This window comes from Pan paniscus, chromosome 6, assembly GCF_029289425.2.
Source record: "Pan paniscus chromosome 6, NHGRI_mPanPan1-v2.0_pri, whole genome shotgun sequence".
Classification (NCBI taxonomy): Eukaryota; Metazoa; Chordata; class Mammalia; order Primates; family Hominidae; genus Pan; species Pan paniscus.
In genome coordinates, this window is record NC_073255.2 from 32,159,115 (window position 1) to 32,231,203 (window position 72,089).

The 72,089-nt window shown below is 41.1% G+C and overlaps 1 pseudogene; it reads right to left on the minus strand.

The window, feature by feature from the left end:
- Positions 1–333: 333 nt before the first annotated feature.
- Positions 334–31,587, minus strand: LOC100970718 (heterogeneous nuclear ribonucleoprotein A1-like; annotated as a pseudogene).
- Positions 31,588–72,089: the final 40,502 nt, after the last annotated feature.

The window sequence follows — 72,089 nt, forward strand, 5'->3', positions numbered from 1 at the left end:
AAGAAGTATTGCCAATATTTTGGTGTATATGTTTCAAGTCTTTTTTCCTATGTCTAGCTAGAGTTTTATTTTATTTATTTAAAAGAGACATGTATTCAGTGTTACGATCAGACTATTACATTTAGCAATCCACAGCATGGGCACATTAAAAACTTTTGTTAGAATGCTTTATACTTTCCACAGAACAGAACGGAACAGAACAGAACAGAACAGAACCTAAAATAACCTGCCACAAATACAGTCCTTGAGCTTTTTGTGCATACACGTGAGCATTGTCTAAAACATATTTTCTTTGTAGCAGCTGGGCACTGCCACCACTGTGCTTGGCTGAGTTCACAAATCTGTTGTAACTGGTAGCTTCCCTATCACCTCTTTGGCTGTCCTCTCCTGCCAAGCTTTGTTGCTGGCAGTAATTAAAATCTGCCATTGACAGTGACTGCTGTTACTGGAAGCACCATACTTACCTTGGTTTCATGATTTGGCAAAGTATTGGCCTCCACCACCATAGGGACCAAAGCTTCTGCCTCCAGAGTTTTTTCCCTTCACGGGTCCAAATCTGGAGATTGATTGTTGTAATTGCCAAAATCACTGTAGCTTCCACCACCTCCAAAATTGCTCCTATCATTACCAAATCCCTTACAGCCATCTCCACTGCCACCATATCCACCACCAGCACAGCTGCTACCAAAGCCACCATAACCACTAATGTTTCCTCCATGACCACAGTTGTCATTACCACCAAAACCATCTCCATGACCAACACCAAAGTTTCCAGAATGACTTCAGCCTCTTTGGCTGGATGAGGCATCAGCCATCTCTTGCTCCAACAGGGCTTTCCTAACTTCACAGTGTGGCCACTCCCAGGATGGTATTTCAGAACGACAATCTTATCCATGGTTGTCAAAGGTTACAAAAGCAAAGCCCCTTTTCTTTCCACGGCCTTGGTCAGCCATGATTTCAATATTTCGATTTTCCCATACTGTTCAACATAATCTCTTAGGTGACGTTCTTCAGTGTCTTCTTTAACGCCACCAACAAAGATCTTTTTCACAATTAAGTGGGCACCTGGTCTTTGAGAACTTTTTCTTGAGACAGCTGTCTTCGGTTCCACAGCTCTTCCATCGTCCTTGAGTGGCCTTGCATTCACGGCCACATCCACCTCCTCCACAGTGGCATATGGGACAACCCACAGCCCCTGGAGTGCTTGGTGTTTGGGTCTCTCATTAGCACACAGACTCTGAGTGTTCCCAATTGCTCAGAATGGCTCCTCACACCCTCATCAGTTGTTCCAAAATTCTACCCCCACATGAAGAACTTCTGCAGCTGTTCAAGCTCTTTAAAAGACTCTGACTTAGACAGGACAGCAGTGGGAAGACTTTAGCCATGCTTCCTTGGCTCTTCTGTCACTTAGGAGAGCCCTTGGTTCTCAATATTTTGTTCAAGTCCTGAATTTGCATGTCACATAAATCCCAAATACTATTCTCATTCATTTGAGAAGGTTGGTGCTGTTAAGAATGCAGTAGAAGGGATTTATATCCTGGATGGAAGTTTGCACAAAATAGTTTTTTAAAACTCAAACTATGTAGGTTTCCTACAAGTCTTTTTTTCATTTAGCATGGGGACCAGCTGGAATCAGAAGCAGTAAATATAGCTGATCATAGAATACTTTAAATACAGAAAAAAGATGCAGCTACCTGGTGTGCAATCCAACCATCTCAAATACTAAAACTTTATGTTCAGTCATAATATTTTCCTCTTGGAATGAAAACATCTGAGTGTAATAGTAAAGCAACAGGAACTCACCAAAGAGTGAAGTTATCACTTGCCTGCAGAAGAGGAGACATTTAAAAGCACTCTATTCCCTGTAGCCGTCTCTATTATAAAAGTTTCATGATAAATCCATCCCCAGCTAATGCCTAGGGTGATTTAAATATATAGCAGCAGAGTCTCCAGTGGTCAATTGAGGGATAACGAGTTCTGGAACTGCCAAAGTGAACAGAAATCCTCCTGGTCCAAGCTTTTTGTTTTTTTCTTTTTGAAGTGATGCACCCATCAACAGTAAGGGAGAGGAATACACGAAAAGAAAGGGAGGCTGAGAGGCTGAGGGAAAGACAGAGGCTAGGCTTTTGTGATTATGGTAATCCAAATATATACCAAGTGGCACGCTGAAAAGTCCCTCTCAACAGGCAGCACACTCCCATGCTGAACATCCAAATGAAACATTTCTAATATCATCACAGTGTTGTTCATAAACACAGAAGTATATCTGGTATAAGCAAATCCTTGGATACATTTTTAGAAGTGAATGATAGAAAATTCGAATCTAAAATCTGCCTGTTCCAACACACACACACACACACACACACACTCACTCACACTGTGATGACTTTCCATCTTTTCACACTTGTACTTTTAAAAATATCAAAACCCTTGAATTTGGAAATCTTCCTTCCCTTCAGTTTCAGATGTCCCTTCTCCTTCCCTCTTTGAATACAATTACCAACTACAATCAGCTTCAGAACTCCTTTCCCTTCATAACAGATTTATAATGATTAAAAAATTATTTTTCACTTGTGAAATTTTATCTGTAAGCAACTTTAAACATGCTGTATTTAGGCGTGCTTAGCACTAGGAATCTAGTGCAAGAAAAATAAAATGTAAGTCTAAAAGCTTACATACTGAGTAGTTTTACTAATTTCTAGACTATAACTTTCTTCAAGGCAAGGAGGGCATTTGATTTATGAAAAAGTTATTTGACAGCATACATCTTTGGAGTTCAAAGAACCAAGGGTCCAAGGTAAAAACATATATAGGATCTCCTAGACCTCCTATTCTGAAGGAAAGAAAGAAAAAGAAAAAGAAAAGAAAGGAAAAGAAAAGAAAGATATTTTGAGCACTGGACCATAGTAGGTTTTTTTTTTTTTTTTTTTTTTGAGATGGAGTCTTCGCTCTGTTGTCCAGGCCAGAGTGCAGTGGCTCGATCTCGGCTCACTTCAACCTCTGCCTCCCGGATTCAAGTGATTCTCCTGCCTCAGCCTCCCGAGTAGCTGGGATTACAGGAGCATGCCATCACGCCCTGCTAATTTTTGTATTTTTAGTAGAGAAGGGGTTTCGCCATGTTGGCCAGGATCGTCTTGAACTCCTGACCTTGTGATCCACCTGCCTCGGCCTCCCAAAGTGCTGGGATTACAGGCATGAGCCACCATGCCCGGCTCATAGTAGGTTCTTAATAAATGTCCTGTATATTTACCCATATTTTCTGAATAAGTTTAACATTTTTCTCTTTATTCTAGTATTTTACTTTATCACTGATTTTATGCAATTTGATTGTGATATGCCTGAGTGTAGTGTTTTTCATGTTTCTTGTGCTTGGGGTTCATTGAATTTCTTGGATCTGTGGGTAATGAAATTTGAAAAAAAATTTTTTATCACTTCTTCAAATATTTTTCAGCCCTCCCTTCTTTCTTCAGAAACTCCAGTTACATGTATATTAGGCTCTCGAATATATAATAAAATTCACTGATGCGCTTTTCTTTTAGTTTTTAAAATCTTGGTATTTTATTTCTATTATTATTTTTTTTTTAATTTGAGATGGAGTCTCGCTCTTATTACCCAGGCTGGAATGCAATGGCATGATTTTGGCTCACTGCAACCTCTGCCTCCCGGGTTCAAGCGATTCTCCTGCCTCAGCCTCCCAAGTACCTGGCTGCCTGCCACCAAGCCCAGCTAATTTTTGTATTTTTAGTAGAGACAGGTTTTCACCATGTTGGTCAGGCTGGTCTTGAACTCCTGATCTCAGGTGATCCACCCACCTCAGCCTCCCAAAGTGCTGAGGTTCCTGGTGTGAACCACTGCGCCCAGCTCAAATCTTGGTATTTTGTTTTAAATAGTTCCTATTGCTATGTCTTTAAGTTCATGAATCCTTTCCTCAGCAATTACTGTTAATTCCATTCAGTATATTTTTCATCTCAGACTTCACAGTTTTTATTTCTAGAAATTTGATTTAGATATTCTTTTCTTGGCACATGATGCTTTGTTCTGTCGCTTTAAAAAATTTATTTGGAAACTATTTTAAATTTACAAAAATACAAGAGCTGCAAAGACAGTAATGAGCATTCCCAAAGATAGTATAGAGTGTTCCCAGTTCCCACTCTGTACCCAGTTTACTTAAAAGTTAACATCTTATATTATCATGATGTTTTTATCAAAATTAAGAAATTAGCATTGGTACAGTACTATTAAGTACAGACTTTATTCAGACATCCTGGTTTGCAGCTTAAAAAAAACTTTCAAATATATTAGTCTTTCATGCTCAGTCTTTCTTCTAGTTTCTTGAACATATGTAATTCAATTATGATACCTTTTTAACTCCTTGTTTACTAATTCTATCAACTGTGTCATTTCTGGGTCAGTTTCAGTTGGTTGATCTTTCTCTTCATTATGGGTCATATTTTCCTGCTACTTTGTGTGTCTAGTAATTTTTATTTGGATGGCAGGCATTATGCATTTTATCTTATTGGGTGCTAGATATTTTTATATTCCTATACATGTTTTTCAGCTTTGTTCTGGGAGGGAGTTAAGTCACTTGGAACAGTCTGATTCTTTCAGGTCTTGTTTTTAATTTTTTTTCTCAGGCAAGACCAGAGCTTTTGCCTCACCACTGACCTTGTCCCACTACTGAGGAAAACTTCTTTTGAGAACTCTACCAAATGCCCTTTCAATTATGAGATTCTTCACTCTGGCTGGTGGAACAGAAACGATTCCTGGCCCCAAATGATTTCTGGAGATTGTTTCCTCGAATCCTCTCAGGTACTTCTTTTCCTGGCCTCAGGTGATTTCCTCACCTACATGCACTAATCAGTACTTTGCTGAAAACTTGGGGGCAGTTTCTCCGCAAATCTGTGAAGTTCTCCGTGTAGTTTTTTCTTCTCTGGCACTCTGCCCTGTGTTCTTTAGCCACCTTGGCCTCCCTGTATTCCAGGCTGTCTCCAACCTGGGGAGATTTTTGGGCATTTCCTGGGTTTCCCCTCCCTATGCCACAGCCTGGAAACTCTCTCCAGGTAGTAGACTAAGGTAATTGTAAGGCTCGTCTTGTGCGTTTCCCATCTTTCAGGGATCACTGCTCTTCATTGACTTATACCCAATGTCTTAAAGACCACTGTTTCATGTATTTTTTCATGTATTTTCATATATTTCATACACTTTCATATATTTGCATTTCTGATTATATGACCCTCAAATGATTGCTATTTCTTCCTATTCTCAGGAGAATATATATATATATATTCATATTCTGCTACACACACTTGGCTCTATTATGAACTTCTAAAAAATGTCTCATACCTAACATATTTTACCACCAGAGTGGCTGCAAGACAGGGCAAGCCTAGAGGCCCTTGGTCTGGGAAACAGGCCAGGTTGGTGGGTCAGAAAGAGAGTATGATGTGAAGGATAAGAGGTTATAAGTGGCAAAGTTCAGAGAGGATAGTTGGAAAGGAGTGTGTGTGTGTGTGTGTGTGTGTGTGTGTGTGTGTGTGTGTGTTGGAATCCAGAGGGCATGATTAAGATCTAGACCTGGGTGTCTCTGATACTAAGATTGGCAGACTAGTGAAACACATGTAGGCAGAAACAGACTAAGCATACAGGTAAATTCAAACTGAACTTAAGGGAATAAGCAGAGGACTTACCGAGATGAGGAGCCCCATACAACACAGTGTCCAGTACCCACGGGAGACACATAGCACCATAACTGCTTGTCAATTTTGAGGTTGGCTCATTTGCTCCCCAGTGGCTGGTGATTTGAGAACTGATCTTCTGTGGGTTCCTTAGAGTTCTAGCATCCATTATTTCCAAGTAGCTTTGTTGATCCTCAATCTTGTTCCTGTGGTGCGACACCTGGATGTCATGGTGGAATCTCATGAAATGCTGATATGACAAAACATATAATTTTGTCCTAGGTCAGATATCATCTTATTCTTTTCTTTTTTTGAGATGGAGTCTCGCTTTGTCACCAGGCTGGAGTGCAGTGGCACGATCTTGGCTCACTGCAACCTCTGCCTCCTGGGTTCAAGTGATTCTCCTGCCTCAGCCTCCTGAGTAGCTGGGACTACAGGTGAGTGCCACCACGCCAAGCTAACTTGTATTTTTAGTAGAGACAGGGTTTCACCATGTTGGCCAAGATGGTCTCGATCTCTTGACCTCATGATCCGCCCGCCTTGGCCTCCCAAAGTGCTGTGATTACGGCATGAGCCACCATGCCTGGCCTCATTTTATTTTTATACAGACATTCGGTAGTATGTGTCAAAGATTTAGGAAGAATTTATGAGATAAAAGCTTAGTAAGGAAAGCTTATCATTATCTTAGCTCTTTGTTCTGTGAAAGTGGGAAAAAAAATCATCATCTTTCCATTTTTCATTAGTGGAATGCTTTGATTTAATGTGTATAACCCTGGGGTTCTGTGCAAGCAGATGTTGAGAACACCTGGAGTGGATGGTGCATTCTGTTTTCTTAAAAGTAAACTTTCTAGTGAAATGTAGCATATCATGTATTTATATATTATGTTATAATATGTATTTATTTATTTATTTATTTGAGACAGAGTCTCGCTCTGTCTCCAGGCTGGAGTGCAGTAGTGCGATCTCGGCTCACTGCAACCTCCGCCTCCCGGGTTCAAGTGATTCCCCTGCTTCAGTCTCCCGAGTAGCTGGGACTACAGGTGTGTGCCACCACACCCAGCTAATCTTTGTACTTTAGATATCCACTATTCAGTCTCTTGCACTATATGGTGCCCAAATCCCTTTTAAGAAAGAACTAATTGCCCAGCTAAAAGGAGTAAGGGTACTTGAGAGCTTCTCACTGTTAACTACTTTGGGTCCACTTCAGCTTTTGAACTGAGGACACTCCTTGTCAAGGCGGCCACAGCCAATGACTGAGCAAGACTTTGTTACAAGGGCCAGGTCATCTCCACCTACTGCAGAATTCCTCCTATGAGCTGTCTTGACTGTGGAGCTGTTGATGAACTGGCAGAGACTTTGCCCACTCTTTCCAAAGGCCTGACAACTCCTCCTGCCCAGGCCTGTTTCCCCCTTCCCCTTTTTCACAGGTGTTACTCTCCAGTGAAACTTTTGCACTTCTAACTCCATCTCAATCTGCTTCTGACCCAACTGACCGAAAAGTGCCCATATCACAAGGGTACAGCTTGACGAATTTTTATAAACTGAACACATTCATGAAAGCAGCACATTAAGAAGAAGATTAAGTAGCACATTATCAAAAGCATCTAAAAGCCCCTTGTGCTGCCTTCCTTACAGTCAACAACTGCTTCCCAAGGCTAACCACTGTCCTAACTCTTAACATCATGGGTTACTTTGTCCTGTTGTTATAAATCATATAAATGAAATTTTAGGATATCTTTTTTTTTTTTTTTTTTTTTTTTTTTTTTTTTTTTGAGACCGAGTCTTGCTCTGTCGCCCAGGCTGGAGTGCAGTGGTACCATCTCGGCTCACTGCAAGCTCTGCCTCCCGGGTTCACGCCATTCTCCTGCCTCAGCCTCCCGAGTAGCTGGGACTACAGGCACATGCCACCACACCCGGCTAATTTTTTTGTATTTTTAGTAGAGACGGGGTTTCACCATGTTAGCCAGGATGGTCTCGATCTCCTGACCTCGTGATCCACCCGCCTCGGCCTCCCAAAGTGCTGGGATTACAGGCGTGAGCCACCGCACCCGGCCTAAATTTTAGGATATCTTTTGTGTTTGGTTGCCTTAGCTCAATATTGTGCATTCTTTTAAATTCCTTTAAATTTGTGGTGTAAGTCTTTAAGTAAATGCTTCCACTTTTTCATCCTTCCACTCCAGAACTCTCTCTCTTACACATACACACACATACACGCACACACATGCACACACATATGCACACACAGTGCAAACATAATGAATATTTTTCAGTTTGATTTTCAATCTGATGTACAATGCATATGTAAAAATAGTAAAAATCGCATAGGATGTTCAATATACTAAATTAGTTGGAATTGTCAGCGCTTCCATTTGTCTCCTGCTTACCAAGTTTGCCTGGTTTAATTTCCACTAGATCTGAGTTATCGGGGGTAGGTCATCTTTTAATATTATTATGGAGGACAGTGACTGGTTTCAAACAATTACTGATGAATCATCTCTAGCTACATCTATATTAAGCAGATCCTTCCTGAGTTTTAATTTAGTCAATTCCCCAGCTCTGCCCTAGAGAAATGAGGATCTTGCTGCACGATCTTCTTTTTCTCAACTCCAAAGACATTTCTTCACTTATTAACTGCCTCATGGTTCAATAGTATCTAGAAAATCTCCTATTTCTCAAGCTGCTTGATAGTCTAACATTTCACCCATTAAGCATATGTTTTTAGAGTTTCCCTGCTTTAGCCAGGCACAGTGGCTCATTCCTGTAATTGAGGCTGAGGCTAAGGATCCTTTGAGGCCAAGAGTTTGAGACCAGCCTGGTCTCAATATAGTGAAACTCCTGTCTCTAAAAATATTTTTTTAAAAAATTAGTTGGGCATGGTGGTGTGCACCTGTTGTTCCAACTACTCAGGAGGCTGAGGCTGGAGGATCACTTAAGCCCAGGAGTTGGAGGCTGCAGTGAGCTATGATCATGCCACTGCACTCTGTGTCTAAAAATTAAAAAAGAATTTCCTGGCTTTGATTCTTGCTTCCCTACCCAATTTAGGAGTATTCTTGAAAATAATAAAGGGAAACTTAAAGGCATTTCTCGTACTTGAGCACATGCACTTGTGAATCTTATAAACAGTCCTCTGGTAAGAAGGCATCTTTCAAGGTCTTTTCACTTATAGCTGTACTGTTAGTATGATTATTTGCAAACCATTTTCAAAAGAGAACTCTCCATTTATCCCTAGAGAGGGGATCAGCTTACCTCAGATTGCTATGCTTTTGCATTTGACTTTGTTTCAAACTCGAAAACAAAATATTGGTTCAGTATAGTTAGCTTTCTCCTTCTAGCTTTGAAAGCACTCACAAGTAATTATTGGTAGAAAGGTAAATGACACTAGGCTTTTTGCACTCTCAAAAGTAATTTTTTTTCCTTGGTGCAGGGACCTGTCAGTATCATTGACCAGATATAAACTTCTTATTGGCCTTCTTGGGACTCAAATGCTGTACTATTCATTAAGAGCTTAGTAAACTTGAAGAGAATAAATGAATAAATTGATATAAAAGCCTTTTATGTTTAAGTGTTTTTAAATCTAATAGTGATTCTAAAAAAGAGAGGGGTAAATGATGTGTATTTTGCTCTAAGATTTCCAAGGGTTTCTGATTGTATGACAGATACTTAAGAGTAGAGTCTGCTATGAAGCGTATTATTAATGGGTAATTTCTTTGCAATCTGATCTGAGAACAACAATGAAGTTTCATAGCCTTTAGCAGAGTTGTAGTTTAATCAAATATACTTAGAATATAGCATTTTACTATTTTAGAACTAAAAGTAACTTTAAAAATAATCTGCCGGGTGTGGTGGCTCCTGTCTGTAATCCCAGCACTTTGGGAGGCTGAGGCGGGTGGATCACCTGAGGTCAGGAGTTCGAGACCAGCCTGGCCAACATGGTGAAACCCCATCTCTACTAAAAATAACAAAAATTAGCTGGGTGTGGTGGCAGATGCCTGTAATCCCAGCTACTTGGGAGGCTGAGGCAAGAGAATTGCTTGAACCTGGGAGGCGGAGTTTGCAGGGATCTGAGACCATGCCATTGCACTCCAGCCTGGGCAATAAGAGCCAAACTCCGTCTGAAATAATAATAATTGTAATCATTGTCATTATCTAAGCTACCTTCCTTGCTACACCTTTACAGACGGGGAAGTTGAAATAGAGAACTTGGAAATGACTTCTTCTGTTCCCCTGCTGACAGCTCTGGGGCTTTCACTCCATCCCCACATTAAGGACTCTGGCTAAACTGGACCATTGTTCTCCAGAGGTTGTCAGTGTATTGACTACTTGTATTACTCTACATGTTCCTGGTAGAGAAATCACTGATATCAAAGGGTAGTTTTATTTACCTCAACATTTAGGGTTATTCTAACCTTTTCCAATGAGCTTCTATTTCAACGTTCATAACATACATTTAAAAATTCATCCAGTTGGCTAGGCATGGTGGCTCACAACTATAATCCCAGCACTTTGGGAGGCTGAGGCAGGCGGATCACGAGGTCAAGAGATCGAGACCATCCTGGCCAACATGGTGAAACCCCATCTCTACTAAAAATACAAAAATTAGCTGGGTGTGGTGGCATGTGCCTGTAGTCCCAGCTACTCAGGAGGCTGAGACAGGAAAATCACTTGAACCCGGGAGGTGGCGGTTGCAGTGAGCCGAGATTGCACCTCTGCACTCCAGCCTGGTGACAGAGTGAGACTCCATCTCAAAAAAAAAAAAAAAAGTTTTCATTCAACCAACATGTCCTGGAGGAACCAGATTTAGGACCTGCCTTCAGGGAGGGCAGTCAAGAGGAGGAGACAACAGTAACGGTGCCGTAGTGAGAATGTGATAATTGAGGTAAGTTAAGGAGGGACCCCTAACCCAAACCTGAGAAGGGGATGGTGAAGCTGGGCATAGGGAAGAGCACTCCAAAGAGTGGAGAGAGCATGCCATGCCCAAGAGCCACACCTGTGAGTCTACAAGGAAAAGTGTTTTTAGATTTACCATGAAGAAAAACAAAAGAAATTCTGGGTTGATGTATTTTGTGTGAATAGAGAACTTGATCTAAGGTTAAGAAAACCAGAAAGTTCTGATGGGAAGAACACTGAATGGGAAGTCTGGAAAGCCAGCTTCCTCCAGCACCAGCTTCTTCTTGGCTCTGCGGTTAACTGGCTGTATGACCTGGGCAAGTCATGTCACCCCTCTTGGCCCTGGATTCTTCACCCATGAAAGAAGGGATAGGGAGTTACACCCAAAGTCCCTCAGACTCTGGGATCTGCAAATCCTAAGATTCGAGGTAGCTTTATGCACTATGTCTACCACACAGAATATGTATTGAATGAAATTCCTAAGTTCTACCCCATTCTAATCAGAACTAGGTTACAGGTTAATAAAACTGATTTCAAGAGGCATAGGCAATGCAGACTGCCCAGTGACCTCCTTTCCTTTTAGGAAAATACATATGTATAATTGATTGTGTTTCATGCATTTTATTTAGCTATTAAAATAATATTGTAGATAGATATGACTCTTCTCATTTACAGATAACAAGACTGGGGCTCACAGAAGTTAAGTAATTTGCCATCACGCCACACATTAAAAGTGGTGGTGGTGGGATTTGAACCTGAGTCTGTGTGAGGCCAACATCTGACTTCTTCCCACTATGCCATTTGAAAGTAAATTTCTGTTAGAGAGAATCCTGACTATGTAGGAAAATGCACTGTGAAGATGACTTCCACTTACGCAAAGGTCATCTTCCTCATCCACCACCAAACCCCTGACTCATTTTATTTCCTGCCCTACTCCCCCGTCTTAGTTCTCCAAACTATACCATTCTCTGCTCTAGGAGCCCCAGCTCAGGTTGCTGAGTGAAAAAAAAGGGAACTAGGGCAAGAACTAGTAGAGTTGATAAAGTTTTCTTCAGAAACCACTTTGTCAACCTGACTGCCTGTGCTTTTGTCTGAAACCAGCATGGAAGCTTCCCACTACTGAGACTAGAAACAGAAATCCCATCCTGTTTCATGAGTTTTCAACCAGAAATATCACCCGGCATGCCTTTCTCTCTTCTACCTTTTCTCCCTGGTCTGTCAAAGCCCCTTTCCTGGTCACAGGTATTGCTTGACAGATGGACCTGTTAGCAGGCCCTCACTGACCTCTGATTTACAAAACTTGTTTAGTTGCAAGTAACACTGATCTATTCAAGTAAGCTCAGGAAAGATAGTTTACGTGAGGATTAATGTGAATGTTCACAGAATCCCAAGAGCATAGTGGAAACAGGGCCAGAACTCAAAGTCCAGAACGGGAGGGTGTTTCTGGATCTAAGGTGGTCCCAATGGCCCAAGGACTGGGAGTTTATGGATCTTTACTCTGGTGTTCCACCAGTGGTATGACTCAGCAATCTGGGTATCTGTTCTTCTTTGTCTCTGATTGAAACTAGCTACAATGCACTTATTCTAATTTTTTTTTTTTTTTGGACAGAGTCTCACTCTGTCGCCCAGGCTGGAGTGCTATGGTGCAATCTTGGCTCACTGCAACCTCCGCCTCCCGGGTTCAAGTAATTCTCCTGCCTCAGCCTCCTAAGTAGCTGGGACTATAAGCGGGTGCCACCACATCCAGCTAACGTTTGTATTTTTTAGTAGAGATGGGATTTCACCATCTTGGCCAGGCTGGTCTTGAACTCCTGACCTCACGATCCACCCGCCTCGCCCTCCCAAAGTGCTGGGATTACAGACATGAGCCACCACACCCGGCAATGCACTTATTCTTTTTAAAATCGACTCTATCCTTTAAAAATTCATACTTTTTTGGCCGGGAGCGGTGGTTCACGCCTGTAATCCCAGCACTTTGGGAGGCTGAGGTGGGCGGATCACCTGAAGTCGGGAGTTTGAGACCAGCCTGACCAACATGGAGAAACCCTGTCTTTACTGAAAATACAAAATTAGCTGGGCGTGGTGGCACATGCCTGTAATCCCAGCTACTTGGGAGGCTGAGGCAGGAGAATCGCTTGAACCCAGGGGGCTGAGGTTGCAGTGAGCTGAGATTGCACCATTGCACTCCAGCCTGGGCAACAAGAGCGAAATTCCATCTCAAAAAAAAAAAAATTCATACTTTTTGCTTAATCATAATTTCAGTTTGCCAAGATCCCTCACAGCCCCTTCTCTCCCTCCCCTCATAACCCTAACACTGCCTCAAGGCTTCTCTTTATGCATCCTTTGAGTTTCTACTCCTCCTGTTAATTTCCTATATTTCTACATGTTTCCAAAATAAAATTCCCAAAGAATTGTCCCAGATTATCCTTCATGCAAACAATGTTAATTGCCCCCAGACTCCAAGTATGCACAGATCAAGGTTGGATGCTGACTCGGGGTAGACCATTTATTGGCTACTTATGTCATAGCCTGGAATGAAAATAGGAGTCGGGCCATCAGCTGGAGAGGAATTGACTCCAACTAGATAGGTCTTGGCATCATCACTGACCTCCTTTGTATGACTACTATTGACCCATTTGGAGCAGCTTTATCACAATGTGAAACCTGCCGCTCACTAGTTCTGCTAGATGCATGTTGGAAGCACTGACTCAGGTTAATTCAACCTGTACAAGTTTCTGAGGCAGGTCTTCTTGGAGCCTTCAATATGGTAAAGTGTATTCTAAATTAGCAAGCAGAGGATAAGGAATGCGGTGTGTTTCGCTCTATGTAGCAGATGCTGTCTGCACCACATCCATGTCCTCTCAGCACATACCTGTACACTTTGAAGGCTGCTTTCTATGAACACCTGCAATTCTTTGCCTGAAGCCTTTTTTTTCTTTTTGAGGGTGGTGGTGAGGGCCGATGGGAGTCCACTCAACCTGTTAACAGGTAAGCTGAAAGAACAAGAGAGTTAATGTCCCTCACCTCAAAAGCAGTGTTCAACCAAAGATGGACAGGCAGGTGGCAGATAAGTTTCCCAGTTGCCTCTCAGACAGGAAACTGAAGCATGTTCCCCGATGCTTTCCAGAGTTCCCCAAGAGGGCAGAATTCTTCCTACGAGCTGTCTTCACTGTGGAGCTGTCAATGAGCTGGCAGAGACTTTGCCCGCTCTGCCCGATGGTCTGACAGCTCTTCCTTTCCAGGCCTGCTTCCCCCTTCTCCTCTTTCACAGGTGTTACTCTCCAGTGGAACTTTGACACTCTAACTCCATCTCAATCTGCTTCTGACCCAACTGACCGAAAAGTGCCTATATCACAAAAATTAGGGCTGAGTTCCTGCTGCTGGGAGTGGAAACTGACTTGGTGAAACTCCTCATACTGGCTACCTTCCCCTCCTGGCCTCACTTCCCCACTCTTTTATTGGTGTTTCCCGGAATCACCTCCTAAACTATTTGCACTTCAATCTTTGACTCAGGCCCTATTTCTAGGGAAACCCATACCAAGACCCTCCCTTTATTGTGGGTGGTGGGGGGAGTGGGGCGTAGGTGAGCACATCTTTTAACATCTAACAGGCCCGGAGAAATATTGACCTAGTGTACACAGGAGCTAGGGAAAATTACCTTTATCTCAAACTAGTTAAATTTCCTGAGACTTGTTGACGATAAAATGGAGAGCACACGCATTCCTGATTCAAGGTGTTCTTCATTGATAGCATTCCCACACATATAAGGATATGTGGATCTCAGACGTGTAACCACTCCATTTTGGTTTTACCTCTTTGTTACTCTCTCCCTGAAATATGGTTTACATTGCATCCTTTTATATTACTGTATTTCACAAGGAAGACATAGTAGAACATTTTTCTCAGCATGACTGTAAATCCTAATTGTTTTTGAGCCTGGCTCATCTTAGGTGTCATTGTGGGGACTCCATGAGTTACCACAAACATCTTTGTGATGTTAATAGATGATACAGCTTGATATGTCAGTATAAGAATTTTCTCCATCATAAGATTTAGAATTAAAGGGGTTTTCAATTCTATATATATTATCCAAGCTTTCAACTAATAGGTTTCTAACCATTTTATTATGCTGATCTCCAGATTTATAATCATGTATTGTTATTAATTTATGAGATGATTTTATGTATGGTCTTTCAGGTGCTTTTTATTTGTGAAAATAAAAATAAGTATATTTTTAGGAAAGCTGGAGCACCTAATGGATATAATAATATCCTACAGTTGTTAGGCAATTTAAGATCTTTTCAGCTGATTGTAGCATAACTTTAAATGGCCTTAAATTGAGATACGTATCCAACTTGTTCACCTGGACAAATTTTCTGTTAGATGCTTGGCTGTAAGTAGCAGGAAACTCCAACTCAACTGTTTTAAACAATAAGGGAATTTTCTTTTCGTCTGTAACAAGAAGTCCCGGGGCATGGTGGCTCTAGGGTTGATTAATCCATCAGCTTTTCATCAGGGACCTGGCTTCCCACCATCTCTGTCATTCTCAGTGGATCAGCTTCTTCCTGAGGCTAGCTCTTCTCATGGTCATGAGATGATGCTACTCATTAAAAGAAGAGGGAGGGTCAGCTGGGCGCAATGGCTCACGCCTGTAATCCCAGCACTTTGGGAGGCTGAGGCAGGCGGATCACTTAAGGTCAGGAGTTCAAGACCAGCCTGGCCAACCTGGTGAAACCCCCATCTCTCCTAAAAATAGAAAAAATAGTTGGGCATGGTGGCGTGTGCCCGTAATCCCAGCTACTCGGGAGGCTGAGGCAGGAGAATCACTTGAACCTGGGAGGCGGAGGTTGTAGTGAGCCAAGATCATGCCGCTGCACTCCAGCCTGGGCAACAGAGCAAGACTCCGTCTCAAAAAAAAAAAAAAAGAAGAAGAAGAAGAAGAGGGAATGTTTCGTAATGTGCTTCTCTTTAAAACTAAGGAAACTTTCCTGAGAAGGCCTCTGGTAGTCTCTCTTGCGTTTCACTGGCCAGAAGTGTGTTGCAGGCTCCTTCCTAAACCAGTCACTGATAGAAGACAACATTACCTTGCTTAGCTTGGTCTATTCAGGCTTTACTATGAATGACATAGAGAAAGAGAGGTCTCCAAACAAAATCGGGGCTCTCTCAGGAAAGAAAGGCAGAGGGGATAACTATTGGGCAGACCACCAGTCAGGTTAGCTTCCATCGCCCACACTGTTTGTCTTGGGATAACCAGAGTAAACGAGCAGCGGCTCTTAAAACACTTTCTGTAATGTCTAAAGAAACACAACCCATAAAAGGTTTAGCAATGACAAACTATTGTGTTATGACTTTAAAATGGTTACTGAGCATCACGCAGTGTTCAACATTGCTAGTGTGAAGTTTGGTGTGGTAAGGAGAGAGGTAGATTTGGAGAGAGAAGACCTAAATGTGTTCCTGGACTTCAGCGATCACCTGTTTGACCTTAAGTAATGAATCAGCTTTTCTAGATCTTAGTTTTATCATCTGTAAAATAGAGATTTGTCTACCTCAGAATTTGCTGTGAGGATTCAATACAATTTGATGCAAAGGAAAGTGCTTTGTAAATTACTAAGTGGTTCATACACAAGGGAGATTTAATTAAATTAATTAATTTTAATTGGTAAATAAAGGTTGTATGCATTTATGGTGTGCAACATGACATTCAAAATATGTATACATTGTGGAACGGCTAAATCAAGCCGATTAACATATCCATGGCTTCACATACTTATTTATTTGTGGTGAGAACACTTAAAATCTATTCTCTTTCCAATTTTCAAGTGTATAGTACATTGTTATTAACTATAGTCACCCTGTGGTATAGAAACGTTTTGAAAGAGGAGCAATAATGTGCCATTTATCCAAGCAAAAATCTCCACACCAGTCTTGGCAGTAGACCTGCAGAGGCTCTAAGGGAAAACAGCTGGAAGGATTACAGCTAATGAGCAGGCTTTTCAATGAAACAAAGCTGATTTAGTAACAACCCAAACAAAGTTAGTCTCTTCAGGCATTTTTTTTTTAAGTTAATAAGTTCAGGAGGGAGTTTAGATGTACAAATGTGGTTACCTGGGCTTAAAGGTGATCAGGTGAACAGGAGTATATTGGTTCTAATTAAGGAGCACTTGACTTGTATTTTAACATAGTTAAAGCTGAAATCCAAAGCGCTTCACTTCTACAGCAGGCTTGCCTCTTCATTATAGCAAAATCTTCACTCAGTTCTGTTACCTCATTAGAAAGCTTAGTCATCTATACAACATTCTCACTCACTCACACCTGCATATTTCCTATACCTCCAAATGGCCTACCAGGAAAATATCTTTTTTCCTAATTAATAAGTTACTGTGATCTCAGTTTCTCTTCCCACGCCCTCAGCACTTCAGAGCTTGAATTATTCATTTCCAGCCTCAGTGCTGGGCTCCAGCTGCTCATATTGAAGAAGGCTCTGTTGACCTTGAGCTTGAGAATTTGTATGTGTTATAATATAGATGTCATTAAAATATAACATTTACCTGCTGAGAACAACATTATACTATTTATGAAACCATATAATTTCAATAACTAAACTCAGCAAGATTTTATTGCTCTTTCCACCTGCAATCACAGAAGTGCTGACTCATCACTTGAGAACCACAGCTCACCAATGCGCAGCTTCACTAAAAATCTGCAATGAGTCTTATTTTTTCATCATCTGTATGTAACCTTTTTTTTTGTGGCAGTTATACAGCCCCCTTCTAAAAGGTTATAATTAATTAAAGGCTCAAATTAACACCAGGAAAACTTTCATGTCACAAAATCTTCAGTGCCTCCGTGGTTAGAAAGAGCTATATTTTTAATACCATGATGATAAATTAAAATTCAGGAATGTCTTTAAAATTTTTTATAGGTATTTTAACAGTCAATTTCACCTTCTCTGAAGATAGACTAAAAGGAGCCTTCTTTGATGTACTGAATTTCCTTATCTCCCACTCTGGCTTATTTATTTTACTTTATGTTATATACAGATACACACACATGCACAATTTTCTTCGAGATATCAGTCCTTTTTGATCAGAATGCTTAAGTAATTTTGTAATTCTTGTAAGGGTCTATAGACATAGTCATATGACCATTTATAGTGCATTTCATCTTGATCCCCTCCTCCCAAAAATTGAGGGGAAATAAAGGCTTGCCTCATGGAAATGGACAAATAATTTACCCAATTCCATTTTCACTTTGAACCACAGTTGATATCAATATAGTTAAAAGTGAGATGAAGGTATGAGAACAGCAGAAAACATTAATTGTACGTACATGGGATACCGCTCTGTTTATGTGTCACCAACAATCGCAGAAGCATGGCAATGGCCTGTGAAGTGTCCTCCCGACTCCAACTGTGGTATGAGTGTGTGCACAGAAAGTGAGCATTCTTAGAGTTCACAATCGCTAATGCCATTCTTATCTGTAGAAGTATTACATCATTTACACATTTTACTAAGCTGTTAGCCTCAATCATGCCCCGAAGCAGTTATTTCCACAGGTTAATGATGTATTATATAAAGAACGATTTCCTTTTTATTCTTGGAGAATTTGCCTTTTAATTTCATTTAGCAACCATTTTGTCTTACATGATGGAATGGTGTAGGCTTAAATGAACTCTCCAAAGATTGAAAAAAATCGATGTCTGTTAGCTGCGCTTTGAACTATACTTAAACCTTACAAATGGAATTTTCTATTTTCTTTTAAAGGGGAGGATTATAAAGAATATTTGATTATTTTGGTAAAAACAGGCTTCCCTTAGTAAAAGAGATAGTACGTTATGAATGACGTTTATAACCTAATATTATTTAGATAAGGTGGAAAAAAAGCCCCCCCAAACCCAGCAGGACCTCAATGATGGAAGCAAATCTGGAAAATAAGGAAATCTGATAAAACATAAGCCCACCATTTTTGCCTTGTGGTGTGGGTGTTGTCCTTACCTGCTGGAAAACACTGGCAAGTCTATTCAGTGAGAGGCAGCCGAAGAAGGCTAGCAAATAGATTTATTAATCATTTCAGGAAAAATGAAGAATGCCTTCAAAGACAACACCCTCTTCTTGGCTTCACAGAATCTTTTTAGGTTTTACTGTTAATAAGATTAAACAGGAGATGAGCAGTAAAGATATTGAAGCAGAGTTTATTATAAGAAAAAGTACACATTAAGAATCGGGCTCCCCCACCACTTAGCTCAGCACTGTGTCCACATTCTTCTATTCAGATTTTTTTATTGCTGTTTGCTTAGGGGAAAAAGTCCCTGTTGAAAGAATGCGGGCCGGAGTACATTAGTCACCTTTCCAGTGCTGTTTCTGTGGGACGGGGCCACGTATCCCTCCCAACTCTGTAAGTTCTCTGCTAGTCAGGGCTGGAGACTGCTGCTGGCAGAAACCCAATCTTCTCCTTGCAAATAAAGGAGCCATCTGACAACGCTGTATTTGTTGGGGCCTCTTCTGAGCCAATCAGAGACTGCCCTTGACCGACGGGAGGAGGAGAAGTTTATAATAGGATCAGTTTTGTTTGCAATTTGTTTCTAATACATGCCAATAAGCCAGTTAACTAGGCTCCGGTTAATGGACATTTTATTGTTCCCCCCCTCCCGCCATGGTGCACATGACCTTTCCTTAGAAGCATTTGTGATGCCTGAAAACATGTATCTGCTGCCTGGTAGCCAGAGGGCTTGCTCTGCTCTAGAAAACTTGTTCCCTAGCCCCGAGCTGCAGACCAGACCCAAATACTTTGATCATTCTGTCAGTGGGAAATTTACAGCAACATTCAGGCTTTTGTTCCATGTGTATTTCTCCAAATGTAATATCTCCCTCAAGAAATCAATGATAAGCTGTTAAACTAAAGAGCATGGTAACATCCACAGAGCAGTAAATTAATGGTCTTTCGTGGATAGATGGTTACAGATTTCATCATAAAAAATGGATAAAAGATTACATATCACACAGAGCGAAACTTTTAATAACTCAACATGACTTTTCTTAATGGGTTTTATTCATTTTAATCATTATAGTGTCAATGATGATTATAGCCTTATTAGATTGTAGTGATTGAAGGGCCTGTTTATGAGATATTGAAAATCTCAGCCTGCTCAGAATAGCCTGGCGGCCTGTGTGGGTTTGATGTGTAACTTTATCTGAAGGAGCAGGGCTTGTCAGGAGAGTTTCAATTAATACTTTTACTAAATTGCTCCTGTCTTTAGTGACCTAGGTCACAGATGACTTAGGGATTCCACAACATCAGCTTTCCCAAACAGTTGGGCTACAGCAGTGTAAATCAAAAGAGGCTGTGAGTGTGTGTGTTTAAACGAAGGTAGGACTAGGAAAGGCCTCAAGCCAAGTGGCTTGAGTCCTTCTGTCTCACTTCGCAGCCAGGAGAGTCCTCTTTCTGCCTTACGATGCCTCAAGAAAAAGGAGTTCTTCTAATAATGGGATAAAAAGTTGGCCACAAGAATCTGGAAGTTTCTCCGTTTTTCCCTCCATGTCTGGGCACATGATTAAAATAAAAATCAAGACTCCATTCATGATTAATAAGGTGCTATTTCAGAGAAATGCCCCAAAACCCAGTCATCCTAAAAAAGTTATTATAATAAAGGTGTCAATGTTCCTAAATTCAAAATAATAATAATAATAAAACCTACAGATGAATACCTTCAGTGGGACCAAGATTATAATGCCATCTATTTGATATCCTGATTTAGTATTGATTCTTTAGAATATCTATTTCCATTACAAATAAGTGTCACCTAAAAGTTATTCCAAATGTTTCACTATAATGGATGTCATCTGTAATAGGCCTTTGAGAAGCAGTGTGGTGTGTCATGGTGTTACAGGAGACCTGGGTATAAATTTGGGCTACTTCCTTTACCAGCAGTATGTTTTGGGACAGGTGACTTGAATTGTCATAGCCTCCATTTCTTCATCAGTAGAAATGGGAATAATGATAATACCCATTTTACCTGTCTCCTTTGTAGGGTGACTAACAGAACCAAATGAGTTCACATTTGTGCTGAAAAAACTCTGTTTTCAAGTGAATCTTTAGAATGTCACTAAGATCCAGGAGCCAGGTGATGTGGCTTTTAAAAATACAGGGTTCAGTATTAGATAGAAAATATCAAGTGATTTGATGAAAATCTGGAAAAGTCAAATTCAATTGAAGTCTAAGTGATTAGGTCCCAAATATTTGAGAATAGAATAATAAAAGTCAAAAGGAATCTAGCAGAGCTTTTTTTTTTTTTTTTTGCTTTTTTAGTAGGGAGAAGTGGATATTTGAATGTAAAAAGATAGTGCAAGTCAGTAGGAATGGCTTAGGAATGCCATACTGTATGGACAAGTGGTCTGTCTCCGTCTGTCAGATGGGCAGAGCCGAGAATCAATCTCAGTCCAGACCTTAGCACAGGAGAAGGGAGATAATCACGGGTGGGGGAAGCCCTGGAATTCAGAAGGGAAGAGAAAGGGAAAGAAACGGGGGTAGAGGAAGGACAGTGGCTTACGCCCGAGCTGGAGAAAACGCACAAAATTAAAGGGAACCAAGGGTTGGAGAGGGGGGCAGCTGGTAAGTGGGAAATGAATGGAGTCCATCTATGACAAGGAAGCACACAGCAGGGAGGAGGTGCGGTAGGGAAAGAACATGACCATGACCTTGGGATCCCACAACCCTGGTCCGGTCTTTTTCTACCACCCTCACAATGGCCCCCCAGCTGCCAGCCCCACTCAGTATCCACTCACCACTAAGGACATGCCCTGTGGAGTCAGTCACATTTATATCTGCTTGGGGTAGATATAATCTATGGAGTGGTTGCAGATACTCAAATAATCTCAAAATTTAATTCCCTCGGTCCACAGACTTCTATTCTTGATCTACACACTCTCCCTGGGATAGTCAAGGCTAAGCTTCTTTACACAGCCTTTCAGTCCCCCAACTTTCTCCCTGGGTCCAGACATAACTTTCTAACTGCCTTGCTGGTCGTCTTTGCTTAGACATGTCCTGAACCTACCTTGTTCTCATCAAACCTGTTCCTCCTCCTGAGTTCCATACCTTGGTTAATTACACGTCCACTGGCCCAGGTCACCAATTTTTGAGTCATCTTCCACTCTGTGTCCTTTACTCCCCAAATCCAATCAATCACTAAGCCCTGTCAATTCTAATTCCTTACTGCGCTGGTTTTAAAATATATCCACAAATTCTTTGACACTTCTCCTATTGATAGGTGGGTCTGTATTTCTACCCCTGGAAACTAGACTTCTATGACTGTTTTGACTAATAGAATTTGGCAAAAGTGAAACCATGTAACTTCCAAGAGGCGACTTAGCCTCCACCTTGCTCCTTGGAACGCTTGTGCCTTGGAGCCACGAGGCTTCCATGTTGTAGAGAAGCCCAAACCAGCACATGTGGTGAAACCACATAGACAGGCCCCGGGACTACACGAAGAGAGAGAGATGGTTGGCTAGGTCCCGGCTACTCTGCCCCTCTGCTGACTACCTGGCTTCAACCATCATTTGACTACTACTATGATAGACCCTGCCTAGAAAACCACCTAACTGAATGGTCCCCAAGTTTCTGACCACAGAGATAATGAGATATGATAAAATGATGGTTAATTGTTTTAAGCTACTAAGTTCTGGGGAAAATGTAACATAGCAAAAGTAACTGGAACATTTACCATCCATCCCCTTTTCACTACCACCTTAGGTTGGGCCCTCATCAGCTTGCCCAGCCAGTGGCTGGCACACAGGAGGTCCAATCAGTGCTCTGGCTGAATGAAAGTCAACTTTATGACAGCAGGCTTTGCGGACGAGATTAGGACCTTAAATCTAGTTAGGTTAGAATTTTGTGGCAATAGATTTCTCCCTGCTGTTATAAAACTGCCGATGTGACCCAGATGAATTCGAGAACTAGCATGAGATCCATGCCTCCCTCAGAAATAAAACTTGAAAGGGAAGAGAAAAGATTTAAAAATAAGCATTATCAAGTGCTGTAAGTGATTGGTTTAGAGTTGGTGCAGATCTTTTTCTTTTTTTCACCAAAATTGATTCTGTCTTGTTAGTTGAAATCAGTTCAGTCATTTGAGTCTTTTTCCCAAAAGGGCAAAACAAAGATTGTCTTATGTTTTTCTTTTCATGACTGGATGTTATCCAGTTTTAGTTGGAGACATTTTGGTTTTAACTTCTCTTAATCCTTGGACAACACTAAAATGATCCAGAGAGATTCTGATTTATACATTCAGTGAGAAACAGCCTTCTAATTCTTATAGCCTTTTAAATGTTCCATTTTTCAATTTTATCTATTGGAATGCAAAATTTCAGCCCTTTTATAAATTGCCTATTAATATTTAATTTCTTACATCATTGTATTGTTACCAGATAACCACAATTGCTACATGGAACAGTAACAGAAGATGCATTAACTATCAATTGAGGAGGACACAAATAGATAGCAAAGGTAATATACATGAAAAACAGTCTGTCAAGCAACGTCAGCCTCAATGAGTATGAATTTACAGTCGCGTACAGTAGCCACAATGATTCTCATTGTTGATTCATCCTCTGATTACTCTGTTTGCACCGCAGACAAAATAGTCTAAATGAACACCAGGATAATAAGTGAACTATCTATCATCTCTTTTATTTTTATTCCAAGCTAGGAGAATTGGCAGAAAGAGAACAGTAAATGGAGATTCCTGCTGGTTCTGTGTCATAGGACCCTTTTAAAACACTGAAGGCACTGTGAATTATTTAAGACAGAGAATAGAAAGCAGGACTTTGCAATTTTACTGTAAGCTTTATGTCACATTCTTACCCGCACTCCGACCACAGTAATCTCACACTACAGGGTTTTTGGGTTATTGTTCAAAAACGATCAGTACAAGTACATTTTATGTCAGTAAAACAGAATGGCGAAGTCAGGAAATAGAGAAATGGTCAAAAAACAGGCATTGCAGATGCAGACTGAGAACTTAGAGGAATAGTTTCGGTTAATCAGAGAATCACAGACTCCTTTAAGTGATTTTGCCTGTTTGACATCTCTGTTGGAGGTCCTACAGGTATATTCAACTCACCATATTTAAGATAGGCTTACTCTTATAGTCTTCCCTAACATTCTATAACAAGACTAAACTAACCCTGTTCCTTTTCGTCTTGATCTTCTTTTTTGCCTAATGGCACCATCATTTCCCCCCATACTCGGGTTCAAAACCTGACTTCCTGTTTCTCTGTCCACGTACCACAGCCAATTGTTGCTAAGAGACAGAATTACCAAGAAGCAGATGAAGCTTAAACTGTGGAGCCCCTCTAGTGCATCGGCCTTTTCTGGGGTTCTGGCAGTAGGGTGGGGTGGGGGGGTCGGGCAGGGGAGGCCGTGGGTGTGTTCACAATGCCATAGGTTTTGTAAAATTTGGAAAATATACTTTAGCTGATGTCTCTTTTGAGTCCAACTTTTCCTCTGCCACACTTCCCTTCTTGTCAAATGCCAGTTTGGAGATTAGGCTAAGGGGATGTTGAATTGAGTTTGAGGATGTGTTTTTTTGGGTTTAATGGGCCATATTTATGTGTTTTGAAGACCCTTCTGTTTATATTTGATTAATGTTAGTTGTCCCAGTATAAGGGATGGCTTCCAGTATACTCCTACCACCCACTGTGCTGACTTACGTGGCATCATGCCACAAAGAAACAAGGCTAGAAGTGTATCGTGCTGTGCAGGTGTGAAGGGGGAACAAGACGTGCATGTGTGGAGCAGTCTGTGGAAAGTTTTCCCGTTTTCAGGCATGTGAAATTGGAAGCAGAGGATTCACTTTTCATTGACACTTGGTCAACATACCAGTTCTGTCCTATCAGAAATACACCCTAAAATGCAATTTATATAATTGTGAATGTACTATACTTTTTAAAAGGAGAATAATACAAAACAGAATTTATCATCCTCTGTTTGCAGGGCACAAACCTGTAGAAGGACCGTAATTAGTGAGCATGTCTAAAACAAGTTGCATAGAAAAGAAACTTAATAGAAGAGTTCTTCAATTTGAAAACAATCCTAGGATCATGTGGTGGATCATGCCTGTAATCCCAGCACTTTGGGAGGCTGAGGCAGGAGGATCGCTTGAGGCCAGGAGTTGGGGACCAGTTTGGATAACATAGTGAGACCTTGTTTCTGCTAAAATACTTTTAAAAATTAGCCAGGTGTGGTGGTGTGCATCTGTAGTCCCAGCTACTCAGGAGGCTGAGGTGGGAGGATCGTTTGAGGCCAAGAGGCAGAGGTTGCAGTGATCCATGATCATATCACGGCACTCCAGCCTGGGCGACAGAACAAGATCCTGTCTCAAAAAAAATTATTTGTTTTTAAAGAGGGCCCCCTAACTATATAAGCCTCATACCTCAGCAAACCAGGGTCCACCCTGGCCCAGCCCTGTGGATTCTTCCTCCACGGTGATTCTTGATTCTATGTTGTTTCCATTTGCCGGCCTCCCCTTTCTTCAGACTTCATTTCTTTTTGTGTGGTCAAGGAGAGTAAGTGCCCGCAATGGTTCTCATGCCACCTTCATCTTCTCCTTACCCTCATCCGCCCTACTCCCTGACATCAGATTACTCTTATTAATAACAATAAAAAGTACAGCTTATGTGATATCTGTTAGGTGCCAAGTACTTTATATACACTATCTTTAATTCTCACAGTCACCTAGGAAGTAGGTATTAATACCATTGTATAGATGAGGAAACAAGGACTCAGTGCTTATGTGACTTGTCGAAGGTCAAAAAGTTACCACGTGACAGCCACAGGATTCAAGCTTAGCTCCTCCTGTTCTTATTCGGCTTGGAGCATGTGGCCTCTCTGTACTCTAAAACAGCTTCTCTCATTGCTTCCAGAAAAAAACAATTAAAACCTTTTGCCCTCAACAGTAAGATGCCGGCCTCTGCCTGTCACCTTTCCTGTGTGTATACCCTACAATCCAGCCAAATCAAACCCTCGGTGGTCCTTGAATATGGCACATCTTCCCTTGGTGTGGAACCTTTCCCTCCACAGTAAGCCCTTCTCTACTTTCTGGAACCCTCAATTTCCTATTTCACACACCACTCCCATAGTCTCCCAGATGGATGTAACAGCTCCTTCTAAAGCCCCCCAAAGCATTTCAGTTTTGCTGTAAGAGATCATAGCACTTCCTGGACTTCCTTTTATTAAGGAACATGGGCACTCATCTTTAAATTGTTGCAATTGTCTCATTGTCCATGTAGTTTGCTTATTCCATTTACTGTCATAGACTGACTTTTTCCATACTTCTGCATTGTCAATAATTTTCACATTGAACAGTTACACGACATTTTGTTTTACTGACATAGCTGATTTAAATATTTCTCTGCAGTTAGACTTTTCTGGTTTCAGTTTTTGTTTGTGTTGTTGTTGTTTGCTACTGTTAAAAGTCAGGATTGGAAAGAACATTTTTGGAATATAGAATTATTTCTTCTATGTAATTATTTCCTCTGGACAAAACTCTAGAAGTGGCATTACTAAATCAAAGTGCATGGACATTTTATTACTCATATAACTCTGTTGCTTTCCAAAAGTTTGCATAATTTACATTGCAACTAATAGTACATAATTGTACTAGTTTCATCTTGCAGCATTGGATGATATTATTTAATTTTTCAGTTTTTGCCATCCCTTTGATTTTTTTTTTTTTTTTTTTTTTTTTGAGATTGACAGTCTTTTGATTAGAGCCAGGGGAAAGGAGGAAAACTAGATAAATTATGTGAATAAGATTGCTTTAAAAATTCTAATTTTAAGATGAATGATGAAGAAAGGATACATGAAGAGAAAAATCTATGACTAATTTGGTACAAATTGTAAAAATAATTTGATAATAAATGTATCAAAGTCTTCAAACCCATGTAACTATTACCTGACAACAAGGTTTAGTTGGATGATTGGCTGAAGATTTGAAGGTGCAAATATTACCAGTATGCCAGATGTGTAATTGGACAGTCACTGCCAATTAAACAAGACAGGAAATTAAAAGAGTCCAAGAGATAATTCATTCTCCAAATTAGTAACTCAATTGGTCAAAATTACAATACCTGTTGAAGTTACTTTAAATTATACTCTAATAGTAATTAGAGGCTTTGCCTCATGTTCTATGAAATATTTCCATTTGCTGATGAAGTACTAAGGGACTGGTAATTTAGGCAAATAAATGATGATTGCCTGATCAAAGTCATTAAATTAATATAAAATGTAATGGTAGTAAATTCTCTGATAAAAGAAAACGGTTTAAAATCTCTATAGGGAGGTAGCCAAAAATATATTCTGCAAATATTTGGATACATTTTCATACGGTCCAGCAACCCATTCCATTTTGCAGATTGACTTGATAGGTTCATAGACCCATCTTTTTTCTTTTACTATGGCAATAAGTAATTGTGTCTATTCCATGCCTTTGTCATACCTAATTGCCACTTTATTGTTCCCGAAGGGCAACTGGACGAAGACTTGTAAAAAGCTGAAATTAAAATGACTAATAAGGATTAAAAGAAGAAACCCAGAGGTTGCGGAGCCTGTTGAAGCCTGATGCTATTTCCTAGAGTTATATTTTAAGGTAGTCAACTATAGGTCTCATAATCACACTTTGTTGAGAGAGTAATTGTGCTTTCTTGAGATCTATACTTTAAGAACCGTATATTTGCCTTCATTGTGACATAAGGAGCATGTTCTGAGTCTCAGATACCTTTTGCCAAACGTTCAAATCCAACACTGTCATTCATTAGAAAGGAAAAATTGTCCTGATATAGAGCAGGATCCACAAAGGAAAATGAATCTGAAACAGACAGTTGCTTTACACACCGGGAATTCCACTTAATATGCAGCACTTAGAATGTGATAAGATTTCTGGCATCTTTTTAATTGTGTCCTGGTTGCTTTATAGAAAAGATTATGTCCCAGTCTATGTACCTGTGAACAGAGGTATCTGGGGAGCACTCATTTTTCACTAAAAAGGAACATTTTAAGTACCTACTAATTGCAAGACAAGTTCTGCACCAATGATGCTTTGGGATAGATGAATAATTCCGCTACCTTGAACAAAAGATATAGTCAGGTTTTTTTGTTTGTTTGTTTCCAGACCTCTGGAACATGTAAACGTTGCCTAAAAGTATAACACTCTATTGCTGCAAAAGCAATGTAAAAATTAAACATAATTTTTGGAATTTTTTTAACAAAGCAAGTTTCTCCTGGATGCTGGGTAGGAGCACCTAGGAAGGAGGCTGTGAATTTCTGGGTGTAGAACTTATGAAGAGTTAGTGAATCGGAACCATAATCAGTGCAGTTCCAGTTGGTCTGCCTCAAGTAAAACACAAAATCGTATTTTAAAGGGGTGAGTAGATGCTTTAAAAATATTTTCAAAATAAGTGTTCTGAATGTCAGTTTGGTTTCTGAGTTAAATTGCCTCTAAATGACCCAGTTCTAAAGTCACATTTCAAAGCTTCGGGAAACCCTGTCTGGGGCCTGTCTAGACCTCAGAATTGGCCTGGTTTGTTTTAAAGTTTCAGCGAGGGCTGGCCTGCTGGGTTTGCCTATTGCCAGGGCAGAGGCATGTGTGAGACGTGATGCAGATTTCCAAGGTACTGTTTTGTTTTGTTTTTTCATTATACTCTGTATGAAAAAATAATTTTAAAAAGTGATATCATGGTATATGTCATTTATATGTCATGGAAATTGCATCCTTCTTTGGCTTTGGAGCTTCTTAAGTGAAAAGGGTCAAAGTGGTGGATCCCAACCGATGATCCAGTGGCTTTGATCCAGTGGCATCAGAGAGCTGGATTCTACTCTGACACCATAACTAACCCACTGTGGAAATCTGGAAACTCAACCTCTCTGGACTTCACTTCTAAAATGAGGCATTTGGAATATAAACTCTCTATAGTCTCTTTGATTCTTTGCCTCTATGATATTACAAAGAGTGCTAGCAGGTTTTCTAAATTTTATTGTATGCTATATCTTTTTCTGGAAAACAAATAAAAAATTCAGCACTAATTATATACTGGGTAAAGCTAAAACTTAGAATGAATTTAGCAACTGGGCAGTCATGAGTTAGTAAATAAAGGTTTATGGAGACTCAGAATCTCATGCAATTGGGGCACTGAGTCAGGTGAGGTTGTTCATTTGTCACAATTGCTGTGATAAAATATTCAAACTAAATATACACTTTTAAAACATAGACATGCTTTGGTTTCTTTTTAAATAGAATTTTGGAAAATACTAGAAACATTGGTCAAATCAATTAGCTCATACCTTAGCAGTTCTGTGTTGCATGCATTTGACAGGGTGGAACATTCCTAAATAGGTATATTTAAGCCCCCGTCAAGGCTAGATTGTGTAATGGTCTGGCATATGTGACTTCTATGTTTCTTTAATTACTGCTTCATGCAGCACCTGCATTAAAAGTGGAACACTGTGGGTCTAGTGAGCCTACCTCACACTGAAGGGATGGAGGGGATCACTCATGTCTGTTGCATGATCCTTTCGAGTTGGACAAAGCAAATGGGTCAGTCACTGGGGGGCTGCAGCAGTGTGCATCATACTGGACACCTGTCATTCCAGCCAACAGAGGTATCCCCTCAACAGCAAAAGCCATTCACACAGCAGCAGTGAGCAAGGAGGCTCACTGCACACCATGATGCTAATACTTCTGAGATCTCCATCATAATGTGCGTGGCTCTCACTGTGTGAGAATATAGCCTCATCTAAAGAGAGACAGACTGGCAGTCTTCACTTAGGGAAGATGAGAAGTAGTTTATTCAGGTAATTAAGAAAGGCCACTCTTTCACCTTGAATATTAAACAGACTCATTGGCTAATTGTTAAATTCTCTTCTTATAGACTAATTTGGTGGTATGAATTTTCTCTCAAAATGTATCCTTGAAACTCTGTCTCATCAAAGAATTGACTTAAGGGTGAATGAAATCTGTGAGAGTAGTGTTTCACTTTTTGTAAAAAATTGAGGTGAAATTCACATAACACAACAACCATTTTAAAGTGTACAATTCAGTGGAATTCAGTGCATTCACAATGTAGTGCAGTGACCACCACCCTTTAGTTTCAAAACATTGTTATCACCCCAAAAGAACACCCCATAACCCACTGAGTAGTTACCCCCACTTACCCCTTCCCTCATTTCCTGGCAACCATGAATTTACTTTCTGTCTCTGTGGATTTGTCTGTTCTGGACATGTGCTATATTTTGAGAAGCTGCTTTTACTCCAAGGTACTCAACTCCTAAAGGATGTGAAGGAAGAGAGCATGCACCAGCGGCCCTGTGATTATCAAGTATCTACCTGTTGGGACCTCCTGCTTCCTGTACCCATGAGGTACAACCACCTTCAGACCACAACAGGCTGTCGACCAGCTCCAGGAAGGCTGCCTGGCACCCCAGCACAGGAGGGAAGAATGATGTCCATTTAGAGTTCCAGGAAAGGCATAAGTAGGGCTGAATAAAATGATTTTAGTTGGAATTTGGCCACATTCAAGGGCTAATTAATGGGGATTATGAACAAAGTGAGGAATGTGCTCTTGGCTGCCACTGAGTTATCAATGTAGTAAAGTATGGCCTGCGAGTTTCCTAACCTCTGTAGAAGGACGCCCTTGTGCTCTATCCAACATATTGAACTTGTTAAATGCTGAAGAAAGCTGGACTCTTGGAAAAGGATGTGGAGTCTTTTATTCACTCACTGGACGATTGGTGCTTAAATCTGCGGGAACCTGGACACGTGATGCTTAATCTTAAATCTCACAGGGAAGTGGTTTGGTTAGCGCACACTGTTAGGATGCCATTCTGAGGCTTCAAAAAGCAATGGAGGACATCATCTACCTGTTCCCTTTCCTAATTTGGACAGTTACCAATCTTACAGTTGAAGTGAAAATATTAATATTTCTAGACACGTGCAAAATGAGAAAAAAAATTGTGGATTGAGCAGCTCTGCAGGCTTCTTTCTCTCTCTCTCTCGCTCTCTGTTTAGGAACCTGAGATCTGAGAGGCTTGTTTCTTCATTAAGTATTCTACAAACCTGGGAACTCTAGAAATGCTAGCTGGGAAGAGAAAGAGAAAATGGGGAAAATAACAAAAAATGGAAAAATCTTTCTCCCTACAGACATCATTTTTCAGGGAGTGAAAAAAGTTTCCAAATATCTGTCTGTTTCAGAATCCATTTAAGCAATCTTAATCATCTCACCTCCGTTTCCTTATTATTCTAGAGCCTAGTCATTTTTTCCCCTCTAGAGTTAAGTTGCACTGCATATAGAAATGCATGGGTTTTATCCAAAACTTGTGATTTATTTTAGGTGGGTTCTTTCTTTACTCACATAAAGTAGCATTATGCATAAAAATTTAAAAATTTCCAACCCATGATTTTTTAAAAAGTAACTTGCCTCCCCCACTAAAGTAATGTCCAGATAATACAATAAATAAAAACTCTATTCTTTGCCATCTAGCTTTTAAAATTGGGCAAGAGTGAGCGTTTACTGAAATTTGCTCCATTGTATAGAGCATAAATACTGTTTTAAGAGAAAAAGGGGAAGATCTAAGCAAATGGGGATGTAGTCTGTTTTTCTGCTCTTGAATTGGAGGAGTTATTTTGCATTTCCTCAAAATCTAGAAGTAACTGGGGCAGGCTGGGATTACTATGTGTTGGGCAAGAGGGTGAGGAAGAGGAGGAGGGAGAAGAAATGAAGAGGAGGAAATGGAAGAAAGAAAAAGGGAGGAGGAGGGAAATGGCTCTCTAGAGGGACTTCCCTAAGCAAGGCCAGGGCAGTGCAGGTCATAAGTATCTGAATACAGAAGAGCTTATTGGAGGTTTGTGACCAACTCCCTCACTGGGCATCCCTCCAGGTAGGGGTTTAGTGGAAGGCAGAGTTTCATGGGTGCGCAACTTGGGCAGTGGCACAGTCTGGTGCTCAGAAGGCCCACACTCAGTGTAAGGCTCTGCTGTCATCATCTTGAAATTCTTACTAATCTTATTTTTGAACTTGTGTTCTGTACATAAAGTCTGATGGGACACAGAACACATACATGAGCAGAGAAGACATATGCAATATTCATGTTTCCTGTTCCTTATCACCTCATTTGCATAAAGAACCCATGATGCTTAATAAGCACAAAATTTCAGCGATCCCACAATGCATGAGAATTCAACAAGACTCAAAAAGACTAAGTGTAAAAAAAGGGAAGCGTGTGATGCCTACAACTGAGTAAGCAGGGCAGCAGAAAGCCCCAAGAGGCCATGCTTTCCATTAGAAGACGTGCTTTCCAGAATTTGCTTCAAATGCAGGAAGAAGTAGTGGAATTCTAAGAAACAGAGATGAACTGGGCGCAGTGGCTCACGCCTGTAATCCCAGCACTTTGGGAGGCAGAGGCAGGCAGATCACCTGAGGTCAGGAGTTCGAGACCAGACTGGCCAACATGACAAAACCCCGTCTCTACTAAAAATACAAAAATTAGCTGGGCGTAATGGTGCGTGCCTGCAGTCCCAGCTACTCGGGAGGCTGAGGCAGGAGAATCACTTGTACCTGGGAGGCAGAGGTTGCAGTGAGCCAAGATCGTGCCATCGCACTCCAGCCTGGGCAATAGAGTGAGACTGTCTCAAAAAAAAGAAAGAAAGAAAGAAACACAAATGACCAAGGAACCCTATCACATCCTTTCTTATTCATGTTTCTTCCCTGTAATAGTCACCACTTACACTGAAAAAGATGACATAAAAGGAAAGGGAAAGATAGGGCAAATCATAGTTTCCTTTCCTTTCAGATCCCCCTTGCTTATCAGTAAGCCGAAGGTAGAGAGGGTTGATAGCATATGCACTTATCAAGCAGTGAAAGAAGACTAGCCGAGCTCGTTTTGTGCAGAATATTTACTGTTCTGGTGAGAACAAAATACATATGCATGTATGAGGTACAAAATGTGAATTGTGCAATTTTGGTGATTCTACATACAAGTTAAATGTTCCTGTATTTGCATTTATAACTGATGTTGCACAATATAAAAATGAATGGTGGCTGGGCGCGGTGGCTCACGCCTGTAATCCCAGCACTTTGAGAGGCCAAGGTGGGCAGATCACCTGAGGTCACGAGTTCGAGACCAGCCTGGCAAACATGGCGAAACCCCATTTCTACTAAAAGTACAAAAATTAGCTGGGCTTGGTGGTGGGCGCCCGTAATTCCAGCTACTCAGGAGGCTGAGTCAGGAGAATTGCTTCAACCCAGGAGGTGGAGGTTGCAGTGAGCTGAGATCGGCCACTGCACTCCGGCCTGGGTGACAAGAGTGAGACTCCATCTCAAAAGAAAAAAAAAAAAAAAAAAAAGAATGGTAAAATTCATGCTAATAATTTTAACTTAAAATTTTTCTTTATTTAGTACAACATCACATAGCAAATAAGAACACATCATGACAACTAGGGAAGAAAGGAAAAACCTTTATAATTTAGTATCTTTAGCGGTATTTCCCCCTGCTTTTTGAACAAGGGGTCCCACATTTTCACTTTGCACTGGGCCCCACAAATTCTATAGCTGGCCTAGGGGAAGGTGTGCAGGTGTGGTGCAGGTTGGGGGCTGGAATTGTAAAGCTTATCTGGTTACATTTAAAAAAACAACTCTGAGTACCTTGATAAGGTATTTCTTTCTTTTTTCTTAATAATTTCTCTTAAAACCAAATAATACGGTTTGGCTGTGTCTCCACCCAAATCTTACCTTGAATTCCCACATATTGTGAATGGGACCCAGTGGAAGGTAATTGAATCATGGGGGCAAGTCTTTCCTGTGCTATTCTCGCGATAGTGAATAAGTCTCACGAGATCTGACAATTTTAAAAAGAAGAGTTCCCCTGCGCAAGTTTTGTTTCTTTGCCTCCTGCAGTCCGTGCCTTCCACCATGATCATGAGGCTTCCCCAGCCACACAGAACTGTAAGTCCAATTAAACCTCTTTCTTTTGTAAATTGCCCAGTCTCAGGTATGTCTTTATCAGGAGCGTGAAAACAGACTGATAAACCAAATACCATGCTTCTCCAAAGCACTCCGCCCCTGGTATATTTCCGGGAGATAAGCCCGTTTTTCATATGAGAACAGTGAGCTCCAAGGAGCGGCCTGCCCTTGGCTTCTGTTCCCAGGGCGAGTGTGAAGGCTGAGCTTTTCTGTTCCCTCTTCCATGGAGCTTGGCTGGTTCCTATGAACTGCAAGTTAAGGTTTGTTATTTTATAGTCCATTAAACAATCTTTTATAAAAATTAAAAACAAGTTATAATGTAAATGTAAACAAAAAGCTAATGTAAAAAGGTTAAAAAAATTATTTTGGTGACTTTTTTTTTCAAGGCCTGAAAGCCGCAATCAGATATTGTTATAATTTTAGGTGTCATAGATCATATCTTACATTTGTTTTTGTATTTATAACTCTGTGGGATTTACCAATCTTAGGGCTATAATACTTTTTATAACATAAGTGGAAGCTGTTTCCCAGGTTTGACTTGTTAGTCTTCTCTTCTGCCGTTAATTTATTGGTTTGTTCTACGTATTTTACAAAATCCAAACCTTGAGAAACAAGGCTTGACAATTTAGCTCCATATACACTTCAAAACTTAAGAAATGGGGAGATGTGTTTCATTTATATTCTTTATTATTCATTTGACTTACAAAGTATATAGGCATGGAAATTGCCTGTCAGTTTTACTACTGAAAGCCCCAGCTACTCTTACTTAAGATTAAAGTCATTCTTTTTATAATCACTCACTTTCCTCCAAGAAAATTCTCTGTGTGGGGGGAAGTTTTCGATGGAGAAGGATTCTGTGTGGACTTCCAACCCTTTAACCTAGGTTATAGTGGGATGTTAAGTCAGGAAATGACATATCGGGGCAGGAATCAGTTGTGCTCCCTCCCAAGTCTATTTTAAAGCACTTTCCATTTTAAATATAGCAATAAAATATCAGCCTCGAAATGTCTGATAAGGATAAAAGCAATAGATCCAAATCCAATCTAAATCTGACACTGCTAGGAACAAGAATTCACATTGGTAAGTCAGGACTCATTTATGGGGCCATAAATGGGTGGGCCAGCTATAATTTGGGTATTAAACTTGTAAAATATATTGATGGTATGGAAGAGCTAAATAAATAATTTACTACAAAAAAATTGGAAATCTTTACATGGTACTTAATTGACCAGTTGGTCTCCCAGATTCTCAATGCTCCTTGCTTTGCATTTGTGTGTTTTTCATAGGCTGGATTTTCCTTTTCCTCACTTGAATTTAATTTCCCTCTGCAATGAATGATCACAAGTTAGTGCATTTCTGAAAACACACACAGTTTCCATTTAAAATTTTGCCAATCCATTACAGGCCTTTGACAATTTCATTTACCTGTTAGGAGGATAAATGTACCCCCACGTTCTGCCTGTTCCAGGATAAGACAAATTTCTTTCTGGCCTCAAAAAGCCTTTTCAGTACCACATCTCATATTCCTGTGCTGAGCACATAATGGGAGGGGCTTCAAGGAGATGCTTTACAAAATTTACTGAATCTTTTTGCTTGGTATTTTGGGAATCTGCTGAATAGAGAAAAAAATGATTTTAGAAAGATCTGTCACGGCCTCCTACACATCTGTGAGGTGCTAAGTGTGGTTGGAGAAGGGAAAGGAGAATGAAAATATGGAAACTCAAAGTAAGACAGTGTTATTTATGTATGTATCCAGGAAAACAAGATTTCTTGGACGATTTTAAATTTATTTAATAGTAACAGTATCTCATATGTGTATAACAATTACTTGTTTCCAAAGCCTTTCGTATCTTTTATTTTTTCACCTCTTGTGATATTCTGCCAAAGTAAACAATAGAGGTATTACAATGGCCAGTTCTACTAGATGAGAAAACTGAGGTTTGGGTAAATTGGTACTTGCACAAAGTAGTTTATACAGCAAATTGGCTGGTGCTTAGAGCCTGATTCTTCAGAATCCCAGGTTGACTCTACTGTGAAGGATCATTTTGTGCTTTCACTGGCAGGTAATAGAAAGGCCACCCCAAGCAAGCTTAAATAATAAAGAGTTGCATTGGCTTGTGTAATGAGAAACCAAGACGGGGTGGGCTTCAGGCTTGGTTCCATCTAGGTTTTGACTCTGTTTTTCTGCAGTTCTTTCTGTTCTGTGCCCTTCTGGGAGCTGACTTTGGCTTCTGGCTGGTGGTTGGTAGCAATTGAGGCAGCATGCCTCCTAGTTCACCCCTACCAGGTTGACAGTCTGATTTCCCCATTGTTATCTCTTAAAAGCAAGGTAGGACTTTCCTGGAAACTTCCAGCAAGATTTTTCTTTCTCCAGAATTGGAGTGCATGACATCCTCAGTGAGTGACTAGCGTGGACCATGGGATTACTTTGATGAGCTTAGTCTAATCAAAGCCAATTCTGAGTGACTGGTTATTCTGAAGAGGGAATCTATCTGAACAAAAGCAGGGTCCTTGTAGGAAGAAAGAGGTGAGAATGGGTGATGGGTAGACAATCAACAGAGTCCTCTACAGTTACTTTGTAAGATTTCAGTAGGCCACACGTTTGAGGAAATCCATGTGTTTGTTATGGAACAAGGTAGCCAAAGAGTCCTTTTTCGTTTGGCCAGAGGGACTGATGAAACAACTAAATCCTGGTTGTTTCGCAGTCTCTTATGCAGCTTCTTGTTTCCCCAGCAGCATCTGTGCTCTCCCACATGGCTTCTGCTTGGTCTTCTGCCAGACCCTGGGCTTCTCACAGGCACAATGGCTGTGCCTTACGCTCAGGAAAGCCAGGGTTTGCCAGAAGCACTCACTCCCTGAGTCCCTAACTTCATCCTCTCCTAGACCCCATTTCTGAAGTGAAAGTACACAGAGGAGTTAGTCATAGAGAGTCTTGTGCAATTCTAAGAGGGAAAATGGGTGAGAGTTCGTTGTTTTCCCCGAAGCAAGGCTTGGCAGTCCAAAATATTCCCCAATGTGCTGAAGTTAGTTTACCAGCAATGTGTTTTTCTTATACCAAACTGCTGTCCGAGCCACAACCTTGTTGAAAAGAGTAGGGCCATACAGCTTACACAACTCTATCTGTCCTCCCCGACAATTACCTTATAGAACAGTACGCACTAGGAAACTTTAAATTTTTTGTCTGGAGAATCCTTGGTGTTCTAAATATGCAAAGCCTTCATCGCATCAGGCACCACCTCTTACCCTGAAGACAAGCCACACTCTGGCTGTTAATCTAGGCCCAGCCAAACACACCAGGGCCTGATGGGCCAGATCCCACAGTACAGAGGATGTATGCTCAGAGAGCACTGCTTAAAATGGAGGTCACTGGAGATGCTGAGGAGGAGGTGCCCAGCTTCCTTTAATACCATGGTGTGTTTTCAAGCGGAAGATTCATTTAAGCAAGGGAAAATACCTTCTCCCTAGGCTTCAGGCCCAGGTAGGTAATAAAAAGCAAAGAACACAACTCCAAACCCCAAACACTATGTCTTTTTAAATGAGGTTTGAGGCTTAGTTACTCACGTGTGACTGGCAGGATTGGTGTCATAATTTGCAGGGCTCTGTGCAAAATGAAAATGTGAACTCCTTGTTCAAAAATTATTAAGAATTATATGACAGTGACAGCAAAGCATTAAATCAAGCATGGAGCCCTTTTAAGCACGGGCCCTGGGCAACTGCACAGGTCTTACACCTACAAAGCCAGACTTGGTGACTGTGCTCTTTAAAGTGACAGAGCACATTTTCTCTCACTATTTACTGTAGCTATTTCTTAGCTCTAAACAGTCATTTCCTTTCAAAGAGCTCGGAACATGGAAAACTAAATAGTTTGGATATTAAGAATTCTTTTAATTGAAGGAGGAGAGCCTAGAGACAGATAAAATTGTGAGTTTTTGTTCTGGAGTCAGCCTTGATTTGCTAGAGTCAAACCTGGTTTGATTGTGCTTTAATCTCTGAATGGCCTTCAGTGAATCGCTTCAGTCTCAAAGTCATTGTCTCATTTATTGTAAAGCAGGGGCAATTCTTGTGCCTACCTTATTGGACTTCTAGAAGAATTAAATGCAATATTGAATGTAAAGTACTTAGCATAATGCCTGGCTCATATTATTGCTCAACAAATATTAGCAATTGCCATAATAATTATGAACTGAGAAAGGGATGGTTGAGGACTGAGACTCCTCGAAGGATATCGTAGGATTCGGGGGTTTAATTTGTGTTCTGTTTGCCTGAGCCTAGTTACCACTAGAAAGTTTAAAAATGTTTTCTGATGATATATTCTTTATTTGTAGAAAATTTTAGAAAAAAAAGCGAAATTTATACGTGGATTAATCATTCAAAGGTAACAACTGTTAGTTTTTTAATGTATTTCCCTCAAATTTTCTTTTTTGCATGTATGTGTATGAGAATTGTACCCTAGTGTAGCTTTAGTTTTATATTCTGCTTCCTCCCCTTCCTGTAAATATCACTTTATGGCATTAAATTGCTATAAAAATTTTTCATGACAGCTTAATTCTGTATTGTGCAGATGTTCCATAATTTGTTTGTTTCCCTATCTCATGGACTTTTAAGCCATTTTCAATTTTTCAGTATTGTAAATTATGCTATGAATGGCCATGTGCATATATCGCTGATCACCTCTGACTATTCCTGTCTTAGAGAAGAGTCCTCTTTTAAAGAAGGGATCTAGAAATGCATGGGTTAAGCCTCTTGCCATGTATGATACTTCCAAAATGATTGTACCAGTTTCTCTCCCATCAGGTAGGGATAGGGGGATCCTATCTTCCAAGACCTTCTCCAACATGGAGCTATTTGTAAACCTTTGACCATTTGATAGGCACAAAAATTGTCATATCTATAATACTCTCTGTTGCTTTGACCAATAGTGAGATTGGGCATATTTTCATGTTTATTGAGTATGTTTACTATTTACTAAGTATTTATGTTTCTTTGTGAATCATAAGTTCATGGCTTTTTGCCAGTTTTTCTATTGGGCAATTTGATTTGTGCCCAATTATTATCTGTTTTTTGCCCAATTATATTATTTTTAATAAGGTACCCCAGATTCTTACCTCTCCTAATAATAATGCATAACGAATACATCAGGTAGTTTTCTGTAATAGTGCAGTGTTACTTCTAAAAACATTTAGGACCAGAACAGAGTACGAAGTGGTGAGATAGTAAGGTATTTGACAAATATGGCTATTGACAGCTTCTTTCACCATCATAGTCATGTTAGGTGAAACTTGCCTTTTAAGAAAAATTATTACAATACTAATAGAGAGCAATTCTTCCATATTTTACAGGGTTATCATCAAATGTTAGTAGTAATTAGGACTGTGATTTTTATTTTATTTTATTTTATTTCCTATTATTCCTTGTATTTTTCAAAATTTATATCCTGAACACATATTGCCTTGTATTATCCGTTTTACAGTGAAACAATAAAAACAAATTCAAAGACCTAGTAATGGCTAGAATAAGCCTGTAATATTTTTGTTCCATATGATTTAGCAGAACTGAAGTTGCAAGTAAAATTATTTGACAAATTACAAATGAGCTATTTAGTCCTGTTACCTTTTTAGTCTTTATACAATCCAGTCTTGTAGTTGCCTGCACTCCCCTAAAGGGGATGTAATGCAGTGGGTACCACAATAGGATTTCGGGTCAACTAGATCTGAGGTCACATCCACATAGCCTCATGTTGGTTGTGTGACCCTGGACATTAACATTTTTGTGCCTTAATTTTGTTTCTTTTAAGATGGGGACAATAATATCTTCCTCTTCCTAATAAGGTTGTTGTGAGAAATAAATGAGAGTATTTAACACAGCCATAGGCACCCAGTAAGTGCTCAACAAATAGACTTCATTTTTATTAAATAGAGTTGATGTTAAGCCTATTTGAACAAATACATTGGATTCAGTGACAGCACTGAAAGTCGAGCCTACAGAGGCCTTTTTTTGTGCCTCTTCTGCCTTCACCCTGAGCAAGTGATGTCAAGGGACAAAGTCCACTGTGATCACACCTGCCTGCCAAATAGGGTCTCATGTAGAACTGACCACTGTTCTCCCAGGAAAGGCCCCGTGTGGCTGTGTGTGTAGACTTCTCTGTCTCTGTCTCTGAGTCTCTCCCTGGCTCGCCCTCTCTCTGTTTCCCACACACCACACATCCACACACCCACACACTCACAGACTCACACACTACACACTTACACATCACACACACACTCTCATACACCACACACTCAGACTCACACACACACCATACACACTTACACCACACATTCACAAACCACACATTAACACATACCACACACACAACACACACACACCACACACTCAGACTCACACACATGCCGCACTCTCACATATCACATGCTCAAACACCCACACATTCAGACACACCGCACACACACACACCACACACTCACACATACACCACATGCTCACACCACACAGACTCACACCACACACATACACTTACATAACCACACAGACTCAGACACTCATACACCACATGCTCACCCACCACATACAGACTCACACACACCACACACTCATACAATCCCACACTCACACACCACACACTCACACACTACACACTTACACACCCACTCACCACACACTCACACAGCACACACCCACACAGCACACACTCCTATGCTACAAACACAACACATTCACAAACCGCACATTAACACCCACAAACCACACACAGACACACTCACACCCCACACACGACACGCCCACACACCACACACCCACCTCACACACTCCTATACCACACACACAACACATTCACAAACAACACATTAACACCCACACACCACATACACCACACACACACAACACCCTCTCTGATCTGAGCAAGTTGTCGTGGGCAGAAGAAAAATATTTTTTCCTTGTACTCATCTTAAGTTTATTGGCTGGGGCCCTGGTAATAAAAGACAGAGAAGAGCACACACATTTATGTGATCTAAGTTTTCTGACACACGGGAGACCATCAGGAGACACAGAGCCGAAGGAGCAGTTAAACCCGTGTGTTTCTCTGCTAGGTTTGAGGAAGAGCGAAGAGTGTTGGAGAATATGACAAGACAAAGGAGGTCTGAATGAAATGTTAGGCCTGGGGACCTTAGTAAGGCCTGCTCGTCCACATTCCTCCCAGCATCCCTGCGTCTTCAGAGGCAACACTGCTGCTTCTCTCTGGGTCTAGGGGGTCACCTCTCTCAAGAGGGGCTTATAACCTGCTTCAGGGGAAGGTCAGAAGCTCTGTCTTGCACATGCTATTTCTCAAATTCCTTCAGCTTAAGATATTCAATATACCCCATGCCATATTTTGGAGTAGCATGTCCTGAACCCCGTTATGTGGTGATGGAGGGTATACATTAGTTGATTACTTTCCACTGATTTTCATTGTACATGAGGTTGTGACCACAAATATGGTGGCAGTCAATGAGAAGTTTAAATGACAGAATGCGTTCCCTTTAAATGTGGACATAATACTTTAAAGCACACTCTATGACTAGAATTAAGCATTAGAAAGCAGATGTTTTAACAGGACTGCTTGACTCAACACACAGACCAATTGTGATTAAGGCAAGAGGCCCATGGGTGTACCCAGGAGGCTGACGTCCTTTCTCCCAATTAGATGGGCAGGCCCTATGAATCTTAAACTAAATGTTGTCTATAAATTTGGCAAAGAATTGCAACAACTCTAACGCTGGTAAGGGGAGACAGGCATTCTCATATCCTACCACGGCAGTATAACTCGAGACTGTCATCTGGAGGGCAATTTGGCAATGCAAAGTTTGATCATTAAACCCACTGTGTGTCATTAGTGAGGATACTTTTAGATGCAAAGAATAGAAAACCTAGACAAAAACAACTTAGCCAAAGAAGAAATTCATTATCTCACCTAACAAGAATTCTAGAGGTAAGGGAAATCCAGAGCTTGTTAACTGAGTAGCTCTGTGGTCATCAGGGTCCAGTGTCTTTTCTACCTTTCTGCTCTGCCACTCCCAACATATGGGGTTGTCCTCATGGTTAATTCATAATGGTCATAGTATGGCTGCAGCAGCACCAGTCATCACAGACTCATTTGACAATGTCCAAGGGTTGGAAGAATGTCCCTCTCTTGTGTCCCTATTGAAGAGGAAGAAACCTTTCCAGAAGCCCCTCTGTCTGCCTTCGCGTGGCTAATTTTCCCTCTAAAATTTCCCTCTAAATTTTTCCCTCACGTGGCTAATTGACTAGAAACATATCACACATCTATTTTAAATCCTATCATTGGCAAAGAGAGTGAAATTGCACAATTGGCTTGGGGCTGAAGAGAAACTTGGCTTTCTCTGAAGCACAGACCCTCCCAAAATCTGAATCAGGTATGAGTTCAATTAACAAGGAAGAAGTTGGTGGATCCTTGCTGTCTAGGCCATCAGTAGAGTCTGTCATCCTTTTTAAAGCAGGGCTTTAGAGAGCTTTCCACAACACAGCACACATAGAAAATTCTAGTACAGGCTGGGCACGGTGGCTCACGCCTGTAATCCTAGCACTTTGGGAGGCCAAGGCGGGTGGATCACTTGAGGTCAGGAGTTCGAGACCAGCCTGACAAACATGGTGAAACCCTGTCTCTACTAAAAATACAAAATTAGCTGGGTGTGGTAGTACACACCTGTAAACCCAGCTACTTGGGAGGCTGAGGCAGGAGAATCGCTTGAACCCAGGAGGCAGAGGTTGCAGTGAGCCGAGATCGCTCCATTGCACTCCAGCCTGGGCATCTCAAAAAAAAAAAAAAGAAGAAGAAGAAAAGAAAATTCTAGTACAATGTTTGCATGGCATTCTGAAGTAAATTGGGGAGCTTCAATATGGGGCTTGGTGAAAATTACTATCTTTATGATACATAATTATAATAAAAGTAAAATACAAAGTATTGAGAAAGATATTACACATTGAATTTGTATAAAACTTCCAAATAAAACCTTTTCAAGTTGTAACACAAGAAACTTGAGCTTGCTTCTAGAGACACATATTTTTCTATTTCAGGTTTTATGTTGAAATAGCTACACTGAACTCTTGATCAAGACTTTTCTTTCAATGATGATTTCTTCAAATTCTTTATAGTCACCAGAGGAGAACTTTATTCTTAAAATAGGTGATAAAAATAATTAAATTGGCCAGGTGCGGTGGCTAACACCTGTAATCCCAGCACCTTGGGAGGCCAAGGTGGGCGGATCACAAGGTCAGGAGTTTGAGACCAGCCTGGCCAACATGGTGAAACCCTGTCTCTACTAAAAATACAAAAATTAGCTGGGTGTGGTGGCACACACCTGTAGTCTCAGCTACTTGGGAGGCTGAGGCAGAAGAATCGCTTGAATCTGGGAGGCGGAGGTTGCAGTGAGCCAAGATCCTGCCACTGCACCCAGCCTGGGTGACAGAGCGAGACTTAGTCTCAAAAAAAAAAAAAATTAGCTGGGCGTGGTGGTGTGCACCTGTAATCTCAGCTACTTGGGAGGCTGAGGCAGAGGAATTGCTTGAATCAGGAAGGTGGAGGTTGCAGTGAGCCGAGATCACGCCGCTGCATTCCAGCCTGGGCGACAGAGCGAGACTCCATCTCAAAAAAAAAAAATTTTTTTTAAACCATTTTTACAACCATTTGAACATTTTCTGCAGTTGCAAATCTATTTAAAAAATTAATAGGTCTTCTTTTTCTTTCACTGACAAATATAACAGTGAAATTTCTTTTATTAATGAAAGTGGATTTCAAGCTCATTTGAACTTTTTCATAACAGGTCTTTCAAAATCATGACACTGTTCTAATGTACATATGAAATGGTAAAGTGGGTATTATTACCTAGCCAAGATGCCGGTACAAAGGCACCTCAGGTACAAGTGGACAGAGGTGTACGGTATAGATGAAAAAAATGCCTCCTGGATGAGCCCTTCCAGAGCCCTGTATTCAGTCTCCATTTTGCCCCTCTGTTTAATAATTGCACTTGGGACATAAACTCCCCCAGCAGCTCCATAGGTCCTTGTCTTCCAAGGGCATGGTGTGATCCATAGCCACCTGCTTGGGGAATCACCCTTTCCCCATGCTTAATAGGTTACTCAATAGGTTACTCTAGAACAGTGGTTTTCTGAGTGTATTCCCCAGACCAGAAGCAAGAGCATCATCTGGGAGCTAGTTAGAAATGCAAATTCTGGGGTCTTACCCTAGACCTATTGAATCAGAAACTCGGGGTGGGCCCAGCCTGTGTGTCACAAGCCCTCCAGGTGATTCTAATGCGCCCTCAAGTTTGAGGGCTATAGTTGCAAACACTGAAGACAGATGTTGCTCATCATGCCCAACTATACATGCCCTGTTAGTCCTCACTCCAACCGTGGACTGAGAGGATTGCGATCTTGTGGTTAGCTTGTGTCTTACTCCATTTGTGTTGCTATAAAAGAATACTTGAGGCTGGGTACTTTATTGAGAAATTTTGGCTCACAGTTCTGCAGGCTGTAGGATAACGGTATCAGCACCTGCTTCTGGTGAGGGCCTCAGGAATCTTCCACTCACGGTGGAAGGCAAAAGGGAGCAGGCATTACATGGTGAGGGAGGAAGGAAGATTGAGGGGCAGGGTCAGAATCTTTTAATAATCAGTTCTCAGGGGAACTGAGAGAGTGAGAACTCACTCACTACCACGAAGACAGCACCAGGCCATTCATGAAGGATCTGCCCCCATGATCCAAACACCTCCCACTAGGCCCCACCTCCAACATTGGGGATCAGATTTCAACTCGAGGTTTGGAGGGGACAAACATCTAAACTATATCAAACTGTGACTCATCCAAGGCACACAGTCTCTGCTCCAAAGCAAGGGTGCAGCTCCACCTCTTGCCTCTGGCAGTTTTGAATGAAATAGCTGAAAGCAGAAAGCAGGACAGAACAACAGCCAGGGGAGGAAGACCTGAGGCAGCCACCCATGGGATAGTTAGGGCCCATTGTATGTTTCCTTGGCTGTGGAATTCATATTTCCCTTAGCATTGTTTAAAGTTGTCCAAGATTGATAATGGTGACAAGCCTGCCTCTGTCCCCATCAGAACTCCAGAGAGCAGGAGTAGCCGATCTCAGCCATTGGTGCCACCCACACGGGAAATGAGAGCACTTCCTCTTTTACACACACACACACACACACACATCATTAGCAGTTATGGTTGGGCACTGTCTCACAAGATCTCACCTCCTATAGGGCTTGTCCCTTTGTTCATGAGGAAAGATGGGACCAGAATGCTGTGGGATGCAAAATCAATTCATTAGATCACAGGGTGCCTGGAAAGTGGTGTTAGATTTTTGACTTTAGAGAGAGGGTCTAGCAGACACTCAACCACTTACCAGATGTCCCTGACTCTACTGCTCAAAGTCAAGACAGTCTTTCCTTCCAGGGTAACACTTTTGGTAGTCAATAAAATGTGCATGACAGCAGAGGGTGGCACTGGCCCTAAGGAAGAATTTACACTGGGCTTTGTCTCTCCCCTCTGGTGTGTTTTTTTCTTACCCTTGGAGGGTGATTTAGGATGGAGAGCTGAGAGGGTACCCAAGAGCCAAGGGGCATCATTTTCCATTCCATTCCTCACCAGCTGAACAAAATAGTACTATGCCTTGATATTGTGGTACTGACTACCCTATAGCATTTGATGCTTAAAAAGCATTTTCACATACTGGATCTTTGGAGTCTCCCTAGGACAGTAGTATGAAGGAGAATTTGAACCTCAGCATAAGTGACTTGCCCAAGGGAATATGTTTGATTTGTGCAAGTGGAGATCTGAACACAAAGTATCTGGATCTAAGCACTGTCCTCTTCTTGTCCCAAAACAAGACCTCCTTGCCACTTCACCTTGCTCATCCTCAGCAGGTCAGGGTCAGTTTCTTTCCTACAGACTTTAATGATGAAACTTTCTGAGACTTGCTTTGTCTAAGAAAACCATCTCATGTTGTTAAACATCTTCAGGCTTGGGAAATTCTTCTTATATTGGACTAACATCCTTGCTTTAAAAATCGTAAGTAAGCCCATTTTTTCTCTTTCCTTCCTGGTAAAAAGTGGGGTATAGTAATAACAACAACTAAATTTATCGAGCATCACTATATTCTAGGCATGCTTCCTCAACTTCATGAGGAAAGTACTATTATAACCCCATTTTATAGATAAGGAAAACCCCATTTTATAGATAAGGAAAAACGAGGCATAAGATGTTAAGAACTGGTATAACTGGCCCAAGATGGAAAAAAAACAGAGGCGTAGGATGTTAAATAACTTGTCAGAGTTAAAATGGCTAATGAGTGGTTATGTAGGGATTTGAGCCCAGGTGGTTTGACTCCAGAATCTATGTGCCTGATTCCAGGACCATGTTGACTTTAAGTAAAAAAAAGAGATCCCTGATAACTTGCTTTCTTTGTGTATCTCAGTGTAATTCCTTCATTCTCTCTCAAAATAAATCCAGCTGCTTTTGTAGTTTTCCCCAGGTGTTACTTACCATTCAGTTAATCTCTTTTTTCCCCCCTGTTAGCTGCACTTCAGCAGTAAACACATTTGGGAGGCTGTTCTAACATTCTTTTACTCCTGGGTTATTACTTCCACTGTGGCAAAACTGTTATGCCAAATTTGGGTGTAGATCTCCCTTAGGAAGTTTTTCCAGGTCCTGCTTCTACATGACCAGCAGGAATCTCCACTCCTGTTTCCACCGGGCAACACACTTCAAAGTTCACATTAGACAGACTCAGCTAACCATTATTCTTGAGGCTGCTATAAAATTTCCCAATGTAATCAGTACGAAAGATTTCTATCATTTTGCATAATTTTAGGTTAATTTACATGAAGTAATTAAAATAAAGACAAACTAAAGTCTAAACTGTCAGTTGAACCTGTTTTGTTGTTGTTGTTTTGATTTGTTTTTTGAGAAAGGGTCTTGCTGTGTATCTCAGGCTGCAAGCTGGAGTGCACTGGTGCAATTATGGCTCACTGCAGCCTCCACTTCCCAGGCTCAAGCAATCTGCCCACCTAAACCTCCAGCAAAGCTGTTTATTATGTTTTGTAGAGATGGGGTCTCCCTATGTTGCCCAGGCTGGTCTTGAACTACTGAGCTCAAGCAATCCCCCTGCCTCAGCCTCCCAAAGTGCTGGAATTATAGGCGTGAGACACTGCACCTAGCCTGAACCTGTTTTAAAAGCTTGGAATTCAGAAACATTGAAAGGAGTGTGTATTAAAAGAACTACCTGAGACTGGGTAATTTATAAAGAAAAGAGGTTTAATTGGCTCACGGTTCTGCAGGCTGTACAGCAAAAATAGCTGGGGAGGCCTCAGGAAACTTAGAATGATGGTGGAAGGCAAAGGGGAAGCAGGCACGTTTTACGTGGCTGGAGGAGGGGGAAGAGAGAGAAGGGGGAGGAGCTACACATTTTTGAACAACCAGATCTTGTGAGAACTCACTCACTATCAGGAGAACAGCAAGGGGGATATCCACCCCCATGATCTGATAACCTCCCACCAGGCCCCTCTTCCAACATTGGGGATTACAATTTGACATGAGATTTGGGTAGAGACACAAATCCAAACCATATCAGAATGGGATTAAGCCCAGACTATAAAGCTAAGAAAAACTTCATTATTACTCCTAAAATATCTGGGGACATTTCTGGGCATGAGATTGGGGAGCTGAGACAGGGATTGCCCCATCAAGAAGTACACCAGCTGTTCCCTTGTTCTGAAACTTCTTCGTTCCAAACTGTCCTTGACTATCATCACAGTCAGATGTCCACTTAGACATCTCCTCCTCTCTGGGGAGCTCCTCCCCGATTCCAAATTCAGTTAGGTGTCCCCCCCGCCACCCCACCACCCCACCCCCCACAGAGCCCTCCTAGTGTCTTGTCCTTGCTCATTCTGCTGAATGGCTGGCTTCCATCCTGTCCCAGGTTGCAGGTCATTGCCTGCAGGCAGTGACCTTGCCTCACCTTTCATTGGCTCCTAGTCTTACCTCGTAAAGGAACTGATTCATAGATACTCAATAAATAGTAAATGAATGAATGAGACCCTATTAGTGCAGATACTTTTTTTGTTTGTTTACTTTTTCTCATCTCTATAAAAGAGGCAACCTTACTTTTCTATGTCAGTGAACATAATGAGAGCCTTTTTTTCCTGATTTCTCTCCTTTAGTTAGGTGGATCATGAAAAATCACAAAGTACTTTAAAAAATGAACTGGTTCAGAACATCCTTCCCAATTATTAGCAGCTCCCAAGGATTCTACAAGGCGCTTTTCAAGGCACTCCCTCCCTTTTCCTCACTGACGTTTCCAGAGCCTGCTGGCGTGGAAAGAATGTCTGAGAAGGAAAAAGAGCTACGCTGCGGAGACTGCTTTTTCAAGCTAGGTTCCCAGCCAGGACATTTTCTTCTACAGTTTCCCAGAGATCAAGCCAGCAGCTGCTTCCTGCCCCTTGCTGAGCTGTACCTGGGGGCTGATGGTTTTACTGTTCTTTGGTAACCATGCAGATTCAGAGCTGCATGTTCAGTAGCTAGAGGGCTCCCTTAAATGGACAAGGTTGGAGCCTCACATTCCACGAGCCATTGGAAACTCTCAGCCTTTGGTTCCTTATTATGAGAATGTTACTGTGGCTCTGGGCTAGACAATGAATCTAGCAATGGTTTTGATGTCTTTTGTTTCATGCAGCCCATAAAAAGCAGCCGGGCCCTGCTGTCTGCACTTGGTTTGGGCAGATAGACCCTCTACTATGACAGCCTTTAACTCTCACTCTAACCTGCCCTCATTAACTTACCTACAACAGGAAATCTTGCATATCACGTTTCATTTTATAGTGGCCTGTAGCACCCTCAAGGTGCCCATCCCACCTACTCACTTTGAAACCCTGACTTGGGAAGCTAAAGTGCGTTGTCCCCATTTGGTGATTCTTAGAACCATACATAGGTCACTTTAGTTCACTGGCCCATTCCCATCTTCCCTCCATTAAGTAGCTGCAACTGAATTTTGCGATAGCCTTTTCTTTTCTGCCTCTGAGGTGATTTTAGGGAATATGTGGAAATCTAAATCTCCTGCTGGTCAACAGGCAAGAGCTGGGTACCAGAGGCTGAGCTGCTGATAGGGCATTTGATTCTTTTTCATTCTGATTAAGCCTCTGGGGACTCATAGTCCAAACATGAAGAACAAATGGATTTTAAATTAGTTCTTAGGATCCAAAAACTCTGGCTGCAAGTACAAAGAGGTTAATGATCTTGTAGGCATTTTTACTTGCTTCTCAGTTTTACAGCTTTGAATCCTTATGTGAGCTGATAGGAGCTTCTTGTTGGCAAGAGATGTTAGAGAACTAAACCCAGGAAGAACAGAAATAGTGCCAGGAAAGACAGATAACCTGCAGAAAGGCTATAAGGCTGTTTTGGCTTCTCCCAACCTGTGCAAGCTGCCATCAGGAGGGTAGGGAATCCTTATGTGAGCTGATAGGAGCTTCTTGTTGGCAAGAGATGTTAGAGAACTAAACCCAGGAAGAACAGAAATAGTGCCAGGAAAGACAGATAACCTGCAGAAAGGCTATAAGGCTGTTTTGGCTTCTCCCAACCTGTGCAGGCTGCCATCAGGAGGGTAGGGGTAGGCAGGTGACAGCCCCCATCTTTAACTACAAAAGTGCCTGGAGGTAGCATAAAGAACCATCGGAGCAGTGTCAAACTCCCTTCCTCCCTATTAGATGTGCCACCCAGAAGGTATGGTCCTGTTGCTTTTCTGTTTAATTTTCTGAACAGTGGACATGTATTAAATGAGGAACAAGTCCTTTTGCAGATCTTTGTACAGTATGCAAGTATTCATTCAATACCCAAAATGTTGGAAAGTCAGATGTAAGCCAACATTAATAACAGCTAAGCCTGCAGGAAGTATGATTTCCTCAACTGCTACCAAAGGAAGTGACAAAGTATCAGATATATGTTTTTAATGTTTTACTTTTTAATATTTATGGGTACAGAGTAGTTGTATATATTTGTGGGGTACATGAGATGTTTTGATACAGACATGCAATGGGTAATAATCACATCATGGAGAATGGGGGATCCATCCCCTCAAGCATTTATCCTTTAAATACCAGGTATTTGATTAAGAGAAATTGGGATGGAGAAGATAAGTAACTGCAACAGAAGTTGTAATGGTCTTCAGCTGTCTATATCATCATCAGTCTTCTAGCTCAAATGATGGCTTGAATACACTGCCACAAGAAGTATTTTCTGGTTCAAAAATTGAAAGCAAGTTTTCAAGTGCCAGGATGAAATCCACTGCAATAATGTAAAATGTAATCGCCCCATTTATCATTACAGAGATTACCAAAGGTCTGATGGTGTTTTTAATGGCAGTGTGTTTTAATGGCAATGTGTTTTATTTCTCTGGTGGAAAAAAGGGTTATGCTCCAGCGACCTAAAATAGCCCCACTGAGCATATTTCGCACCTCCACACAAGGCACTTGGGGATTTGTATGGGAAGAGTCCATTTTCTTGGGTTCAATGAGATGCGATTTGGAAAGGGAAAAGGTTGCTGAGGGCAGGAAGTATCTTCGATTCAACTAAAGTCATAGGTAGCTGTTGTCCTTCTGGTACCTTCCTCTGGCCCATGGGGGCAGCAGTGGGCAAGAGGGCGTTATTTAGTTGATGGAGGTAAGGAAAAAATAAAGCGTATGAAGTCGAAGATTGAGCACTATGAGGAAAAGTTTTATTGTTAAGCAGGGAACCTGTGTCTAGGCTCTGGGGGATGAGATGCCCAGACTTGGGAGGGGGTGTGGGGAGAACTAGGGTGGGTCCTTCAAAGCCAAGACACTGCAAACTCTATTTGTGCCCTTAGGATAGCAAAGTCTCTGATGGTTGCTATTGGGTTGGTGATGTGTGAACTGTCCCTGGGAGGTTCTCCTGCTTGGGATATGGTGGTATAAGATGTGGTGCCCAGCTGCCCCTGCTATGCACAGGTCATGCGGGTCAGGATTGGGTGGCCCAGTCCACTCTGCACCAGTATCAGCCGGCTCATGGCCAGGCCAGGGTTTATCAGTGGCCACAGTGGTGGAAGGTGGAGACAGTGTCCTTGTCATATATTCCTTTTATTTATTACACTCCCCTGCCCATTTCTACCATCTACGTCATGTGGCACTTGGGAACATGCAGTTTGATCCTGGACACTACTCTCAGACTCTCTGAGCATCAGCCTGCTCACCTCTGAGGAAGGGGGATAAACGCCCAGCACAGAACAAGCTTAACATCAGACATCTTGAACCACTGACTGTGGACCACCCCGACCCTGCAATCTCACAATGGGATTTTTTAATCTTATCTCTTCCCAAATACTATGAACTCCTCCAGACACTGCATTCCTTATTAAACTGGACATATATGTCTAACTTAAAAGGTAATTAACTAAAAAGTCAAGGTATAGATCAGGGAACCAGGCCCCCCAGCAGCCCCCAAAGTTGTTGGTGTCTTCACACTGGAAAACAAGTGATTTGATTCCTTTTAGCTGGAGAAAAAATGCATTAAACTTTGTAACTGAGAACATTTATGATCCATCTGACCCCAAATCTCAAAACCCATTGAAAATGGCATTTAAATCTCACAGTGCCCTGAGATTCTGCCAACACCAGTGGGGAACATAGCTAAGAGATTGTGTTACATCTTTGACCTGAGCTTTTTTTTTTTCTTTTAAATATGGTCTTGATAAATGATTTCCCATTTACCTTTTTCCTTTCTCTATTGTCTGTAACCTTGAAACTTGATTTGCTATCCACCAGGCAACACTGATTTGCAACTTCACTAGATAGGTTGGAGGAGGGGGGCTTACAGCCTCAAAACAACCCTGCTTTCCCTATCACAGGGCCAGAGGGAGTGGAGCTGCTTCTGAATGCTTGCTCTGAATTCAGCCTTGCTGAGTGCTACTCAAGGTACGGGTGCGGTGGGTGGTATCCCCAGTTCCTAATCTGGGGAATTATCCCAGTGTACTTTGGGCAGCAAATTTCTGATGCAAAAAGATGGTGTTTGTACTGCAGAGCTGTGGTCTTAACATTTACACAAAGTGACAAAGTTTGATCTCAAAGTCGCTAAACCTCTCCGTGCCTCAGTTTCCCCATATACACAAAGGAATAATAACCCTCACTATCAGTAGGGTGTTTTAGCAGCAAATAACAGAAAATCCAAATCAAATTGACCTCAACAATAAGAACATTTACTGACTCCCAGAACCAGAACTGCAGTGGTTGGGTATGGCTTCCTCTCCTGTCATCTCTTGCCCCCATCCTGTTTTGTTCTCATAACAACTAAATCCTTAGGCTGATAGGAAAATGGAAGCAACAATCTGCAAACTGACATGGGCCAAGGTTTCAAGGATTTTATTTAAGGTAACATCCTAACAGGAGATTTTTGAACCACAAAGGTTCAAAATGGTGAGATTTAGTGCCCTTAATGGTGAGATTTAGTGCCTTACAGTCACTGGTATATCCTTGGGATGCTAGATATTATCGTGGCTAGCATAAGACCATAGGGTCAACTTTGCTTCCCTTGACATTCTGGAATGTGTCCACACCAGGCACAGGAGCCGGAATGGCTGTGCCTTCTGTGAGGTCACCAATATCATCAGAGGATGCTCCTTTTAGGGGATGCAGGTAGCCAATGAACAGCCAGAGCTGAAGAGGCACCATGAAGCTGAAAGGTCACCTTGGGTTCCTTTGAAGGGAAGGATACAGAGTCCAGCCAGTGCTCATTCCTGTTGGTGGTCTTCTTCCAGAAGCCTAAAGTAGTGGTTCTCAAACTTGAGCACTGGCTTTGAGAGCTTCTCAAGGTACAGATTGCCGGCCCACACCTCAGGAATCTCTGATCCAGCAGTTCTGGAGAAGGTCCTGATCATTTACATTGCTTACAAGTTTCCAGATGATGCTGATGCTGCTGGTCCAGGGACCAGAATTTGAGAAGCACTGACCAAGAGGATGAATGATGGAGTACGCTTTGCAGCAGAGACCAACAGCAGCCACCCGGACTCAGTTGACTTTCTGCTTACTCTGGCTTATTTATTCTCCATATGCTCCCCATCATCACTGAAGTATCCTGGATCATTCATTTATGGAGGGAACCACATTTTTACCTTATAGGCTAGAGCTCTCTGTGGGAGAGCGGTGGGGTTTTATAATTTATCAACTATGAGGAGCTCACTATTTCATACCCATGGCTGTTTAGAATGCTTAAGAGAACACAGAAGCTCCCTGAGGTGCGGCCCTTTTTTGTGCTGGATCTCCAACACTGGAAGCAAAAGGAAGTCCCAAACAGAAACTATATGCCGTGCTGAATCTACAGTGGTTCTGAGAACTTTTAACTAATGGGCACTTGTAAATCTCACAACATTTCCTACTGGCGTGAATGCCCTGGGTAAAATGCTCATTAAACTGTCAGCCAGCAGAGAGGTGTCGTTCCTGGAAAGAGAGTCACAGCATCCAGGGGTGGAAAGAGGCCTCCCTGGGCCACCAGGGCCCTCCTCTCCCCCATTCACCCACCACCAACCCCAGACTCAAACCCTCCTTTCAAAGCCTTTCAGAGGATGTTACAACTCTCCTTCACCTCCACCAGGAAATTATTCTTTTTCTCCAATCCAAATATATATATATATATTCATGTTTAATCACTGTTTCTTTTTGTTGGAGAGGATATCTTCTGTGAAAATTGAGAATGGCTAGCCACTGTCCATGGTAGACAGTCTTTCATGTGCTTACAATCCCTTATAAAATTACTCCTGAGTCCTTATCTTTTTTATTTTTGTTTCATCATTTTAAAAATTACCATTTAGTGGCTGGGTGTGGTGGCTCATGCCTGTTATCCCAGTACTTTGGGAGGCCGAGGCAGGCAGATCACGGGGTCAGGCGTTTGAGACCAGCCTGCCCAACATGGTGAAACCCCATCTCTACTAAAAATACAAAAATTAGCTGGGCGTGGTGGTGGGCGCCTGTAATCTCAGCTACTCAGGAGGCTGAGGTAGGAGAATCGTTTGAACCCGGGAGGCAGAGGTTGTAGAGATCCAAGATCGCGCCATTGCACTCCAGCCTGGGCGACAGGGTGAGACTCCATCAAAAAAATAAAAATTAAAAAAGATTACTATTTAGTATTAAATAACATTTACACAGTAAAAAAAATTACATAGCACAAAATAGTATATAACAATTCTTTCCTATAATTAACCTCCAACAATAGTTTCATATGTACCTTTCAGAGATTTTCCAAACATATATTTGTATACACACACACACATACACACACAGACACACACACACACGATTTTAACTTAATGACATATCTTGGGGTTTCTTCATATCAACACATATACTTCTTTATAAGGATATGCCATAAATTATTTCATCACTTCTCTGTTTATGGTTTTTTGACTATTTCCAGTTTTGTACTTTGGGCAGTGTGGTAGATACATACATCTTTCATTATTTTGGCAAATAGAAGATTTTCTAAAAGTGAGGTTGCCAGGCCAAAGTTTGTATATATATTTTTTTCTTTTGAGATGGAGTCTTGCTGTGTCACCCAGGCTGGAGTGCAGTGGCACAATCTCAGCTCACTGCAACCTCTGCCTCCTGGGTTCAAGTGATTCTCCTGCCTTAATCCCCCAAGTAGCTGGGATTACAAGTGCGTGCCACCACACCCAGCTAATTTTTTACGTTTTTGGTAGACACAGGTTTTCACCGTGTTGGCCAGGCTGGTCTGGAACTCCTGACCTAAAGTGATCCACCCGCCTCAGCCTCCCAAAGTGCTGGGATTACAGGCATGAGCCATTGTGCCCGGCCTAGGTTTGTATATTTTTAATTTTGACAGATTGCATTCTAGAGGTTGCACCAATTCTCACTCCTGTCAACAATGTTCAAGAGTGCCAGTGACTCCCTACATATGCTCACCTGTATAGTGTGTTGACAAATTTTGAAATTTTTGCCTCATAGGCAAAAATAATGCTATAATCTTCAGACCTATAATTCTCGCTTCTCTTCTTATGATTGAGCACCTTTTTTTTTTTTTTTTTTTTGAGACGGAGTCTTGTTCTGTCGCCCAGGCTGGAGTGCAATGGTGCCATCCTCGCTCACTGCAACCTCCACCTCACAGGTTCAAGCGATTCTCCTGCCTCAGCCTCCTGAGTAGCTGGGATTACAGGTGCACACCACCAGGCTCAGCTAATTTTTGTATTTTTAGTAGAGACGGGGTTTCACCATGTTGGTCAGGCTGGTCTCGAACTCCTGACCTCGTGATCTGCCTGCCTCGACCTCCCAAAGTGCTGGGATTGCAGGCGTGACAGCCACCGCACCCGGCCGTGCACCTTTTCATATGTGTAAGTACCACGTGTGTTTCTTTGAAGTTTGTTTATCTCCTTTGACCGATTTTTCTATTGGTTGTTAAACTTTTTTTGTAGGTTATTTTTACATATCAGGAATTAACTTTTGTATGTCACACATGTATATTCTGTTGTAAGAATTTTAAGTATTTTTCCCCATTTTGTCATTTCTGTTGATTCAGTTTAAAGTGTTTTATGCCATGGAGCCATTTTTTATTTTTATATAGTTAAATATAATCATGCGTTTTCTTAGGGACTTCTGGGTTCTATGTCAATTCAAGATTATTAAAAATGAAAAAGAATATTCCTTGCTTTCTTCTAGTACTTTTGTGGTTTATAGTCTTGTGGTTCCTTTCTAACATTTAATTTGGTATAAGGAGAGAGGTACTGATACAGCTTTATTTTGCTTCCCAATGGCTCTCCACTTGTCTCAACACTGCTTACTGATGGCCCATTTACTCTTTACTGATATACAATGTCACTGTTGTAAACTAAATTCCCGTTTGAACTTGAGTGTGTTATTTGTGGAGTCTGTACTCATTCCATTGATTGGTCTATTCATTTGCCAAAATCTCGTTATAAGAAATAGAGCAAATTTATCATGCATTTTAGCGTCTGCTAGGACAAGTATGCTCCATTAGTCTTCTTTTTCAGAATTTTCTAGACACACTAGCATGTTTACTTTTGTGTAGAAAATTGAAAATCTGCCTGGAATTGAAAATTACCATGTTGGTACTTCTATTGAGATTGTATTAAATAGGTCTATTTAGATTGATTTAAGAAGAATTGACTTTTTATGATTATTAAGTCTTTCTATCCAATAACAAGGTTAGCATTGCCATTTATTCAGGTTTTCTTTTGTATCCCTTAGTAGCATCTTAAAGTTTCTTCATGCACAACTTCAACATTTCTTGTTAAGTTCATTCCTGGATATTTTTCAGTTTCTGCTTATAAACGAGTATTTTTTTTTTCATTTTGTTTTCTATTCTGTGTATATTTTGTATCTTATTTTCATACCCATCAATTTTCTGAATTCTTTTACCTGCTATAGTAATTTTTCGATTGATTATCTTTTTGTACTTTCTGCAAGTAGTAATTTTGCCCACCCTCTTCCCATGCTTCCACTTACTTCTTTCACCTATTCTGTTGTAATGGCTACTACATCTGGAACACTGTCAAATAACAGCAGGAAGAATGGATATCTTGGTCTTGCTCCTGAGTTGAATTAGGAAGGCTTCTAGGGCTTCTGCATTCTGTATGATTCAGGCTTTGGTGAATGATCTTGTTATTTTATTGAGTTAATATGTTATGAAAGCATCCTCAATAATATTTTGTTAAAAGTTGGATAAAAATTTTACAGTGAATGTTAGGTAATTAAATAACTTTTCAGCATCCAGGGAAGCAATTATGATTTTTCTCTTTTGATCTATTAGTATGTTAAACTATAGTCATAGCTTTTTCCGGTATTGGAAAATAAATAGATAATGTTTATTCTGTGTTTACTTTGTGCCAGGCCCTATTCTAAGCACTTTACATGTGTTAATTCATGGAATCCTCTCAATATACTATAATTAACCCCACCTAAAAAATGAGAAAACTAAAGCACAGAGAAGTTAAATAATTATGTGTCCGAGGTCCTATACCTGGTGAGTACCAGATCCGGAATCTGAACACAGGCAGTTTGGCTCCCAAATCTACATTCTCACCAGCTACTCTCAGCAACGGTCTTTGAAATTCTCATCAAGAGGTAGCATTCTCTTAAAGTGTACTGGATTCTCTCTGCTAACACTTTATTTAAGTGGGTTTTTTGGCCTTGATATTAATAGATAACTTTGGACTATAGTTTTTCTGTGTGTATATTATCATTGTCGAGTTTTGGAATTGATATCTTGTTAGCTTCAAAAACTAATTTGAAAGTTTTTCTTCTTTTACTGTGGCCTGGAACAGTTTAAGTAGTCCTGGAATGATCTTTTCTTTAAAACATTCTTTGCACCTGTGAAGTGTCTGATTCTAGTGCTTTTGAGCGAGTTGGATTTTTGATAATGTACACTATTTTTTTCCTCTAATCATTGGTTATTTAGATTTTCTGTAACTTCTATGATTGGTTTTTGTAGTTTATGTTTTTCTAGAAAGCTATCCATTTCATTCAGGTTTTCAACTTTATTTCAGTAGAGCTGAGCAAAGAAATATCTCAAAATTATTTTGTTTTGTATACATACAAAACAGTTCCCAATGTACTACTTTGATTTTGTATTAGCCTATGTTCATATTTTTTTCTGAATTATTTTAGCCAGCAGTTTTTCTGTTTTGTTCTGTTTTCAGAGAAGTAGCTCATGGATTTATTTGTTGGTTTTCTATTTTATTTTAACATTTTACTCTATTTGTGGTTACTTCCCTTACCCATTTCTAATTTTGTATATGTTGTTTCATCTTTTTATTTGACTAGGTTGGCTAATGGTTTGTTATCTATTTTATTGTTTTTTTTTTGTTTATTTATCCCAAGTACCATCTTTTGGATCCATTTTTAGTTCCATTTAAAAAACTAATTCCTTTTGCCATATTTAGTTATATTTATTATTATTTTTATAACTTGCCAGAATGACTGTTCCTATTAATTATTTTCATTCTTTTATGTTTCACAACACTAGTTAGTAGAACTATGTGGTGAGAGGCAATATCCCAAAGATTGTGATACATGATTCTTGCATTATCAATATTTTCTAGATATTGCATTTTAAATTTTGTTTTAATTTCTTCTATGGACCAAGAGTTAAAGAGATAACTTCTTAGTTTCCAGGTGGTTAAGATTTTTTTGTCTCTTATAAATAGGGTTATTTTGATAAATATTTCAAGGACAATTATATAATGGGCATATTCTTTGTATTCAAGGTTTAGAGGTATAGATATGTACAAATATCGATATAGAGATACACACTTATGTGTGCACACACTCCACCCTATTAACTATGGGATTTAAGTTGTCAGTGGCATTCTTTTTTGTCTACTTGATCTGTCATGGCCTGAAAAAGTGCTCACCACAGTTGCCTTTTTGTCTGTTTCTCTTTGTTTTTATTGCAGTTTTTCTTTTACTCATTTTGAAGTAATGCTGTTTGCTGCATGAAAATTCACTAAATTGTGTTTACCGTTATAAATTGTCCATCTTTGATTTGTATAGTGTACTATACAAAGTTTTTTGTCTTGAATTTAATATTATGATCCTTGTTATTTTTTGCTTGCACCTAATTTCCATGTCTTTGCTTTACCTTTTACTAGCAACCTTTCTGAGTAATTTTATTATAAATGTATTTCTTGAATGTGTAATGTGGCTGATTTATATCTTATTTCAGGTAAGATATATATTCAGATATCTTATTTCAGATAAGATATATTATTTCAGATTTATATCAATCTGAAAGTGTTTTTCTTTTAAAAAGGGGAGTTTCCCATTTACGTGTACTGCTAAACTATTTCTGAACTTAGTTCTATCATCTAACAACTTACTATTTTACTCTTCCTTTTTTGTTGTTTTCTCTATGGCTTAGGTTTTATTGCTTTATGCTCTGAGTAAATGTATTTATCTTCTACTAGTTTTTAAGACTGACATTTGGTTTTTATTATTCTAATGATACCCCAGTAACTTTTTTTTTTTTTTTTTGAGATGGAGTCTCACTCTTGTCGCCCAGGCTGGAGTGCAGAGGCATGATCTCGGCTCACCGCAACTTCCACCTCCCAGATTTAAGAGATTCTTCTGCCTCAGCCCCTCGAGTAGCTGGGATTACAGGCGTGCACCACCATGTGTGGCTAACTTTTGTATTTTCAGTAGAGATGGGGTTTCACTATGTTGGCCAGCTGGTTTCAAACTCCTGACGACAAGTGATCCGGTCTCCCAAAGTGCTAGGATTACAGGTGTGAGCCACTGTGCCTGGCCCCCAGTAACTTTTAATATATTGAAACCTTCTTGCTTTGTCAAGTTCAAGCAATATTTTTCGACACCCTGCTATGAGAAATGAGGCAAATTAGCAAGACTCCCTCTAGCCCTCTGCACCTTCCTGTCCTTATTATCCTTGTCACCTTTGTTTGTACTCCATCACCACCATGAGTCCAGTTCTTCATGGCACTTATCACAGTGCGTAATGATGCTACTCATTCATTTGTTTACTTGTTTGTTCTTTAACTCCCCCTCTGGACTATAAAATACTTGAGGCCAAGGGCTTTGTGTGCTTTTGTGTGATCAGAAAGAAGTGACACAATTACAGGATAAGAGAAGGGTTATAAGGGGCCTTTAAGATTATCTCACCCAAGCTCTCACTTCAAGTTAGGAAATCGAGCCTTGGCGGGTGGAGACACTGGCCCTACATCACAGAGCTAGTGAGTGACATCACAGAGCTAATGAATTTCGATCACTTCACCCAAGCTTGTTCCAGAACTCCAGGCTCCCTCAAACATATGTTAACCACAAGGGAGGCTTCACATTTACATAGGACCAATGTGGATGATATTTTTTAGCGATTTCAATTGCCGTCACTGAGCATCTTTTAAATGACATATTTGAAAATAGCTCCATTATAATGTACAATTTAAAAAAATCATTGTTTCATATGTTCATAATAATCTTGTAACTTTTTTTTTTTTTTTCAAGACAGAGTCTCACTCTCTTGCCCAGGCTGGAGTGCAGTGGTGGGATCTCAGCTCACTGCAACCTCCACCTCCTGGGTTCAAGTGATTCTTCTGTGTCAGCCTCTTGAGTAGCTGAGACTACAGGTGCGCGCCACCATGCCCAGCTAAATTTTGTGTTTTTAGTAGAGACGGGGTTTCACCATATTGGTCAGGCTGGTCTTGAACTCCTGACCTTGTGATCCACCCACCTTGGCCTCCCAAAGTACTGGGACTACAGGCGTGAGCCACTGCGCCTGGCCATAATCTTGTAACTCTTTACAGATATATTCTGAATCTAATCTTTTGAGGTTTCTTGGTGGAGGAAGCCTGAGAGGAAGAACACTCCCATTGTAAGTTGGGAACCAAGATTCTAATAAGTGACACACTCCAAGTCACTTAGAATGGCGAGAAATGATTCCAGAAAAGAATCTCTGTTTCCTGGCAACCAGCTCAGTACTCTCTGAAGGGCACTTGGAAGGAAAGTTCAATCAATGGAAGGGTCAAATGTTTCTTTTTCAAATGGCCATTTTGCATGTAATGGCTGTTCAGTGCAGACGTTGTGGGCTGTTCTTCTCTTGTTCATAAGATCTAGGGTCCTTCTGTGCAAATGTATGTGCTGTGGGTAAGAAATTACTTCAACTGAGTTTATTGGCATTCTTAGCACATACGAGTTCAAAGAAAATTATTACAGATAAGAGCTCTGTCCGTTAAAACACTGCTATATAGATTACATAGTGATACATTTGGTCAGAGAGACAGCCAAGAAAAGCTCAGGACAGATCTTGCCAATTCCAAAGACCAGCCTTTCCAAAGGGTCTGTAAATCTTTCTCCCAACCCCAAAGCCACCTGCTTGGCCCTGATAATGTTTTCAATTTGACTGAATTTCTGCTAATGGGAATGTACGCAGTGTAGGAAGGGTGCTGGAATCAGACCGAACCGTTGGTTTGAACCTGAGCTTCTGCATGCTTTTGAGAAAGGTCTTATCATGCCCAAGCCTTCATTCCTTTAGATGTGGACAGAGTATAATAACATTATTTTAGAAGGTTGTTGTGCTGCTTCAAAAGGATTATGTGTGGGTATCTGCTACTTGGTATATTTAAGCCTTCTCCTGATCACAACGCATTACTAGCTGTCAAAAGATTGGCAGGGAGATCTGGACCAAATTGAAAACAGTACTGACCAATACTACTATATCATCATTTGTGCTCAATCGGAGACTTTGGTTAGTTTCTCTGCCAGCTCTCGAAACTCTGTATTAAGTGTACGTAATAACCCCTTAGGACTTAGAAACACGGACTTCCAGTTAACAGAAGAAAAAGTGGTCATCGAAAAGTAAGGCAATGAACCTAAAGCTACACGAGTCACTGGCCAGCTCTGTGGATGAGCAGCTCTCACAAGGGCCACTGTGGCACCCTGGGGGCCGCCTGTGTGTGGTGGGGGACGGGTGCCACAGATCTCTGGAGCTATGGTCTCTGGAGGGCTCTCTCTCTTTCTGACTGATAGGAGAGACTTTCTTAAATTTCAGTTGTAGCACTGCATACATTTCTTCCCCTATTAATAACCATTAGTTCTTCGTGTGCTAGAAATCATGAGTTAGAGGGAATAGGACAGTCCTTTGTAAGACAGGCCGTTGAGGAATAACCCCAAATAGAAACAGTGAGTTGCAATTTCTCATTCAACAAAAATATTACTGAGCACTTCAGCTGTGCTGGGCTAGGCGAGTGCTGGCTGATGGCAGGGACACCATTGGTGAATCAGACCCAACCTGTCTAGTGGGAGAGCTACAAATAACTAGAAAAGACTGTGTGGTGTTCACCTTCGCCAATTTAACCTGGACCTCGATTCCTAAAGTACGAAAAAAGGAGACCTGGGCCAGGTGATTCCCCAAGGTCCATTTTACTTCTTCAACTCATGTTTATATGAAACTTCACCCTCAGTTTCTTAAAAAAAAAAACAAACAAAAACAAAACAAAACTAAAGGATAGAGAAATATAAGAAACATTTTAAATGATTTTACAACATCTTAATTTCCTCTATAAAAAGGTTTAAACTGAACTGGTAATGATGACTTCATCCAAGCAGCCAATTTTAGCTCAACATTTAGGAATCGCTGTGGAAGAGTCCCAAGAGCCTTGGCTGTTCTTTCTTTCTTTTTCCGCCTTTGCTCTTTCTGGCCTGCTGCTGCTCAAAGTTTTCCATGTTGATTTTTTTCCCTCTCTCCCTGCCTGCTGGTTCCTCCACATCATTTACTGCCTGTGTTAATTCACTTTTATTTGACCCTTAGCATCATCCGTCAAATTCTTGCATGTTCACTAGCATACCATTGTTTTAGCAGTGGCTCTGTAGCCTCAGTCGACCTCTGGCCACAATTCCTCTGATTGTTGCTGCTGTTTCTTCTTCTTTCCTCATCTGGCTAGCTAGAAGTGGGTGACATTAGCATTGAAAGGTCTATTCCCGTCCATTCCTGTTTTCCTAAAATTTCAGCTTTTGAAACTGAACAAAGTGATACTGTAGTAACTATGCCTGTGCTAAGAAAACTGGGACTTTTCTTTAAAAAAAAATGGAGTTTCAAATTATAATGAATTTGAATTTTTCCTTTGAAAACATATTACATTCAATTAAGCTGTATTGCAAGCTAGGCTCACAGTCTGTGATTTATATTGTTATAATTAGCAGATGAAATAAAGATTATAAAATACACTGAACAGGGAAATGCAACTTGAGAATATGTTAGAAGTGTTCATTCTAAACATTGCAGTGTTTGTTTCCATCACCCTGTTTCTAATTAGAAGCACAAGCACAAACTAAAACTAAAGGGTAGGATAAGAAATGGAGGCTATTTTAGGCCAGATGCAGTGGCTCATGCCTGTAATACAGCATTTTGGGAGACTGAGGCAGGAGGATCACTTGAGGCCAGCAGTTTGAGACCAGCTTGAATAATACAATGAGACTCCACCTCTACAAAAAATAAAAATAATAAAAAGTAAAGCTAGATGTGGTGGCTTGTGCCCATAATCCCAGCTACTTGGGTAGCTGAGGCGGGGAGGATCATTTGAGCCAGGAAGTCGAGGCTGCCGTGAGCCATGATCACACCTCTGCGCTCCAGCCTGGATGACAGAGCAAGACCCTGTGTCAAAGAAGACCCAATTTAGGGTAAATATCAGACTTTCTCAGGTTTGCCCTAAGTCACTCAATGTTTTTGTCCTTTCTTGGTATATATTTCAGTCATTATTTTGTTTATTGTCCAACCCTCCCTCCTCTAGGGTGTAAGCTCCATGAGGGTAGGGAGTTCTGTTGTTTTTGTTTAGTGCTGTATCTGTAGGGTATAGAATCATGCCTGGCATATAGTAGGTGCTCTCTCTATATTTGAGTAAATGAAAGACTAGAGGAATAGTCATATTTGCAGGACTAAATTCCAGTATTATAAAAGGAAATTACTATACTGCAGGCTAAACATGGTAAATGGAACACATGTGTTTATCTCCGTTCCCTCCAGAAATGCCTCTAAAATAACATAAAAGGCCTAAACTCACAAAGACTAAAAGAACTAGAGAGAAGACGGCAGCAGATAAGAGATTTCAACAAAATTTTGATGGCTGATCACCTTGATGATTTTGTCAGGCTGGGAAAAGCTGAAACCTAAGCCCATGGGGGAGAAGCCAATTAAAAACAAGCTATTTGTACCACAGCTCCCTAGAAAGGCTCGGGATTTGGAGGCACTTTGTGCCTCTCACGCACCTTTCTCAGGAAGCTACTGGAGGATGTACTCCACTAAAACAGGGTAGAAGTCAAGGAAGAAAAAGACCTAGGGTTGGGGAAACAGGAATCCAACACAGGAGAGAGATAAAGGACTTTTCCAGGATGAGAGTAAAGGGAAGTCTCAGCCTGACAGGTTAACAGGCCTAGGGAGCGACCAGTCCAGATGGTGGCAGGGGAACAAAAGACTCCAAGGTTAATGTCTTAAAGAAATAGAAAACATGATACTTTCAGGATCCATTTCTCTAGGTGTTAAAGAAATAGAAGCAGCAGCAACAACCTGGTGTACTTGAACGTTCCCAGAGGAGATTTTACAGTTCTGTCAGAGGATTTAGGGTCCCATTAATTATACAAATGAGAAAACAAAGCAATTATAATCTCCAGGGAAAGCAAACAGCTATATGAAAAAGGAAATGGAATTATATTTTACTACTAAGGCTTAACTATGATTAATATTTACTTATTCATCATAATGCTATATATATTGGGATGTTCAAGGGGAGGGCAAGTGTTTGGTGTGTGTGGGGAGGAGACAGTATAAGAAAATAAAACCGGTATCTTCCATAACTGAGAATCAGTGGATGCTATCTAAAACTGAAAAATCATGGCTGGGTGCAGTGTCTCACACCTGTAATTCCAGCATTTTGGGAGGCTGAGGCGGGCAGACCACCTGAGGTCAGGAGTTCGAGACCAGCCTGGCCAACATGGTGAAACCCTGTCTCTACTAAAAATACAAAGATTAGCTGGGTGTGGCGGCACATGCCTGTAATCCCAGCTAATTGGGAGGCTGAGGCAGGAGAATTGCTTGAACCCAGGAGGTGGAAGTTGCAGTGAGCTGAGATCGCGCCACTGCACTCTAGCCTGACTGACAGAGCGAGACTCCGTCTCAAAATAAAATAAAATAAAACTGAAAAATCAAAAAATAGCAGTAGAAACATAGTATTCAAAGCTATGAAGGTAAAAACTCAAATAAATGGCTAAAATTTAAAAGTGCTGGCCTTTGGAAAGCTTACAAAGCTATGTGCGCTTGTGTTATATTTTTATATAAGTAAAAATAAAATTAGCAAGAGGAAATGAGGCTTTCATTATTCACCTCAAGAGAAGGATCTTGAAGTCAGATGTGTTCAGCTTTCAATCTCTATACATAGAAGATATTTGATAAATGATGAATGAATGAGTGAATGGAGAGCTGTCATGAACTTATTTAGAGTTCATAACATATCCCTGGCAGCTGGTGGAATGATGAGAAGTTCTGCAAGAGAGAATGATTTAGGAAGCTTAGAAAAGATATGCAATTGTGTATCCCACTACAGTGGAGCCCGAGGTTTCTGCTCAGTTTAACCTATTACACAGTGTAAGGCCGGCAAAGATTGTTCATTTCCGTAGAGCTGACTTTGCAGATTTAAAAAGTCCTGAATGAGAAATAAATATGCTGCTCTTAATAAATGTCTAGTTAAGGTATAGTTAATATAGTTAAATGTGAAAGTGTATAAATGATATATTTTAATAGCACCCAGAGCACATTTCAGGACTGAGATAAATGCAAACTTTTAAAAAACTCTAACATCCTCTAAACACATTGCCTTATCCTAGTAAATGATAAATTACTAAAGAAAAATGTTATTCTGCAATGTTTTGAAGATTAAGTAGCATATGAGTAAAATTAACATTGTGTGTAAGTGAAGCTGTGACTATATCATGTCAGGTTGGTAATAAAATTGCAAAGGAGAGAGAATTAGAGTTTTATGCCACAGAAATGGAAGTAGTTTTCATTTTAATTGTTTTTCTTTAAATGGATTGTTTCTGTAATATACTATATTCTTTCCAGTTCACAGATGTTCAGGAGGGATAAAAGAGTTATAAAATATTCTAATGTGAGCTTTTAAAATAGCTTTTTTGGAACAGGAAAAGAGCAGTCTAAAGAATTCAGAATTTTTAGAGTACAATAAAGCATTCATATTGCAAATTTAGTAATTTGTGTTTTGTGATATGGAAAAATAAATGGCCTTTTAACATTGACGCCAGTGCTGGCCTGTTAGTCACATACATTCACTTTATGATTTTATTTTTAATGTCAGAGTTCTGACAGTTCACTTTCTTCCTTGCCTCCTCTCTTGCTAGCAGTTCTTTATTCCTGGCCTTAGGAAAGTCCACCTTTTCTCTAGCATCTAAATCTGGCCCTGGACTTTGCCTGGGCTGACCTGGATGGATGAATTTGTTGTGCTAATATCAGAGGCTTCCGGCTGTGCCTCTGCCACTGGCCAGAGTTCCTTCCCCCTCCATCCTTCCAGCAGGCCCCACCCAGGTCCTCCTCAGAGGCCCTCCGATGGCACAGAGCCAGGGTGCTGTGCTCCTTATACTTGCTGCACTTAGTATTTCTTGTCTACTTCTCCCCATCTTCATATCTTTCCATGATTCTTTCTAAAACTACATTTATCCTTTGTGCTGTGTACACAGGCTCCTGTTTATCTCAGGGCTCTGATCTTCTGTTACCATCACAGCTGCTTTTTCCCTGCTGCACACATGATCAGAGCCTAAGATGTATCCTGAAAAATGGGCACCATTGTGGAAACCAACATTGGGATCAAAATGCCACTTTATTTATTTGTTTATTCAACAACAACAGCAACAGATATCTACTGAATGCCTGTTATGCACGAGGTGCTGGGCTGGTTTTATAATGCTGAGCAAGAGAAACATGGGCTCAGCTCTTATGTAGCTTACCATCTGGTGAGCAAAATATACGTTGAAATGAATTCACCAATGAATCTATTAATTTCCAGTATCATAAGCACCGGGAGATAGAGGTACAGGGTGATATATGTACATAAAGCAGGGGTATCTGACCAAATTTGGGGGTTAGGGAAAGTTTTCTTCAGGAAGTGACACTTAAACTAGAGTCAGCTGGAGAAGAGCAGAGCTTCCTCCGCAGAAGCTCAGGAGTGAAGGCCTTGAGGCAGGGGAGAGAATGGAGAATTTGAGAAACTGAGAGAAGGATCCTTGCCCTTCATTGATGAGGAGGCATTGAAGGATGAGGCTGAATGGGCAGGAGGAGATGTTATGGAGGGCTGGCACGTGAGGGGCAACAGAGGCTTGAATGGGAGCACGATGGCATCAGACCTGCACTCTGACAGAATGATTGCAGGGTGTAGGTGTGGATGGGGGACATCTGTTCCAATTCTCCCTCATATCCGAGGTAAGCTGGTACCCCAAGTCTCCCTGGGTTCACCCATCACTTCCTGTGGTCCTGCCACAGGGTCACACACAAGCGAGTGAGGGAGCCAGAGGGCGAGGAGTGGTACACACCAGCCTGGAGAGGTAGATGTGAGAGATGCATGCTACCTTGATTAGAAGACTTCTAGATTTTTCTCTGGGCATTTCTCTTATTTTTCAATGTACAGTCAATGCGTGGTTTTTAACCTTGCTTCTGCCTGATCCTCTGATACCTCTTGGAGGTAGAAGAGGAAACACTAACGTAGCAAAGGCAAAGTGGAGTACTCTGTTGTTTTGTATAAGGGCTGTATCATCAACCAAAAAAATGAAGCTACACTTGAGGTAGGGGAAAGTATGTCATTTCGAATGGAAAATCCAGTCGTTAACCACATTTTAAAAATTATTAACAAGAAAAGGACCAATGATAGAATGAGACATTAAAGAAAAACACAGATATCAGAGTTTCTGTTTCCCACACTGCAAAGTTGAATTCCATCAGTCAAGCCAGAAGGTTAGGATGACCCTGCTCTTCTAGCCTCCTCTCTGTAATCCAATACAAACATATTCTTTGCGGAAAGCAACACTGTTTGGTGATATTTTCTGTTATGTCAGCTATTTAGAGAATAAGTTATTCTACTCATCACTCCATGTATAGTTTTCCACCACAGGGCATTTTCCAATTTTTTCCTTGTAATGCAACACTTGGTTTCATGGGCAAAAATGTTTTCTGAGTATAAGAACAACTTCCTTCTTCCCCTCCTCTCTCCACCCTCCTGTCCTTCTTTCCACCCTTTCTTCCTTCCTTTTTCCTTCCCTTTCCCTCCTTCCGTCAATAAGTATTGTTTAAGACATTCAAAGCACTAACTTCAAAATCAAATTTGTGCGAAGTGGCGGTTTTGATCATCATCCCAGCATTGTCCTGAAATGACTCCCCGTTGATTGATGACCTAATTCTGCCTGGTCAAGTCGGAGGAAGTCTTGGCCACATGCACTTTGTGGCCACAAATCCTGTCTTGCACATTTATTTTGATTCAGCTGGGTCTTCCCTATTTGGACACCTTCTTTGGAGATGTTTGAGGAAAGATGGAATGTTGGAGGAGGGGGTTGTCTTCTTTTCTCCAAAACAAAAAGGAGAGAGAAGGTGACAATACAGCTCTACACAATAGACAAGGAAAACCCAGGCCCCTGAGTGACAGCCAAGGAGCACTGCAGAGACTGAAGCTTGTGCCCACAGGTAAACGACAGCAGCGCCCCTACATAGGAGCAGGGCCACTGCTATGGAGTCCAGCAGGGAGAGAAGGGGGCAGGCAGGAGAAGCAGGGGGAGATTTGCTTACCCGGCTCTCAACAGTGCTCGACTAGGGCAATGTGGCCTCCCTGACCAGGTGGTGGAGGCACTGAGGACATCCCACATCTCCCTTTGGCACCATTCCTTTGCACACCTGGCCACCCATCATGCACTCAGCAAGCATCTGTTGAGTACCTTGTATGGACATGACATTGAGATGCTCACATTGTCTCACTCCTCAAGGCGCATAAAGTCTAGTGGGAGGCAAATAAATAGACCACAGAACACAATTTGTGGCAGAGCAAATGAAGAAGGTGCTTTAACAGAGGGACATCGGCAAATAAAGAAGGTGCTGTCACAGAGGGACATTTTCAGGCACACAGGGAGAAGGGGAGAATTTATTATGGCTGGGTCTGAGATTTAAATACGAGAATATGATACTTAAAGTGACAAGGTCATGCAACATACGTGTGAGGTGTCTGATAAACCTTCATGTCAAAGAAGCCTAGTGTATGAAAATTTAATCTCGGAAAAGTTAGGTGGGGCTGTTACTTTATAAATAAATAGGTGCTTTACAACAAAAGATTCTTAAAATAGTAAGTATGTCTTATGTTAATATGACATAAAATATTAACAGAAGGCATAGACTTAAAGGGCTTTTGAAATGTTAATATAGCTATGAAAATATGGTTCAAGCTACTAACATGTCATTGCACATTATTTTTCATAAATATTTCTGTTGCATAAGCTAAAACATACCTGTATTCGGGATCATAAGTGCAAACACCTCTAGGAATAGGACCCAGGCATCAGGAGTTTTTAAAGCTCCCTGGGTTGTTCTGCTGTGTGGCCAACACTGAGGACCACTGCTATGGAGTAGCGCCCCTCAAACTTGGATGTGCAGAGGAAGCTCAGGGGGTCTCTTAAGTGGAGGTTCTGACTCAGTAGGTCTGAGGCGCGGTCTGAGAGTCTGCATGTCTAATGGGAATTCAGGTGGTGGTGATGTTGCCAACCCAAGACCACATGGTGGAAATGATGTTGGTTTTAAACCATGTGCACGGTGCATCCTGGGGAGCCTCTGATTGGACAGTGGGGCCTTGATTTTTCCAGGGCTTCTCATCCTGAAGTACAAATTGAATTACACAACAATTACGACTCAGATGCCACCAGCTCTCATTTGAGCCAGTTCTCACAGGTGTACTACACTCCTGTCCCCACTCATGGAAAGAGAGTGCTGTAAATATGTCCAATAGTCCTGTCATAGTTCTTGGGGGTATGTCACGTGCATGTCCAGTTAACTGCCCCATAATCATTTCTCTCTCTTCTCTTGATTAGCCTTGTTACCTTGTACTGTGACAGCAAACCCCAGCCCTACACCAGACCCACAACGATTCCAATGGGGGACAGCCAGGAGACGACTCTAGCTAAAAGACACCATCCTGTCCTCAGAAGCACTGGTCCCAAGCAGCTCTTGTAGCTCAGGGTGTTAGGTTTCATCGTCCCTTATAACGAGTTCTCTCTGGAAGGTCTTCATGGCTCACAATAAAAAAAATTCAGGGGGCCCACCCTACCAAGGCAACAGCCTTGTCTGAATCCCTGCTCATTTTCACATAGGAACCATAGCCATACCAAGCTTTGTTTTGTTGCTGGAAAGAAGAGGACAAGCCTAGTAGAAAAAGGAGTATGTGGAGACAGGAGGAAAAGAGTTCTCCGGGGAAATTCATGCCAAGGACCTCTGTAGCCACAGTCTCCACAGCAGTGGGAACACTGCCTGGGACTCTGATCAATGGGTTATATCTATGCAGGGAGGGCTGGACTTGCTTGCAGTATGTTAGTACAGGGCCTTAGGACCTTCTCAGATGGCCTTCACAGACGGCGTATCTCATCCTACAATGGACATGATGTGATTGGGCAGAAACCTCAGTTAGGTGCAGAAACCTCATCAGTAAAGGTTTCTGTGGTTAAGGGAGCACCCCACCTCCGTCTGCTGAACCAATCTCTCTATAAACTCTTCTCATCATGTTTCCAGGTACTCTGTTTCCTCTCTCCATTTTTTCCATTCCCATCATGTGTGTGCAAGATGGACACATAGACGTGGCATGTGTCTACACCCTATGTTATTGTTAAACACACAATTATCTTTTTCTTTGCCAAAATGCACATTTTTGTTGTGTTATTTGAGGAGCTACTAACAGTTAAAGTGGCCCTCATAATGATTTAAAATGTCCATATGCAGTAATATACAGCCTTCAGAAAATACTGGCACAGTGTCTATTAACATACTGCAGTGTGTGTGTGTATATTTTAAGACAGGATCGTGCTCTGTCACTCAGACTAGAGTGTAGTGGTATGATCATGGCTCACTGCAGCCTCAGACTCCTGGGCTCAAGCAATACTCCCACCTCAGCCTCCATAGTAGCTGGGACTACAGGTAGGTGCCACCATGCCTGGCTAATTTTTTTTTTTTTCCTGTAAAGATGAGGTCTCACTATGTTTCCCAGGTTGGTCTTGAACTCAAGGAATTCTGGCCTCAAGGAATCCTCTTGCCTTGGCTTCCCAAAGTGCTGAGATTACAGGCATAAGCCACTGCACCCAGCTCTGCAGTATAAAATAGTAAATTCCAGGAAAATTTAAATGAGGCCAGAATTTCCAAACCATTCTGCTGCCATTTATAACAAATGGGCCTATCATATTATCTATTTCACTCTTTTGTGTGTATTTCTATTGTTTCATAAATACAACTCTCTCGACTAAGTATTGCATGCTTTCGGAGTAGAATGGAGATGTCACGTTGTTCACATCCTCAAAGGTTTTGTTTAAAGAGACAAACAGCTTAAGCGACACCCCAATTGGTAAGTTTAGCACAGTTTAGATGTAGAAAAGCAGAGATGTGCCTTACTGCAAATCACCGCCTCCACATTGCCAATATGTGAAAACCCAAACCTCCCAAACACACAAATTAAATTAATGCTGGATGTTTCATTTTACAAAGCTTTCATTAGATAGTGAGTTCCTAGAATGCATTCATGTGAAGGCAGCTCTTCAGAAGTCAATCTCCTGCACAGTATGAAGCAGGCCTTCCTCTCATTCTGCATGAAACATTCCAACTATTTTTAAATCATGAGGTCTAGATTTAACAGCTTTTCAAGGAAAAAATTATCTAGGTTTTTACATGTGTAATGAGAGGATCCAGTAAGGCCAAAAACCATCTTGAGCCAAGAAAATTTAGTCTTGGAGCAAACAGTGTTTAAGGATTTCCGATGTTACAGCAGCCCCTGGCAGAGCTGCAAAGAAAAGCCAAGAGATCTCCGTTCAAGTTACAGCCTGGGGCCAGCTTGAGCACGTGGGTGCCACTACTGCTGGGGCTTCCGGTAGATCAATGAGGGAGTCACTGGCTGAAGAACACAATCATGTCCACTGTATGGGCAGACATCACTAGGCATTGGTTCACTGTTCACTAGTTTTTTTCCCTACACCTGGTGGGTGCATGGAACTAGACTTAACCAGGTTATTAACAAAGTATTTCTGAACTGGAGAGATCTTAGAAAACCATATACATCAACTCCCTCATTTATTATGCATGAGAAGGCAAATAACTTGCCCAGGAACATAACACAAGTAAAGGTTAGAGTTGAGACTGTAGTGCTCTTGGCTTCTAGTGCAAGACTCTTTCTGTACCTGCTACCATAACTCTTCATCTCCCACCTCCAAAATGGGGCAACTCCCTGGGGTTAACCTGTTCATCACAAAAAAATGACCATGGTGAAACCCTGGGCACAAAGCTTCTCTAGCCACAGTGTGGGCCCAGCAGCAGGTTCATGTAACAACCCTGGGCTTTTACAGACTCACCTGCTCCCGAGCCTGGCTCCCTTTTATTCCGCAGCCTCACTCCTAACAGGCATCTCAGCCGTCTCTGATTCTCTCCTTGTGGAAACCTTAGGACCTAATACCTTCAGCTCCTGCATGCCCAGCCATGGCAGGGCATTAATGCTGGCTTGATTTCCTCCAGAAATGAGCAATAGCTCTTCAAGCATTTTCTACAGGCTCCACATGGCTCCAAGTCACAGCCCATGGCCACAAGCACTGCCAGCTCCCTCAACAAAATTGGAAAGTTTGTGGACCCCATGAGAGGCCTTATTTATTACCTCTCCCAGAGAAAGCAGACTGGGGCAATAATCGTCAAAGTAATATTTACCCCTTAATAACTGCCTATT